Source organism: Leptodactylus fuscus, chromosome 1 (genome assembly GCF_031893055.1).
Source record: "Leptodactylus fuscus isolate aLepFus1 chromosome 1, aLepFus1.hap2, whole genome shotgun sequence".
Lineage (NCBI taxonomy): Eukaryota > Metazoa > Chordata > Amphibia > Anura > Leptodactylidae > Leptodactylus > Leptodactylus fuscus.
The window spans coordinates 236,513,860-236,585,948 of record NC_134265.1 but is presented as its reverse complement, the minus strand read 5'-3'; positions in this window follow the sequence as shown (position 1 = coordinate 236,585,948).

Here is a 72,089-nt window from a genome sequence, read left to right as displayed (position 1 = left end):
CTAAACTGCACATGAAAGCCAATTGCTGCCAACCAATCTGTTCAACTTCCAACCATTTGCACTTTATGAATAAAGGTCAATCTAGCATTAGTACCCAAATGTTAATGTTCCAATGACAGCCTAAGCTGCTTTAAAAGCTGAACAAGTGAAAGTGAGACCCTATAGAGGGGGTAATGGCTGTTTGGACACACCTAACCATCCATTCCCAAATAGGAAACAATTATGTGCTGAGATAAAAGGTGTATTAACAAGATAAACTAAAGCATGCACATAGAAATTCCATTTAGCTCATGTCCCCTGTGAGTTACATACAATAGCATTCATTAACTAAGTCCCTTCTGATAATTCTTTTTTTTTGCAGATACTAAGATAATGGGGGAGATTTATCAAGACCGGCATTTCATAATACAGTCTTGATCTCTTGTGCACTGGCGTAAGATCATGCTTCTTAATAAATTAGGCTCATCCCAGCGCCAGACACTCAAAGTTTCTGTCTTAAATTATTGGAAATTTGCTGGGGTGCGAGGCTACATCCATGGCCCAGCAACGTTTTTGTAGAAGTGGTGACGTCTACACATAACAGTAAATAGTTGTGATTTTTTCACAAGAACAGGTTTGCACAAAAATTTGCAACTTGTGTACCTATGTATCTCCATAACGGACTACAAATGCACTGGTATCTTTTTGTTGACAGACTGCAAATGATTAGATTAACTACAGAAAGAACATTTGTAGCCTGTCTGCTAAATATTCGGGATGCTGAAACAGATTGACATTGGCAACAGACATTTGTTTCATTCTTAAAACCAATTAAATTAGCTATCTAATTGGTCAAAGCAGTGAACAAGACACATGATAAAACAGGCTATATACTTAGATATTCCACATACTGTAGATTCCACAATTGTAATGGAATCTGCTAACAATCTAAAGAATATGTGGAGATGCTAAAGGTGTATCCTTAAAGGTACAGGGCTATACTGGGACTTTGGCCTCGATCTCCATTGCATGACCAAAAATTGCTGTGTCACCCGGAGACTCCTTCACCAATATAAGTAAATGGAGTCACACTGCAATCCCAAGAGTGTTGCAATAGTGACTAGTTGCAAGAAGGTTGAGCACAGCTGGATTTTTTTTTGCAACTCCAGCTTCCAATTGCAGCATAGAGTCTCAGGGTGATATGGTGATCTTAAAGAGGACCTTTCACCATTTTGCCCACAGGCAGTTCTATATACTGCCGGAAAGCTGACAGTGCGCTGAGTTCAGCGCACTGTCGGCTTTCCCGATGTGGGCCCGGTGTGAAGAGCTTACGGTCCGGTACCGTAGCTCTTCTATGGTCAGAAGGGCATTTCTGACAGTTAGCCAGAGACGTCCTTCTTCACAGCACAGCCAATCACGCTGTGCTGTGAGAGCCGGGAGGAACTCCCCCCTCCCTCCCTGATAATGCTCATCTATGGACGAGTACTGCGAGCAGAGGGAGGGGGCGTTCCTCCCGACTCTCACAGCACAGCGCGATTGGCTGTGCTGTGAAGAAGGACGTCTCTGGCTAACTGTCAGAAACGCCCTTCTGACCATAGAAGAGCTACGGTACCGGACCGTAAGCTCTTCACACCGGGCCCACATCGGGAAAGCCGACAGTGTGCTGAACTCAGCGCACTATCAGCTTTCCGGCAGTATATAGAACTGCCTGTGGGCAAAATGGTGAAAGGTCCTCTTTAAGTGATGTGACAGGAGTCACAGTCAAGGTAGCTGTAATCCTATCCTATCATATCCCTATAGCCAGCATTACATAACACAACAATATTAAAGCAGAATTTACAAAATCAAAATGGTAGCTAAGTTATTTAAAATAAATAAAAGAAAACTATTGGAAATATTCTGAATATCCTTGCTTAAATATCCATATATTATAAACTGCATAAATACCGGAACACAGAAATGGAGGCTAAGGTTTTAGGCTAAGTTCCCATGTAGCGAGCCTCAGACCATGGCAGAAATTTTTCCCTCAACATTTTTCACAGAAAGTCAGCAGAGTTTTCCTCTGTGGACTTTCTGTCTCATAATACCTATATAGAAACCACCAGTATTTCAGTAGGTATATTACCGTGTATATTCGAGTATAAGCCAACCTGAATATAAGCCGAAGCCCCTAATTTTACCACAAAAAACTGGGAAAACTTATAGACTTGAGTATAAGCCGAGGGGGGGGGGGAATGCAGCAGCTACTGGAAAATTTCAAAAATTAAAATGGTTGGAGTTTTTGGGTGCTGGGAAAGGGGAGGGGGTGTTTTGGTTGTCTGTCTTCCCCTTCCCTGAGCTTGAGGACTGAGTTTTTTCCCCCACTTGGAATTTAGCCTGGCTGAATATAGGGTATCTGCAGTGCTCCTATTAACCCCTTCCCGACGGAACAGGAGCACTGCAGATCCCCTATATTCAGTAGACCGGGCACGTTCAGACGCAGGGATACCTGATGTGTATGTGTTTTGAAGTAATTTTCTACTTTTGTATGTATTCTAGGGAAAGGAGGGATTTAAAACTTTTATTTTATTTTTTTAAATCTTTTTTTTTTTTCTTTGCACTATTTTATGGGAGATTCTATACATTGATATTGTGGCTGGTCATAGACCCTCCCCCTCCTTGCTGACTCGAGTATAAGCCGAGGGGAGCTTTTTCAGCACAAAAACTGGGCTGAAAAATTTGGCTTATATTCGAGTATATACGGCATGTTGTGATTTACAAAAGCACAACAGTTTTGGAAATTGCAGCATTTCGGCTACAGGTTTTTTTCTGCAATGTGTGGATGGGATTAGCCAGAATCCCATCCACTTTGCAGGTACAGTGATACGCATTGTTTTTTTGCCGGAGCGTTTCCACTACGTCTAAAATGTCACATATTCTCCACGTGGGGACCCAGCCTTACTTGTTAAAGCCCATAAGGTCTCCTCTACTGACCCAACAAATGGCACCAAAATACCACAAACCAATATGTTATACATGTAGACTTTCTCATAATTTACTATAGACTTTAACTAACAGCTGGAAAAATGTCAAGAAGCCGTGAAAAAGGGAAAATGCTGTCAAATGCTGTGAGTGAAATCGGTGCGAAATAGAAGGTAAAGGTAAAAAGATAAATAAAATGTAATGGGTAATGGTAAATCCTGCCATGGTTCTTATAATATTTTCTGTGCTATTTTTGAAAGTGAATATTCATTTTGGAGGACACGACTATCTTCACAAATTCTTATATAAATTCTAGAAATTCAGCAGCATGGTAAAATATGACAAAATGATAATTCTCTTATGTATATCTAAGAGTCATATGTAGAAAAACATCCAAAATACAAATTTCTTTGTTCTTTTCCATTTTGTTTATTTCTATAATCTAGGTCCATTTTCCTTTTTTTCATTTGCTATCTATATTTAGGTTCAGAGAAAACATCTTAGCTGAACTTTTAACCCCTTTTTGCTTGAATCTTTATCTTGTGCTGTTTTAATAGTACAATATTTAGATTTGCCCAGTGATTAATAATATAGAGGTATATGACTGGCCATGTGCAGGGTCACATGCAATGTACACAAAGGTTGTCCTCGTATCCCCATAGAAGTCATCGTGCTAAGAAAGGAAATCTACTTTTCAGACTTCTTTTCATCAGAAACAAAAGCAAATCTGACAATTTTGTGTATGTAGAGAAGGTGACACGTTTGCTGCAGAATCTTCCAAATCCCCCCCCCCCCCACTTACCAAATGAAACTAATTGAAAGCACTAGTAAAAGCCACATCTGCAGGCTGACGTTTGTCCCTGCCTTTCACTTCGGCTCTAGAAGCTGTTTTCATTTCATTGATCCCTGAATAGTCATGCCTGTCAGGAAGCCATATCAACCATTATCATTCTAATTTTACTGGCTTTCTTGGTCCCTAATCTAATTTGCAATGATGCTTAAGCATTTCGCAAGGCCGCAGCACTTTCTTCAGAATTTCAACAAGAGCATTAAACCCCCAATTTACATTAATGAAGTGCACATTTAGTTAGGGAAGAGGGTAAATGGAGGGTCCTTCAAGATACAGTTTTGTTACATGATAGCCACTCGGAAAGCTGCGTTCTTATTTACCTACTGTATGTCATGACACTGAAATATATGTCTACCCTGAAATAAAAAATAGAATAGTTTCAATCCCATTCTGTGTATGTGAGTGTCATATACATGGCATTGCATTATGCATTTTATGTTTGGATGTATCTGGTCACAAAGGATGTTATGCCAATAAGAATCTGCAGAGAATAAGATAGGTAGCCAGCAGATTTTGGTCAAATAGATGAGAAGATTGATAATAGTCCGACATGAGACATAAGAGGGTCTTTTATCTATAAACGAATCAATTGCAAATGTAGTAATGTAGTCGATATACAGTATAAGAATAAGACGTCTATCTGTGTCATGTTTTAGAAACTTGTGAAAATAACAAAGAATACATATGTTGTCCTTTTACAGGTGTTTTTTTTCTTTTTTTCTATGGAAAAATCTATAGAAAAATGTCGTGTTTAAAAGATACACCATGGACCCTAAGGGTGCATTCACACGGAGTAACGTGCCGCGTGACCTGGCACGTATACGCCGTGTGAGATTTTGAGCGCTGTATATGCTCCCATTGATTTCAATGGGAGCCTGGATCGTATACACCGCGTTATTTTGCGGTCACTGCTGCAAACACGCGGTGTATACAAGACTAACTCCCATTGAAATCAATGGGAGCGTATACGGCGCTCAAAATCTCACACGGCGTATACGTGCCAGGTCACGCGGCACGTTACACCGTGTGAATGCACCCTAGCAATGCACAAGCCACCACATATATAGGTTTATTAACTATATATATATATATATATATATATATATTTCGATACACACTGTAGATCAGATGGGTATATAGATCCATCGGTATCCCTATTGAAACTTCACCATTCCCCGAAAATGAAGGAGGATCCAATCTCACATTATTCCCATTCATAACAGCAGCAATAACAAAACGTAAAAATTTCGTAAAAGTGTAAAAAAAAATTATGGAAAAGCCCATAGTAAAATTATATAACAAAGCACTTGCCGATGAGCGCATTCATTCAAGTATTTATGTGGTATTCATTTATTTTACTATTTTTGTACATTTCTTCACAATTGATTGGGCTACTTATACATAATATGATGTGACTTTGGAAGAGGTTTTCAGTTAATTGAATATGGATCAACAATAATAACACTACAGATCCTAAGTGAATTGAATTTATAGCGTATGTTCCCATAGTCACGGTTTACATGAAAATTTGCTGCGGCTTTTAAAGATAATCCATTCCCCAAATGTTCAATTGAAACTCAATTTTTGCTTTGTCTTAGCATGTGGATTGAGCTTTTGAGCTATACTACACCGCTATTCTACTCTTTACAACGAGGGATCCGCACCAATATTGGAGAAACTGCGGATCTAAAAATCCAACATGACTACAATTTTTTCTTTTTGCAGTACATGAATGTAAAACAAAATACTCCATCTGTCAAGATATCACCAGGGAATGACCTATAGTTTAAATCATATTTTTATATTAAACTTATTTTTAAAGGATTTTTGGTGATGTTTTAAATTTTTCATGTATTTATCTATATTTTAAAAAAATCCAGAGAATTTTGCAATTCCAACTCTTGCCACTAAGCCTAATGACTAGTTAATGACTTCCTGTCTCCTGAAGATTAACCATAGGCCACAGACCCAATAGTCTGGAGCAGACCCTTTTGACTTCTCTGGGAGAGTTTTCTAGGCATGCTCTGTAACCTCTGCCGAGGTCATTGCACGAAAAGTGGACTAGATAAGCTGTGAAATCATCTATTGTGACTGCTAGATTCTATGTTTTATCTATATAGCAATGATAGCTGTGACCCTCAGCATGCTGATAAGTGAAGAGGCTGCTGTAAAGATTTCTATTACTGCAAAAACGAATTCTCTGCATATTATTTAGCTTAGTGGCAAGAATCAGAACTCCTGAAATTTTAGGATTTTTTAATAAATAGACAATAACATGGAATATTTTTTTAAAAAAACCTCATCAAAAATCTTTAAAAATATGTTTAGCATAAAACTTGATGAAAAAATAGACCATACTCCCTTTAAGTATTGAATCATGTAACTGATAGAATCTACAATGTGTGAACATGGCCTTACAGTTTGATGCAGTTTACCTTCAATAGTATTAAAACATCATTCTCTATATTTGTTTTCTTACATATGTAAAAAAGGATGATTGTGACTTATCCATGGGGACCAGATTACTACCCACAGTAATGTTTACATCAAACAGGCGGCACTATGCTGGCTTAGCGTCACCGTCTCGGCAGCCCGGCACGGTGAGCGAGCGGTGGATTGGGGAGGCCCTGTGGATGCCAAAATGTCATTGAAGTCAATGGGAGTCTTATTTTTACATGTGTATTTTTTACACGTATATTTTGCCAAAATACACTCGTGTTTACTCCGTGTGAACGACCCTTAAAATTGTATATTATTCTATACAAAAATGTGCACTGCTAAAAAGAGAAAAGAAACATTATGTCTTAATTTCCTTAGATAGATCAAATATATGCTGTGTGACTATAAGCACTATTGAAGTCTATGAATAGTACCAGACATATGCTATTAAATGCAGGTAAAAAGATAGTGTGAACAAAAACTTAAAAGATAAAAAAAAAAAAAAATTATGTTCAATAAAAGGTTTTAACTCCAGATGGAATGCTTTTATTTGTTGCAAATTCATGTCCAAGATCAATTTCCTTATGTACTCCATTCAGCAAAGCAACAGTTTACTGTTTTACAGATTTTACAGTTTACTGAAAGGAACAAACTTTACTACTAGAAACTATAAGGCTGAGGCCACATGTTCATAGGAATAACTGCATTTTTGGTTAGGCCGAGGCCCCAAGTGGCGAAAACGCTGCAACAAAAACTGCAGCATTTTGCAGTCACTCCTGCAAAATCCCATTCACGCATTGCAGAAAAATACATGCAGAGGAAACGTTGCAATTTCCAACACTTTTGCAAGCACTTGTTGTAAATTGCAACATGTCAATTATACCTACAGAAACGCTGGCAGTTTCCCTATAGGTATAATGGAAGCAGAAAGTCCACATAGGGGAACCTCTGCAGACTTTCTGGGACTAGCGATGTGGAAAAAAACACAATGTGTTTTAGTCGTTTTTTGAGCTGAACCAGTAGTATGTTTAGCACTTGACATAAGTTTCTTTATATGTTTTACTTTCTATGTAGCTCAACTGACTTTGACTCAAATAAGTAGCAAAATTTGCAAATAAATAAATGCGAGACACAGAATTTCCGCTGAGTTTTCCTCTATGGACTTTCTGTCTCTATTATACCTATATGGTTTTTGAAATCACAGCTTTTCCATTGCAGATTTTTTTTCTGCAATGTGTGGATGAGATTATCCAGAATCCTATCCACTTTTCAAGTAATTTAATATGGAGCGTTTTTGCAACAGGAAGCCCTGGCCTTAGAAGAGAAATTTATCAGAGATTCCTTTATATTTTTCATTCCTTTTGAAGCCACTCTTGACTTTGGCTCAAAAAACGCAGCTAAGGGAGCCTTCACACGGAGTTTACGCTCCACTCATTCTGAACGTAAACTCGTTCAGAATGAGCGGCGTTAAAACAGATATTATTAATTTCTATGGGTGCCGGCATATGTGCGCTCCCCATTGACATCAATAGGAGGCTTTTTTACCTATTGCTTTCAATGTGATATGCACGTATCACATTGAAAGCAATAGGTAAAAATGCCTCCCATTGATTTCAATGGGTAGCGCACATATGCTGGCACCCATAGAAATCAATGGGATCTGTTTTAACGCCGCTCATTCTGAATGAGTTAATGTTCAGAATGAGCGGAGCTTAAACTTCGTGTGCAGGCTCCCTAAATCTGCAACTAAAAAAGCTGCCCTTCGCAACATGTAGCCTCAGCCTAAAGCATACAAGTGGAAGCCTGTGGATGGCTGACAATTATTTCTTCCAAACCCAAACATATAAACTTGCTTGGTGAAGTTATATGTGTTTTCAATAGGGAGGGATATAAAGACTAGAGATGAGCGAACACTGTTTGGATCAGCCGTTCCGAACAGCACGCTCCCATAGAAATGAATGGAAGCAGCTGGCGCGTACACTTTGCCGGTGGCCGGTCGCTTAACCCCCCGCATGCCGGCTATGTCCATTCATTTCTATGGGAGCGCGCTGTTCGGAACGGCTGTTCCGAACAGTGTTTGCTCATCTCTAATAAAGACACTTCCAAAGCAACATCCAACATGCCCAATCCTTCTTTCACTCAATATTTGCTATTAAATATACATTAGGGCGGGTTCACACTGCCGACAGAAGTCAGAAACCTGGCAGAGTCCAGCCGTGAGCGCCTGTGAGCGTTTTGCACTCTCAACAGCGAAACCATTTTTTTTTTTTAACTGGACAAAAAGTCCTGCATGTCCGACTTTGTGTCCGGTTAAAAAAACAGTTTTTGCTTCGGAGAGTGCGAAACGCTCACAGGCGCTCACAGGCCGGACACTTTCCAAACCCATTCAAATGAATAGGTTTGAAAAATGACTGCAGGTTTCCGTCTCCTGTCCAGTTTCGGGCAGGACATCGAAACCTGCAAAACGGAGACCGAGGTGCAGATGTGAACCTGCCCTCAGAAGGTTATCTGGTTTTGTTGAAATTCTTGCCTTGGCTAATATATTCATCTGGCCTTCTTAAGGTTCAAAAATAAGACAGTAAATTGAAAAGCAAAAGCCACAGAATAAGATATGTTTCAATTATATCTTGTTTTATCCATACAGTCTGGAAACGCGTTACCGAATAAAACATTGCCATTCTTCCCATTGTATTTCGTTTTCTGTAGCCCGGAGAAATTAGGTAGTCACAAGTGCTGTGTGCTCTTAATACAACTAAACCGAATAGCATTTACATACAAATGTAAATGATATGTATATTGAAAGGTCTCTCATGCGTTCCCTCTTAAAAAGTATTTACATGCTCACGTGCGTAGGACAATCAATATGGAACATTATGGCAGAGCATATGCAAAAGTCACTGAATTGGATCTCATTTGCTAAAAGAGCCAAATATGTTCATATTAGACAGATGATTACAAATTGGATATTGCTTGTGCTTTCTTAGAGAATATTTAATGGCAATTTAATTCAGAAATGCTTACCGATCTTGGGGTCCTATTCTTAAAGCTGTGTCCCAATGTGGATGGATTTAATCAATGATCAGCCTCTTTTTTTTTTTTTTTTAATTTCCTAAGTGCAAAAGCTGCCACCCAGACCATTTATTAGCATTTGCATAATAGCTTATACTACATTGCAGTGGCACCATTTTACATTAACTGCATTATCACGATCCATAATCTTGATTATTCATAAATGAAGTTGTGCAGAATACATCCAAGGAAACAATGTAATATTTTAGTGGCTTTTTATGTATTTTATGAAGCTCAAATAATATAGATTATATAATTAAATGATGCCGTATTTCTCAATTCAAGTTCAATACACTTCAGAAAGTAAAGATTCACCTTCAGTTTACCTATAGTGATCTATCAGAGCATTGCGTATAGTCATTTACTAAAGTATTTGCTATATAAGACTTCTTACCATGGAAGTTAACATGGTGCAGATTTGTCGGGAAAATGTCTGTGACAGAAATATCTATTCCTTACATCTAAATAGGCTCACTTGTGCATTGAGATGGGACGGATATTTCTGCAACTAATCTGCTATGTGTGAATATAGCCATACAGGTGGGTGTTTCTTCTTGCCGATGTGAAACCAGTGTCAATGTGAACTTTGCATCCAACAGGATATGTTCATTACTGATTTTCTAACAGAATTCCCTGAATATTTGTAGGGGGTATCTTTCAACTAGAAAACATTCACTTATATGTGTGGATGAGATTAGTTGGAGGCTGAGATGATACATTGCGGAAATGCTGCATGTTATGTTTCCAACTAAGTGAAGGAGATTTTGTCTAATCTCATCCACGTATTGCAGAAAAAATTCTACAGGCTGCGTTTTCTAAATCGTGTTTTCCCCATGTATGAATTAGAAAAACAGTGAAGAACTTTAGCGTTTTTTCCGCAATGTTTTATAGCTGCGTCTTGTTACAAGTGGCAACTGCACTTTAGGGATTTTCCCTTGAACATAACCATATTGAAGATTTTTAACAATTAAATGTTATACATTTTTAAAATATGAATTTTACAGCATTTTAAAGATTGTCTCTAAGACCTCTTGCACATGACAGTGACATTGTTGATAGATCTAACATCCATTAAAAAAAGACATTAATGACCAGTTTTGACGCCCATTTTGTATTCGTTTTGCACCCATTCTGTATTTCTGTTGTCGATGGCCGAGTGTGATCAGTTTTACATTAGTTTTTAGCCGTTAGTGAAAAAATGGATGAATTTTATTGGTCCATTTTTTTTTACTCAATTCGCTGATCCATTTTTAACCCCTTCCCACCAGTGACAATTTTTGATTTTCTCCTTTTTGACTCCCCCACCTTCTAAACCCCGTAACTTTTTATTTTTCTGTTCTTAATGTTTGGAAGACAAATCGTTCTTCATAATTCCATTTATTTTTCTGTACAATGTATTTGGAAACTGGAAAAAAATTTGGGTGGATTTGAAGAAAAAGTGGATTTATGCAACTTTCCTGCAGGCTTCGTTTTTATGGCGTTCACTCTACAGCCGAAATGACATGTCCCTTATGTTCTATGTTTCGGTACGATTTTGGCAATACCAAATTTACATGGTTTTATTTACATTTTAACCCCTTAACAAAAGTCTAAAACTTGTTAAAAAAATTTTTTCTAAAAGTTGCCATATTCTGACACACTGAAAATCAAAAATTGACACCCGTAACCTTTTTATATTTCTGTGTATGAGGATGCATAGCACATCTTTTTTTGCAGGACCAGGTGTACTCCATTTTGGAGAATGTTTATTGCTTTGATCACTTTTTATTCAAATTTTTATCAGAGATGAAACTGTGAAAAAATGTTAGTTTGACACCATTGATTTATTATCCCGCTATGACGTTCACTATAAAAATATTTTTATACATTTGTAGACCGGGCACTTTCAGACAAGGAGATACCTAATTTGTATGTGTTTTACAGTAATATTTTACTTTTATGTGTATTCTAGGACTCCCGTAATCTCACCATGTGGGAGCCAGTCTATAACATTAAAAAGAGGCTTTTTTTTTAACTTTCTGGGAGGGGTTTTGGCCTGCAATGCCCATGATCAGAGTGAACTATGATCATGGGCTTTAATGCCAGGTCTCTGCTGTAGAATACAGCAGAGGGGCTGCTATTTTTAAAGACTCAGCATCCACCATACTATTATGGCGGATGTCAGGAAAGGGTTAACAGATGTGATATGAATAACAATCTGTTTCATGTCTATTAAAAATGGGTCATATAGACTTGAATTGAGATGCATGTCAGTTATTTTTGGTGAAAGTGAAAATCAGGCTATCAAAAAACAGACATGTGAATAGATACATTGGGTTATTTTTCATCTGCCTTTTTTGGCCATTCTTTTCACAAGTGTGCTTTTTTAAAAAAATTACTTTTATTGTGGTGCTTATTTATGATGTAGGTGCACCTCCTTGTTAAATGTTGTGCACGTTAGTTTAGATGCGCCTTTTGTGTACTTTGCCCCTTTTTGTTTTTTTGCTCCTTTTTAATGCTTTCTAACCTGATGGGCTCTTTAATGCTGCCCATGGACTGGAATTCACAAGAAGTCCATGGAACCTGGTCCATGGTTGTATCCACTAGCAACCTATCAAGATTAAACACTGTCACCATTGTAATGATTAAAGAAAATCTTTAAAACTCTGTTAGGCTAAGGCCCCTTGGTCCGGAAACACCCGTGCTAAAGCGCTGTGGCAACAACCACGGCGGGAATGCGTCATAGTTCTTCCTGCAGCGCTTTGAACAGAAAGTTCACAGAGTTTTCCTCTGCAGATTTTCTGTTACCATGATATCTACGGACCGTTTCCAGCTCATGTGGCCCCGGCCTTAGGCTTAAGCCCCACTTTGTGAAAATGGGGACCTTTTTCCCACAGTGGAAATGCCATGACAAAAGCACTGCATTTTATAGTACCTGCAAAGTGGATGGGATTCTGGCTAATCCCATTCATACATTGCAGAAAAAAATCTGCAGCAGAAGAACTGCACTTTCAAAAACCGCAGCATGTCGATTATGCCTGTGGAAATGCTGTTGTTTTCCATATAGGTATAACAGGGGCAGAAAATCGCAGAAATGCTGGTGTTTTATGTTTAGGTATAATAAGTGCAGAAAGTCTGCAGGGGAAAACTCTGAGAAAACGCAATGAAAAATGCTGCAGAAAAAAATATGTGTTTTTTTTGTGTTGCATCTTGCTGAATTCACTGTATAGCCCATGAGCCACAAGAAAAAAACCTGGCAGAAACGCGTTGCTTTTTTTCTGCAGCGTGTTTCACACTAAGTTCACATCTGCAGGATGTATTATATTATTATAAATTGGAGACGAAAAAAGTCCTGTATGGAGTATTTTTTTGTTGGGCAGAATGACAGAAAGTGTAATGGAAGACCTACGGACCCCATTCTAGAGACTGGGATCTTTTCAGCTCATTGCTGACTGTCAGTTTAAACATTCGGTGCATCTGTTCCGCTCCTTTGATAGAGCATAATAACAGAAGTCAGTGCTGATGTGAACATAGCCTTATTCGGATTAGCATGTTTTTACTTCATTGACACATGGTCTGGATGTTAATGATTAATTTTCTGGATATGATCATATCTGTCACATTGACAGCATGTCACTTTTTAACTTACTAAACACCACCCACCCCAATGAAAATAAAAGTTATGTGTAAAAGTGGGGATTACATAAAATGTGTTGTTTTAATGACATAAACGACTTTAATTATTTTAATTATTGATCCGGCTTCAATTTGTAGAGCGGCAGCAGGAGGTTAATTAATCACTGCTGTACATCTAAAGAGTGTACGATTTAATGAAATGAAGATGAGAATGGATAATGACCATAGTAAATAGATTGCAAGCGCTGCTCTACACATGGGATACTGATAAGAATCTAGAGAGAATAAGATAGATTGCTGGCAGATGATGGTCGCGTGGATGAGCAGACTGAACATGGTCCCACATGAGACTTGGTTTACTATCTACTTAGGTATATGTTACAAAATAGAAATGATAATAAAGAATTTAATGTAGTTATTAGAGATGACGAGTACTGTTCGGATCAGCCGATCCGAACAGCACGCTCCATAGAAATGAATGGATGCACCTGGTACTTCCGCTTTGACGGCGGCCGGCCGCTTAACCCTCTGCGTGCCGGCTATGTCCATTCATTTCTATGCGAGCGTGCTGTTCGGATCGGCTGATCCGAACAGTACTCGCTCATCTCTAGTAGTTATTATTGGTATTCAAAAAACTAAAGCTATGTATGAAATAGCAGAGAGAGACTGATACATTTTCTAAAATGTTGTATGTAACAAGTGCCAGTGATTTCTTTGCATGCATTTTTGTATTTTTTTAGGCCGGGACCCCACGGGTCAGAGACGCCGCGATTTGCCTGTGGCGGAAACACGACAGGATAAATCACGGCGTTTTACAGTAATTGCAAAGTGGATGGGATTCATGTGAATCCCATGCCCACCTTGGGGTAAAACCTCAGCGCGGACACGCTGCGATTTCCAAAACTGGCGAAGTTTTGGAAATCGCAGCATGTCAATTATATGTAAAGAAATGCCGGCGGGTTCCCTGTAGATATAATGGTAAAAGAAAGTGTGCGGAGGAAAATGCCATGAATTTTCAGTTTAAAGTGCTGCGGGAAGAATTGCGATGCGTTACTGACGCGTTTTTTTCCAGTGGGGCCTTAGCCTTACTTTGCTTTTATCAATTTAGAAAATTATAAAAAGAAAATATTAAATATTATCATAATCATTATAATATTAGCCTCCGGGTCTCTATCAGTCAACTCACTGATTGCAAGCATTAATCTTCGAAACAACTGTGACTGAGACATCTGATTATGAGTTGTTCATGGGCGCCACCATGTTGAAGACAATCACTGTACCACGGATCGAGATCAAGAGCCATGATCTGTCTCCATGACATCTGAAAGTCTAATGGAGGATCCTAGGCCTGTCTTTACTATACATCTATAATAAGCTGCCATAGGCAATATACAGCTGTTTTGCAGTTTATTGTACTGGTGATCAGGTGATCAGGGGTCTAAAAGTTAAAAAAAAAATGTTTTAAAATATGAAAAAAAACATAAAATTTTAAATCACCCTCTGTCTAGATTTTTTTTTTAAAAAAAAAAAAAGAAAGAAAAAAAAGCAACATAGTCAAACAGAAAGATATTGGAGGATTTATCTATGCCAGTTTTCTGCGTTGACATAATCTACACGTTCTCTATTGTGCAGCTTTCTCCACTTTTTGCCTCATCTGCAGTAGCATAATGATTGTGGTCCGGAGTCCGGAGGGGTATAGGGCCCACAGCCATCTGGAAATGACCAGGGCCCCAGACCACCAAAATAGTAGTCGGGGAACCAGGCTTTCCCCAACAACTATCCATCAGGCCCCAGCGGCCAACCCAGGGGAAGTGGCTAAAAATAAAAAAATTATTTATACTCACCTGTCCTGGGCTCACCATTCTCTCCGGGGTTCTTCTGGCCAGTTTCTGAGGTCATGCGCCCTAGATCTCTCTGTTGGGACATGTTTGATTGGACCCAGCAATCACATGGGGCGTATTGGCGTAATGACGTCATCACACCCCATGTGACCACTGAGGCCCAATCACAGGCACTAGCAGTGACGTCTGGAGTGCAGGACCTCAGTCGCAAGACAGAAGAGGAGAGAGGATACACAGGAAAGGTAAGGTGAGAATAAGTGTTTACTATTTTTAATCAATTTCCCTGGGCCTTTTCTAATGATACTCTGGGGTCTGAGGAGACCCTAAAATATATTAATAGCACCAGCTCTAGGAGCGCAGGGGGCTCTTGGGAGCTCAAAATACTCTGTGGGGGCCACTGTGGGCATATAATACTGGTGTGGAGGCCACTGTAGAGCGCATAATGCTGTGTGCGAGCTCGCTATGGAGCATATAATGCTATGTGGGCCCGCTGTTGAGCACATAATACTGTCCCATTATTGTTCACATGCTGGCACTGCACTGCTCACTCATCGTATTCTTGATAACTGCCGTTGTGGGTACTATGTATTGTAGTAAATTGCACTGGGATCTGATAGCAAATGAAAGTAGAACTTGTCAAACAAAAATTAAGCTATATCAATTGAAAATAAAAAAAATTATGATTTTTGGAAGGTGGGGAAATATGAAAAAAGTCCCCGACCATTAATTTACAAACCACCCTACTTCCTTAAAGGGTTAAATAGCCTTTAACAGACTGTGCTACCAATTTTTTCTTTTCTTTCTTTATTTGTTTATTTACCCAGATAATGAGGGGGAACCAGCAAAAAGAAGATACACACCAGAAACAGGCGTAAGGCACATCACCGGGAAGCTGGGAAAAATTCAGAATAGGGTTGCATAGGCAACTTTGCCGTTTTATTACAGAGTTCACTTTTTCAGCATTCACTGTTTGACACTTTATCTATATTCTGATGGTTAGCAGGCAGCAATACCAAATTTAATGTTTTTTCATGTTTTAATACCTTTAACCTTGAGTGCTGTGTATGGGGAAGACAGGGAGGAAAAATAAACTGTCTCTGACTTCTCTCGGGGTAAACCAGTTGTCACTAATATGGTCTCTAATATGGTCTCTGTTAACTATGCAAGAACATACAGGTACATCTTTGCAGAGGTAATTGACAACTGCCTGGACTTATATTAACTCTATAATTCTGGCTGCTGACACTACCACTAGGTGGAGCTAAGGAGCTAACTGCTTACTGCAAGCAATTATAGAGTTCCATATGCCAGTCTTATGTACACTGCACTGGGGTAAGATGCCCCTAATTTATGAAAAGGCACACAAACCCTTATAAATTAGGAACACGTCTGAGCTTCCGAAAGTCATATGATGCACATTGGAGTAAATTTTTTTCTAGTTTCTGGTACAAAAAAAATAAGTAAAAAAAAATAAAAGTTATTTTATGCTCAACAGAATAGTACACACAAAATTGTATGAGCAAGTCACCAGACAATATCTGTATATGTTCAGATATAAAGTACATTTGACTGCTGGGAATAAGGAGGTGAATAAAGGGATAAGATTCTGAGGAATAAGATAAAAGGACATGAACGGAGAAGTGTTATATTTGGAGATATGATAGAACTTTAAAAAAAAAACAAAAAAAAAACACTGCGGTTTTGTAAATCACAGCATTTCAATTCTCCATACAGAATCACTGGTGGTTTCCCCATAGGTATAATTGAAGCAGAAAGTCCGCAGAGGTTTCATCTGTGAAAAACTGTGGAAAAAAACGCAATGTGTTTTCTGCCGCGGTTTTTAAGACATAATTTTTTGCTATACTGCGCTACATGGGGTCTCAGCCTCAAACACAGAAAAACAGATCTGATAGCTATAGCTGTTAATATAAAATCACTACAAAAATTGTGAAAATTCTACTCAGTTCCTACTATTTTAAACATATAGGTATCATATTGACAAAGAAAATGTTTCATGAATATTAACTTTGTTATATAAAAACCGCCAAAGGCCTTGTGTTTGATTTTGGGTGGTATAACAGATAAAAAAAAAATTAAAATAAAAAGATTTGAGCCTTAGGAGAAGATGGTGGTCTGAAAATTCACTGCTATAGTTAAGAGGCTTGGGAGTCTTGACTTGAACAATACAAAAGGAACAAATAAAAAAAATGTTATAAATTCATCTATTTGCTCTTCTCTGACCCTTGCTTCTGCTCCTCTTCACAGTAACTACCCTGGGAAAGACACAATGCTTTCTCCTGTCACAATATTGAGAAAAATTGAATTGGGGAAGAAAGACCACCAGATGCTTTATTGTCTTAGACGTTTCCACATAATTAGCTGGGAATAAAGATCCTCTGCATGGTTCCTTTGCATTGAATGAACTTGGATATTGCAACACAGCAGTGCGTTTTATGATTCATGCTCTGTTATCCAGTGGCTTTTTGCAAACTGCCAGCTACTTTATCACTGCCGGCCAAGACCGGGCCCACAACTTAAAATGCAACAATGCAAAGTTAACTGTGCGTGACAGATGTCCGTGAAATTGTTTAACACACACTCACTCACATATACATATAGAACACAAAGCTGTCTTTTATTGCCTTTTATTGGCCTCCCGCTAGGAGCTGTATTTCTAGTACATGTAAATAAAACTTAAACACCCTGATAAATCAGTTCATTGTACTCAATTTATGAATGCAACTTTGTATTAGTTAAAAAAAAAATACTGTATGTCTTCGGATTTAGAGAGAAGATGTGTAGTCCCTTTTTATTCCTTAGGATATTTAACACAGGAGTATAACTAGCTTAAAGGGGTTGACCCTTTACTTGGCCCAAAGCAAGAGTTCCTACTGATGACTTATCTATCTGTGGAGGGATGATACCAGGACCTGCACTGATCAGCTGTTACTGCAGCCTCCGGGTACTGGACAGTAAACAGTGGTCCTATTCAAGTAACATCTATGCAGTGGACGAGGCTGCTGCTCCTATTAGGACTAATAGGACTACATCTGCAGTCCATCCAGTAGCAGCTTCAAGGAGACTACTGCAACAGCTGATCTGTACAGGGTCCAGCTGTCCAGCAAAGATTGGCTGGGAAAGATTTAATGACATGCACCCTGACAATTAACAGCACATAGAATATCAACCCAGTTCCGCAATACATCTCCCAAGTAGTAACAGATTCACTGACACAAGAGTCGCTTGAATTTTAGTGCTTTGGTATTGTATTCTATGTGTCAACCTTTTGCCATATCTCTCAATTTTTCTATTTCTGACTATACTTAAGAACCTTTTACACAGTCAGATAAAATGGAGCAAAGGATTGTAAGAATTTTCATGCAGACCAGATTCAGAATGGTTTTCTTTGGGCCCACCAGAAAAAATGATTGTAAGCGCCTAGCCCCATCTATACTGGTAATACCATGTCCTTTTACACTGATGACACATCCATAAGGTCTAGTAGTGTATTTGCCATACACCCATAAAATATAGACCAAAATGCTAATATGATTGGTTGAATATGATTGGCTCCAAAACGTAGACCAAATAGGATTGCCATCTGCTGGATTATGGGGCCCATTTTTATGCCCCCTGGTACTCTAATAGATTTTCGGCCCATTCAAACAAGACCAATGAACAAATGCTCATTCATATATATAAATATAAAAGAGGCACGATGCTTCACTGTCTATGAAAAGGGTTTGTGTTGTCAAATAATGTAAATTGATATACAGTTGATCATTAGCGTGGCATGGTTTATTTTTTACATTTTGCTTATTTATATAGTGCCAACATAGATATTGTTATCACTTACTGTCACCAAGGTTCACAATCTAAAGTCCCTATCAGTATGTCTTTGGAGTGTGGATTGAAACGCATGCAAACACAGGGAGAACATACAAACTCCATGTTGATGTCATTCTTGGATGGATGTGAACCTAGGACTCCAGCACTGCAAGGTTACCGTCCTAACCCTAAAGCAGGGACGCTCACCTGGCAAACCTGGTCCACCGGTCAGCTGTAGAATAAAGATGAAGATAACTACTGTATCTAATCATATTCTTCAAGCCAACAATTCTTCATCTGTGTGTTTCCACATCTTGGCCTTGAGAACTATATCTTCTGTTGGATGGTGGATGGTGGCCATCTGACTCTCCCCAGTTGACAGATGACAAGAGGAAGAAGGATCAAGCATTTTGGTTTTCATTCTGTCGGAGGTAAGCCACTGTCAGAGGAGTCCTGCAGCATCTTGTTCCCTTCTACTCATTGAAATAAACATGCCAAGACTGAATATTTATGGCTGTACCAGGAGAACTAGCTGTCAGATTTAGTTAATTTTTATGTGCATGAGCTTCTTTATTAACACTTTCCAAAATGAAGATCGGCACAAAAAGTGCAACAGCCAAATGAGAAATATGGTTTTATTTTGCGTTGTGCAGCTCTCCGTGTATCCCCTACAATAAATGTATTGCCATCATAACATGTCTGATTACTATATGAAAATTTAGGAGCAGTACAGTATCAGATTCATAGTGAAATAATGCTGTCCTATTGAGGACGCTGGATAGTTTGTATGTTAATGCTCGGTGCCTCCCCCTTTCCAAAATTCATAACTTTTTTTAAATTTTTCAGTCGATATAGCTATGTGAGGGTTTATTGTTTGCATGACAAGTTGTACTTTTATTTTGCACCATTCGGGGTATCCATAATGTTTTGATTAGCTTTTCTTAATACTTGTCTGTATGAAAAAAAAAATCAGCAAATTCTATCATAATTTTTTTTGCATTTGTTTTTATGGCATTCGCTCAGCATTAAAAATGACAAGGCAACTTTGTCCATCGGGTCATTACGATTAAGGTGACCATATTTATATTGGTTTTACACTTTTACAAATAAAAAGAGACTGTATATGGTAGGATACCCAGGAAGACCCCACTTCTTACCCAGAAACATAAGCCAAAGAGAGAAAGCCAAAAACCTACAGTCAAACATGGCGGAGGTTCCCTTATGTTTTAGGGTTGCTTTGCTGCCTCTGGCACTGGACTGCTTGACCGTGTGCATGGCATTATGAAGTCTGAAGACTACCAACAAATTTTGCAGCATAATGTGGGGCCCAGTGTGAGAAAGCTGGGTCTCCCTCAGAGGTCATGGGTCTTCCAGCAGGACAATGACCCAAAACACACTTCTAAAAGCACTAGAAAATGGTTTGTGAGAAAGCACTGAGACTTCTAAAGTGGCCAGCAATGAGTCCAGACCTTAATCCTATAGAACACCTGTGGAGGGATCTCAAAATGGCAGTTTGGAGAAGGCCCCCTTCACATCTCAGGGACCTGGAGCAGTTTGCCAAAGAAGAATGGTCTAAAATTCCAGCAGAGCATTGTTAGAAACTCATTGATGGTTACCAGAAGCGGTTGTTCGCAGTACTACCAAGTATTAGGCTGAGGGTGCCAATACTTTTGACCTGCCCATTTTTGGAGTTTTGTGTAAAATGATCAATGATTTGACTTTTTTTTCATTCTCTTTTGTGTTTTTTCATTGCAAGCAAAATAAATGAAGATATTAATACCAAAGAGTTTGTGCTTGCAATCATTTTCTGGAAGAACACGAGTATTATCTGACAGAATTGCAGGGGTGCCAATACTTTTGGCCAACACTGTATGACTTTTTTAATCACTTTTTACTGCTATTCTTTTTGGGAAAAGCAAAGTGACGAAAAACACATTAATTGCTGTATATATTTTTTTGCAGCGTTTACCATGGAGGACAACTAGAATTTTTTTTTAGATAGTGGGGAATTATACATACAGGGATACCTAACATGTTTGTTTGTTTTTTTGTTTACATTATGTGTGTTTTTTTAATTAAAAAATGGGTTTTCAAACTTTTTTTTTAACTTGTTCCTCAAGGGGACTTGAACCGAGGATCTTTGACTCCTAGTGCAATGCAATACAGCTAAGAGACAGAAGTAACACTGTAGGCACAGATGATAGAACCATACTATTAGGGTCCATTAACACGGAGTAACGTGCTGCGTGATGTGGCATGTATACGGCGTGTGAGACTTTGAGCGCCGTATAGGCTCCCATTGATTTCAATGGGAGCCTGGATCGTATACGCGATGTATATGATCCAGGCTTCCATTGGACCCTCAGGGTGTTGAACATTAACTACATGCTTAAGATAACGTAATAGTATGTCACAGAGTGAGAAGGGGTCGCTTTTGATGGATCCAGTGGTTACGGTGACATCACAACCCCGGGGTCATATGATCGGATGCAAAATTCAGCTCATGGGTTGCTCCGCCCCCTTCTCCAATCTCACAGCTGATTAGATTGGGGGAGGAGTAGGTGGAGCGACTGGGTAGTGGAGCGACTCAGGAAGCTGAATTCTGCCTCCAATCACATGATGACATAGGGTTGGGATGTCACTGGAACCCCCGGGTCCATCAAAGGCATTCTGCTGGACCAGGTACAGTAAGTGAATAAATACTTCTGTACAACCCTTTTAATATCATGTTTTCACGGGACTAGCTGACCATTTACTGTGTTCAGGGCCTTCTGACTCTGCTTTGATGCGACGTATAAGGAATGGTGAGTTGGATTTCAATGTGCTGGAACCTTTTGTTCAGCAGTTTGCTCTCTCTCACTTCTAGGACAGTGGACAATAAGGACAGTTCACAATTAAAGAATTCTGATTAATTGTTCACATTGTTCTAATACTATACTTTATACAGAACGACGGCTTGCTAAGATTATAGATACGTCTATGGTCACCAGTAAAAATAAACTACATTAAAATATAATAAAATATGACATTGTTTTAAAACAAATGAAATAATTGCACTTTCCTTTCTAGGAAATAGACTTTACTACAGTTAACAGATTATTGGGCCTTATTAACCAAAAGCAACAGCGAAGTTTATACAAATGAGTACAAGTAACACCAGTGCTTGTTGCTTTCACATGTAACCCCAATGCTATAAAGAGAAATGAATGAATACACAGTTAATTTTTTTTCTATATACAAATCAAAATATACAAAATATTACGTAGAGAAAGATACTTGTGACAGCCCTAATACATATCCTTGACGGTTAGTATAGAAGAAGCAGTGAGGGATATCTATTTCCTATTATGATGGGAATTGCCAGTATATTTGCTATTAATCTAGTTGAACTGTCCATATTTTAGTAAACATAAGTTTGGGTAAATGACAGACAAATTGTCTTCTTTCTTTATCTAATGACTTCTTGTAAAAGTGTTGACTCCTCAATAGCTGAATGTAAAGGCCCTCGGCAGGGTGCCAATTACATACCATGGCGAGAGTTGTCTGACTCCCTGTCTGTGCATGCCTGTGGTAGGGCGTATCTATGTTTGGATGTGTCCTGCGAGCATGTACTGTGGGTGGCCTGCCCAACATTTTGGTGGTTGTTTTATTCCCACCCCTTTTACTACGACCCTGGTCAGGCTACTTTTATTCATCTGACAGCTTCATGAAGCACAAAACATGGAGCAATACATGCCATGAAATTGGCAACAAAGCCAAGCAAAAGAAGGAACAATCCCCTGTCAGGATGTGATCACAATATGGCTGATTGGATCTGGAAGCAGATGCCAGCAGCGGATATTGTTTGAGTGACTGAAAAGACATGACCCCCAAAAGGACAGAAGAAAACGAGGCCCTCCTCATGAACCAAAGGAGGAGGGAAGGAGAGGTGAAACCAATGAATAAATCAGGCCGTAAGAACCAGGGAATAAAAGGAAATGCTAAAGAGAACTTTTATGAGGCAGAAGAGGGCCGTCCAGTCTGTAATGGCTCTACCTCCCCAGCTTGAGGAACATTTTCACAGACAATAACTTCTTAACAGATGGGAGCCTCAGTTAAAACGAAAAATACTCTGTTCTCTCCACTTTTGTGTCCCTGTTTGTTTAGTCTGCTCACTGTGAGGACAGGTGTCTAAAGAAAACGGATCTACCACAAAGTTACTGTGGTAAAAATGATGCCTGAAGTAAATTCATAGATAGTAGACTCTACTAACAGGAGTTTATCACAAGTCTGACTACTTGTCTTCAATGACTATTAATAGACCATGCTGTACCGTGGAGAGGTCATTAATACTGAAAATATCTGGATACTGAAAGATGACGGCTAAAATTCAGGCAAATTAACATGGGGAGGCATCTACATTGTATTATATATGAATGCTATAGATGATGCTTCTGAGAAACATGATAATAGATTTTAGTTTAACCCTTAAAATCAGATTCTCAAATTATTCATTTGAATGTGTAATGTAAGTAATGTACACAATATTGTATAATTTTGCGCAAAATTTGAAATTACATTTTACATTTTTTTATCATATCTATTTTTTATTGAGATTTACACAACACAAGTAACAACATAAAAACACTAGATAATAATAATATAATAATACATTTTATTTATATAGCGCCAACATATTCCACAATACAGTACAATTTGTAGGGTTCAAATACAGACAGATACATAACAAAGAAAGTCATTTCACACAATGGGACTGAGGGCCCTGCTCGCAAGAGCTTACAATCTATGAGGTAGAGGGGGTGATACACTAGATAACACTTTGGCAAACATTATCAAGTTTACAATGACATACACAAGAGTAAGTCTGACAAGTGGTATAATGAAGAAGGCACAGCGAAGAGGGATACATGGAAGAAGGGGAGGGTACGGAGACACACTTGAGTATGGGGACACATAGCTATATTAAATGGTAGCTTAGATATTTAGACTTTATACTTTGTTCAAGTCTCTGCATAATTAATGTCATAAAGTTAGCTACAACAGCAATAATTTGTTACGCATAGTTTTCACACAAGGAACTCAAAGCAAAGACAGAATTGTGGAGCAGATAAAGCGGTCTTTACATCTGTTTTAACACATTGGTGGGCCCTCTGCAATGACTTCATAAGTGGGCCACCCCATCACCACAACCTAGAAGTACCTGACCTGCATAAATTATAATGCTCCCTCAATAGCCCCAGATAGTATAATGTCCCTTAGTGGCTTTGACACAGTGTCATGACTCCCTAGTGGCCCCACACAGTATGCCCCTTATAATAACCCCCCTCCATTTTGCTCACCACAGATTCATGTCCTCCTCTTGGTTGCTCCCACAGATTCATGTCTCCACCGTGTCAACCCACCCCAAGTTGTCCCCACCACGTCATGCCCCCCTTAGGTTGCCCTTACAATATCATGTCCACCCACACTGACATGTCCCACTCAGTTTGCATCCACAGTATCCTGTCCTCATCCCAGGTTGCCTCCACAGTATCATGTCCCCCCACACTGACATGCCCTCCTCAGGTATCCCCCACAGTATCATGTACCCCCACTCCCAGGTTGCCCCCATAGTGTCATGACCAGACCCTCCCTCATATCATGTCCTCACCCCAGGTTACCCCCATAGTATCATGTCCCCCATACCTCAAGTTGTCCCCACAGAATCATGTCCCCATACCCCTCAGATTGCTCCCACAGTATCATGTCCCCCCACACTGACATGCCCCCCTCAAGTTACCCCACAGTATCCTGTCCTCACCCCAAGTTGTCCCCACAGTATCATGTCCTCATCCCAGGCTTCCCCCACAGTATTATGTTCCCCCACCCCCCAGGTTGCCCCATAGTGTCATGCCCCCCCCCCCAGTTGCCCCCACAGTTTCATGCACTCCACTGTATATAACAAAGAAAAAAAACCCAAAACTTATTACTCACCTTTCCCACCGCTCATTCCCCTCTGGTCTTTAAGGAGTAATAAGACACTCCTGCTCCAAGAACAGCAACCAGGTGGTGAAGCAGGGAGCGGACAGCACCCTACTTCATCACTGGCTTTAACTCATTGGTATCCCACTGCCCTGGACAATGGGACAGCGAATGTAGGACTTTCCCTTTGTTCAAAAGTGTACCGTTGGCCTTATGGTTAAAATGGCCCTCATTGTGATTAGTCAGAGCTCCTATACTGCTTTTAATCAGATGCAGGACATATTAATCGCAGTCCCTCCTCAGAACTGCAGCTGCATTGGATACAGCAGTGATCTTGTGATTATGAGCCTCCTTGCTCCTACAAGCTTCATTACTGCCTCATGTCCTACCTTTGGTGTGAAGATCCGAGCTGGCACCTGTCCAGGAAGCCACAGACCCCAGTACACGGGTAAGGCCCCAACACTTTACTTTCAGCACTGGTAACCAGGAAGGCACCTGCCACCTGAATTCCCAATACGCCGACCCTGCTGGCTGGTAGGTAACTCAACGAACACACATCTCACTGAGCTGAGGCCTCCCCACTCCTGGCTGTCTTCATCAGGCCCTACCCGCTCTATTGAACTGCCTTGCCTCCAGGGAGGCCATCTTGTTCTTCCCTCTATACAGCAGATGTTTGGTTAACACTAAATTGCTCTGCCAATACCTCTTTGCACCCCAGCTTAGACCTTCTTTTTTGAGTGTTTGAGTCCTCAGATACTCCTCCAGGCAGCATTAGCATGCAAGACACAAGTCTCGAAGGGTGAGTGCAGAAACCCTTCTCAATCATCAGTGGCACTCCATTACAGTTTATTGCAACTTTATCTCCGGCCTGTTCATTTACTAAGGAAAAAAAAGCAAAAGAAGATCCAGCAGTCCAGGAGTATCCCAATGAAATTAAAATATAACTTTTATTTTTCTCATAGGGACAAATAAAAAATGTCGGTATGGGAACAATAAAAGTTAAGTTTTAATTTCATCAACTACAATGATGCAATGATGTCAATGTTGCAATCGCAGCAATATTTTTGCTACACTGTAGTTAGCACATTTTCCCTGTATGGCTCATGTCCTTGATCTGGTAGTTAGGTGCCTTATTAACCTGCACAGTGGCTTAAAAGAGGTGCTCCTTACGGCCAGAAAAATTCCTGCGTATTTTAGCTGGCCTTAAATAGTAAAAAAACACCCTAATCGATTTGCAGCAACAAAATAGTCTGTCTTTACTTCCTCTTCCCCTCTATCTCTGATGTTCAAACTCAGTGGAACGCCACCTTAAACATGCTGGAGTGTCTGTGTGAGCAGCAGAAGGCGGTGATTTTTGCATGTGGCAAACTACAGGGACAATATCACTTCCAGATTTGTCATTAGAGGTTCATGAGGGAAGCGTGTCAGCTGCTCAAGCTCTTTGAAGAAGCCACCAAATTTGTCAGCAGGCATCACTTGAGCATCAGTTATGTGATCCCTCTATTGTATATCTTACAGGAAACCCTGACACAAGGGATCGAAGAGGAGAAACAGTTTGTACCTATTAGTCAACGTCATCTCCCTGTGTTGATGGAGGCAGATGAGGACTAGAGTCATGGTCATTATGATAGAGGAATTAGGACTCCTAGATTGGAAGAAGAGGAAGAGGAGGAAGAGGAAAACTCTTTTGCAGAGGAGCCCATTGATATGTCACAGGCTCAGTCAGGGAAGGAGACTGACCCTTTTCTGTTTCAAGATGATGATGATGATGACGTTGGCTGTGCTGTCCAGAACACCAACCATAGAAGGCCCCTGGATCCACTCATCTGATGTCAAGCATGGCAGGCTATATCCTCTGCTGCTTACAGCAACAAGTGTAATGTTAGCATCAAGCAGAGGGATAAGTACTGGATGGCAGTGCTCTTGGACCCTCGCTATTAAGTCATAATAAAGGAATTATTCCTTGCTTGCCAAAGGAAGAAACATTAGAATATTATTAAGATAAGCTGTATAACCAGCTTGTCCCAGCATTTAGGTACACCACTACATCTTCCAGCAGGCCTCTGCCTGCTTCTAGACCATCTGGCTCAGTCAGCAACCCACCTCCTCTGCCAGTGCCAAAAGTGTCAGGGGGAGCAAAAGTAGCAACAGCAGCAGCAGCAACGAGATCCAGAACAGTATCTGAAAGATGATAAACCAGAAATTTTCAGCTCACAGCGCCATCCAACACTACAACAGACCTCTTAGGGTGCATTCACACGATGTCTTTTGGCTCATAATGTGGCACGTAGACGCCGCGGGAGCTTTTGCGGGCCGTATACGCTCCCATTGATTTCAATGGGAGCGTGGATCGTATACGCGGTGCTATTTTGCAGCCGTGATTAGCGCCGCGTATACAATCCATGCTACCATTGAAATCAATGGGAGCGTATACGGCCCGCAAAAGCTCCCACCGCGTCTACGTGCCAAATTATGAGCCAAAAGACATCGTGTGAACCCAGCCTTATACCCACTGGCGGCACCAGCAGGTGCTGTCATACCTAGAGTGCACCTGTAGTCCAGCAGATAATGCTGACCTCTTGGAATTCTGAGCAGATAAATTAGTACAGTGGAATTTACCATGACAGTTTTATCTTGTCCAGCCTCAAGAGCAGGGGTCCTCAAACTTTTTAAACAGTGGGCCAGTTCACTGTCCCTCAGACCACTGGACGGCCGAAATATAGTTTAAAGGCATTCTACCATTAAAATCATATTTTTTCTCCTAACTTTAGATGTCTTTCTTAAGGCTATTCCTATGTTTTATTGAGAAAAAATGAAGATGAATGCAACCGTGGGGTGGAGGGGGACACTCAATTTTCAATCTCAGGGGGCGTTCACACTTGTGCACAGTGTCTGGTGTATGCATTTCGTCGGGTTTCCTTCTTCAGTCCCAGCAAAACTGGACAGGGGACGGAAACCCGCCAGTTACCTTTAAAACCGATTCAATTGAATGGGTTTGTAAAGATGACCACCAGTATCCGCCTGTGGCCTGTCCACAGGGAAACCGTTTTTTTTAGCCGGACACAAAGTCAGACATGCAGGACTTTGTGTCCAGCTAAAATTAAAAACGGTTTCCCTGCAGACAGGCTACAGGCGGATACTGGTTGTCACCTTTACAAACCCATTCAATTGAATGGGTTTTAAAGGTGACTGTCGGGTTTCCGTCCCCTGTCCAGTTTTGCTGGGACTGAAGAAGGAAACCCGACGAAATGCATACACCAGACACCGAGCACAAGTGTGAACGCCCTCTGAGGTGTTATTTATCCTACAGTAAGATATTATACTGCTTACTTAAGGGGGCACAGGTAGGGTCCATCTAGGAAGGCAGCAGGCACTAAACCTGACCAGTGAGACCACTGCTGAGTGGCACAGCAAACTGTAGTACGGTAGTGGCTTTGCTTACTGTAATTTGGGCTGTGTCAGGTCAGGTCACGTTGCTAGGGAGACCAGACTGACGAAGTGACGGAGGGGCATAGTTGACTATATTGGGCCAGGCCATGGAGACAGCGTGCTTCACTTTACCTATTGGAGGGCACTAGAGATGAGCGAACACTAAAATGTTCGAGGTTCGAAATTCGATTCGAACAGCCGCTCAATGTTCGTGTGTTCGAATGGGTTTCGAACCCCATTATAGTCTATGGGGAACAGATACTCGTTAAGGGGGAAACCCAAATCCGTGTCTGGAGGGTCACCAAGTCCACTATGACACCCCAGGAAATGATGCCAACACCTCTGGAATGACACTGGGACAGCAGGGGAAGCATGTCTGGGGGCATCTAACACACCAAAGACCCTCTATTACCCCAACATCACAGCCTAACAACTACACACTTTACACACTCAATACCACCTCTCTGACAGTAGGAAAACACCTTGAAACATGTGTATTTGGCACTTGCAGTGAGGAGAGCTTGTCACCAGCAGTGAATTTGGCCCTTGTAGTAAGTTGAGGTTGGCACCAACATTTGTTTTGAAAATCAGGGTGGATTGAGCCTCTAACCAGCAGAGTTTGGGCAAATTCATGGTGGAGGGAGCCTCTAAACACCCCAGTTTGGGCAAATTCATGGTGGAGGGAGCCTCTAAAAACCCCAGTTTGGACCAATTCATGGTGGAGGGAGCCTCTAACCAGCCCAGTGTGGGCAAATTCATGGTGGAGGGAGCCTCTAAAAAACCCAGTTTGGACCAATTCATGGTGGAGGGAGCCTCTAACCAGCCCAGTTTGGGCAAATTCATGGTGGAGGGAGCCTCTAAAAAACCCAGTTTGGACCAATTCATGGTGGAGGGAGCCTCTAACCAGCCCAGTTTGGGCAAATTCATGGTGGAGGGAGCCTCTAAAAAACCCAGTTTGGACCAATTCATGGTGGAGGGAGCCTCTAACCAGCCCAGTTTGGGCAAATTCATGGTGGAGGGAGCCTCTAAACAGCCCAGTTTGGGCAAATTCATGGTGGAGGGAGCCTCTAACCAGCCCAGTTTGGGCAAATTCATGGTGGAGGGAGCCTCTAACCAGCCCAGTTTGGACCAATTAATGGTGGAGGGAGCCTCTAACCAGCCCAGTTTGGGCAAATTCATGGTGGAGGGAGCCTCTAAACAGCCCAGTTTGGACCAATTCATGGTGGAGGGAGCCTCTAAAAAACCCAGTTTGGACCAATTCATGGTGGAGGGAGCCTCTAAACAGCCCAGTTTGGGCAAATTCATGGTGGAGGGAGCCTCTAACCAGCCCAGTTTGGGCAAATTCATGGTGGAGGGAGCCTCTAACCAGCCCAGTTTGGGCAAATTCATGGTGGAGGGAGCCTCTAAACAGCCCAGTTTGGACCAATTCATGGTGGAGGGAGCCTCTAAAAAACCCAGTTTGGACCAATTCATGGTGGAGGGAGCCTCTAACCAGCCCAGTTTGGGCAAATTCATGGTGGAGGGAGCCTCTAAAAAACCCAGTTTGGACCAATTCATGGTGGAGGGAGCCTCTAACTAGCCCAGTTTGGGCAAATTCATGGTGGAGGGAGCCTCTAAAAAGCCCAGTTTGGACCAATTCATGGTGGAGGGAGCCTCTAACCAGCCCAGTTTGGGCAAATTCATGGTGGAGGGAGCCTCTAAACAGCCCAGTTTGGGCAAATTCATGGTGGAGGGAGCCTCTAAACAGCCCAGTTTGGGCAAATTCATGGTGGAGGGAGCCTCTAACCAGCCCAGTTTGGACCAATTAATGGTGGAGGGAGCCTCTAACCAGCCCAGTTTGGGCAAATTCATGGTGGAGGGAGCCTCTAACCAGCCCAGTTTGGACCAATTCATGGTGGAGGGAGCCTCTAAAAAACCCAGTTTGGACCAATTCATGGTGGAGGGAGCCTCTAAACAGCCCAGTTTGGGCAAATTCATGGTGGAGGGAGCCTCTAACCAGCCCAGTTTGGACCAATTCATGGTGGAGGGAGCCTCTAACCAGCCCAGTTTGGGCAAATTCATGGTGGAGGGAGCCTCTAAACAGCCCAGTTTGGACCAATTCATGGTGGAGGGAGCCTCTAAAAAACCCAGTTTGGACCAATTCATGGTGGAGGGAGCCTCTAAACAGCCCAGTTTGGGCAAATTCATGGTGGAGGGAGCCTCTAACCAGCCCAGTTTGGACCAATTAATGGTGGAGGGAGCCTCTAAACAGCCAAGTTTTGGGAAATTCATGGTGGAGGGAGCCTCTAACCAGCCCAGTTTGGACCAATTCATGGTGGAGGGAGCCTCTAAACAGCCCAGTTTGGGCAAATTCATGGTGGAGGGAGCCTCTAAAAAACCCAGTTTGGACCAATTCATGGTGGAGGGAGCCTCTAACCAGCCCAGTTTGGACCAATTAATGGTGGAGGGAGCCTCTAAACAGCCAAGTTTGGACCAATTCATGGTGGAGGGAGCCTCTAAAAACCCCAGTTTGGACCAATTCATGGTGGAGGGAGCCTCTAACCAGCCCAGTTTGGGCAAATTCATGGTGGAGGGAGCCTCTAACCAGCCCAGTTTGGACCAATTAATGGTGGAGGGAGCCTCTAAACAGCCAAGTTTGGACCAATTCATGGTGGAAGGAGCCTCTAAAAACCCCAGTTTGGACCAATTCATGGTGGAGGGAGCCTCTAACCAGCCCAGTTTGGGCAAATTCATGGTGGAGGGAGCCTCTAAACAGCCCAGTTTGGGCACATTCATGGTGGAGGGAGCCTCTAACCAGCCCAGTTTGGACCAATTAATGGTGGAGGGAGCCGCTAAACAGCCCAGTTTGGACCAATTCATGGTGGAGGGAGCCTCTAAAAACCCCAGTTTGGACCAATTCATGGTGGAGGGAGCCTCTAAAAAACCCAGTTTGGACCAATTCATGGTGGAGGGAGCCTCTAACCAGCCCAGTTTGGACCAATTAATGGTGGAGGGAGCCTCTAAACAGCCAAGTTTGGACCAATTCATGGTGGAGGGAGCCTCTAAAAACCCCAGTTTGGACCAATTCATGGTGGAGGGAGCCTCTAACCAGCCCAGTTTGGGCAAATTCATGGTGGAGGGAGCCTCTAACCAGCCCAGTTTGGACCAATTAATGGTGGAGGGAGCCTCTAAACAGCCAAGTTTGGACCAATTCATGGTGGAGGGAGCCTCTAAAAACCCCAGTTTGGACCAATTCATGGTGGAGGGAGCCTCTAACCAGCCCAGTTTGGGCAAATTCATGGTGGAGGGAGCCTCTAACCAGCCCAGTTTGGACCAATTAATGGTGGAGGGAGCCTCTAAACAGCCAAGTTTGGACCAATTCATGGTGGAGGGAGCCTCTAAAAACCCCAGTTTGGACCAATTCATGGTGGAGGGAGCCTCTAACCAGCCCAGTTTGGGCAAATTCATGGTGGAGGGAGCCTCTAAACAGCCCAGTTTGGGCACATTCATGGTGGAGGGAGCCTCTAACCAGCCCAGTTTGGACCAATTAATGGTGGAGGGAGCCGCTAAACAGCCCAGTTTGGACCAATTCATGGTGGAGGGAGCCTCTAAAAACCCCAGTTTGGACCAATTCATGGTGGAGGGAGCCTCTAAAAAACCCAGTTTGGACCAATTCATGGTGGAGGGAGCCTCTAACCAGCCCAGTTTGGACCAATTAATGGTGGAGGGAGCCTCTAAACAGCCCAGTTTGGACCAATTAATGGTGGAGGGAGCCGCTAAACAGCCCAGTTTGGACCAATTAATGGTGGAGGGAGCCGCTAAACAGCCCAGTTTGGACCAATTCATGGTGGAGGGAGCCTCTAAAAACCCCAGTTTGGACCAATTCATGGTGGAGGGAGCCTCTAAACAGCCCAGTTTGGGCAAATTCATGGTGGAGGGAGCCTCTAACCAGCAGAGTTGGTGGAAATCAGGGTGGAGGGAGCCTCTAACCAGCAGAGTTGGGGGAAATCAGGGTGGAGGGAGCCTAGTATTAGCAGAATTGTGCAACGCTTATGGTGGATGAGTATGAGGATGCGGAGGAATTGGAGAGGTTGAGTACAGACATGGAGTTTCATGTTGGGGTGCTTTACACAGGTGGGCACAAAAATGACGGCTCTACCCAGTGGTGGTTCATTTTTATCAAAGTGAGCCGGTCGGCACTCTCAGCTGACAGACGGGTGCGCTTGTCAGTGATGATGCCACCGGCTGCACTGAACACCCTCTCAGATAGGACGCTGGCGGCAGGACAGGACAGCACCTCCAAGGCATATAGGGCAAGTTCAAGCCACAGGTCCAACTTCGACACCCAATACGTGTAGGGCGCAGAGGGGTCGGAGAGGACAGGGCTGTGGTCGGAAAGGTATTCCCGCAACATGCGCCTATACTTCTCACGCCTGGTGACACTAGGACCCTCCGTAGCGGCACTTTGGCGAGGGGGTGCCATCAAGGTGTCCCAGACCTTAGACAGTGTGCCCCTCGTTTGTGTGGACCGGTGAGAACTTGGTTGCCTACTGGAGGAACTGCCCTCCCTGCCGCCAACGTCACATGCTGGAAACATCTCCATCATATTCTGCACCAATTGCCTGTGGCAAGCATTGATGCGATTGGCCCTCCCCTCTACCGGAATAAAAGACGAGATGTTGTTTTTATACCGGGGGTCAAGGATAGCAAAGATCCAGTACTGGTTGTCCTCCATGATTTTGACAATACGCTTGTCGGTTGTAAAGCACCCCAACATGAACTCAGCCATGTCTGCCACAGTGTTAGTTGGCATGACTCCTCTGGCCCCACCGGAAAGTTCAATCTCCATTTCCTCCTCATCCTCCATGTCTACCCATCCGCGCTGCAACAATGGGACGATTCGAAGTTGCCCGGAAGCCTCCTGTATCACCATCACATCATCAGACAACTCTTCTTCCTCCTCCTCCTCCTCCTCCTCCTCCTCCTCCATTAAACGCAGTGAAGCGGACAGATGTGTGGACCTACTCTCCAGCTGTGACGGATCGGATGCTATCCCTAACTCCTCTGTGTGATCTGAGTTATCCCTGATGTCAATCAGGGATTCTCTCAGAACACACAAGAGCGGGATTGTAAGGCTCACCATCGCATCCTCAGAGCTCACCCTCCTTGTGGACTCCTCAAAGACCCGTAGGATGTCACAAAGGTCTCTCATCCATGGCCACACATGGATGTGAAACTGAGGCAGCTGACTTTGTGGCACCCTAGGGTTTTGTAGCTGGTATTCCATCAAAGGTCTCTGCTGCTCAACCACTCTATTCAACATCTGAAACGTTGAGTTCCAGCGTGTGGGGACGTCGCACAAAAGCCGGTGTTGTGGCACATGCAGGCGTTGCTGGAGAGATTTTAAGCTATCAGCGGCTACTGTCGACTTGCGAAAGTGGGCGCACATGCGCCGCACTTTCACCAGTAGCTCTGGAACATTGGGGTAGCTCTTTAGGAAACGTTGCACCACTAGGTTGAAGACGTGGGCCAGGCATGGAACATGTTGGAGTCCGGCAAGCTCCAGAGCTGCTACCAGGTTCCGGCCGTTATCACAAACGACCATGCCTGGGCCCAGGTGCAGCGGCTCAAACCATATTGCCGTCTCATCGAGGAGGGCATCCCTCACCTCGGAGGCAGTGTGCTGTCTGTCCCCCAAGCTGATCAGCTTCAGCACAGCCTGCTGACGTCTACCAACGCCAGTGCTGCAACGTTTCCAACTCGTAGCTGGGGTCAATCTAACAGCGGAGGAGGAGGCGGTGGCGGAGGAGGAGGCGGTGGCGGAGGAGGAGGCGGTAGAGGAGGAGGAGGAGGGGGGTGTTCTTCTCGTGTCCCTGCCAGGAATGTTAGGCGGGGAGACGAGGTACACCGGGCCAGTTTGGGAAGCAGTCCCAGCCTCAACTACATTCACCCAGTGTGCCGTCAGTGAAATGTAGCGTCCCTGTCCGCATGCACTTGTCCACGCGTCGGTGGTCAAGTGGACCTTTGTGCAAAGCGCGGAACTAAGGGCCCGCCTGATGTTGAGTGACACGTGCTGGTGCAAGGCGGGGACGGCACACCGGGAGAAGTAGTGACGGCTAGGGACGGCATAGCGAGGTGCCGCAGTTGCCATCAGGTCCAGGAAGGCGGGAGTTTCAACAAGCCGGAACGCCAACATCTCCTGGGCCAGCAGTTTAGCGATGTTGGCGTTCAAGGCTTGCGCGTGTGGGTGGTTAGCAGTGTATTTCTGCCGCCGCTCCAATGTCTGAGAGATGGTGGGTTGTTGTAAAGAAACGCCTGATGGTGCCTTTGATGGTGCAGGAGAAGGAGATAAGACAGGACCAGGGGAGGATGAGGTAGAAGTCAACAAAGTGGCGGAGGCAGATGAAGTGGTGTCCTGGCTCGTCCTCTGGAGTGCATCGCCAGCACAGTCAGCAGTGGCAGTGGCAGAGGCAGAGGCAGAGGCAGTGGCAGAGGCAGTGGCAGTGGCGTGAACGGCAGGCGGCCTTTGTCCTGCCGTTGCTGCCTGCCACTGATTCCAGTGCTTGGATTCCAAATGACGGCGCATTGAAGTGGTGGACAGGTTGCTCTTCTCAGAGCCCCTAATCAATTTCGAGAGGCAAATTGTGCAGACAACACTATATCTGTCCTCGGCGCATTCCTTGAAAAAACTCCACACCTTCGAGAAACGTGCCCTCGAGGTGGGAGTTTTTCGGGGCTGGGTACGAACTGGAACATCTTGGGAGATTCCGGGTGTGGCCTGGCTTCGCCTAAGCTGCTGACCTCTGCCTCTGCCTCTAGCTACCCTTTTTGGTGCTGCACCTGCCTCAACATCCACACTACTTTCCCCGCTTGACATCCCCCCTGTCCAGGTCGGGTCAGTGTCCTCATCATCCACCACTTCCTCTTCCAACTCCTGTCTCATCTCCTCCTCCCGCACAATGCGCCGGTCAACTGGATGCCCTGACGGCAACTGCGTCACATCATCGTTGATGAGGGTGGGTTGCTGGTCATCCACCACCAAATCGAACGGAGATGGAGGAGACTCTAGTGTTTGAGCATCTGGACACAGATGCTCCTCTGTTAGGTTCGTGGAATCGTGACGTGGAGAGGCAGGTTGAGGGACAATGAAAGGAGCGGAGAACAGCTCTGGGGAGCAGGGACAGTTTGGGTTATTGTTCTGTAAAGCTTCGGAATTTTGGGAGGAAGGAAGACAAGACTGTTGGGTAATAGGAGGAGAGGAGGCAGAGTCTGACTGGCTGCTGGACAATGTGCTGTAAGCGTTCTCTGACAGCCATTGCAAGACCTGTTCCTGGTTCTCGGGCCTACTAAGGTTTGTACCCTGCAGTTTAGTTAATGTGGCAAGCAACCCTGGCACTGTGGAGTGGCGCAATGCTTGCTGCCCCACAGGAGTAGGCACGGGACGCCCTGTGGCTTCACTGCTACCTTGCTCCCCAGAACCATTCCCCCGACCTCGCCCACGGCCTCGTCCACGTCCCTTTCCGGGAGCCTTGCGCATTTTGAATTCCTAGTTAGAAATTGGCACTGTATACCAGTAGTAAAAATTGTGGGTGCACGTAACCCCAATATATTCTTTGAATTACCAGTCAGAAACTGGCACTATATGGCAGTAGCAAGAAATGAGGGTATTTGTATTCCCAATATATTCTTTGAATTCCCAGTCAGACAATGGCACTGTATACCAGTAGTAAAAATTGTGGGTGCACGTAATCCCAATATATTCTTTGAATTCCCAGTCAGACACTGGCACTATATGGCAGTAGCAAGAAATGAGGGTATTTGTATTCCCAATATATTCTTTGAATTCCCAGTCAGACAATGGCACTGTATACCAGTAGTAAAAATTGTGGGTGCACGTAACCACATTATATTCTTTGAATTACCAGTCAGAAACTGGCACTATATGGCAGTAGCAAGAAATGAGGGTATTTATAACCCCAATATATTCTTTGAATTCCCAGTCAGACAATGGCACTGTATACCAGTAGTAAAAATTGTGGGTGCACGTAACCCCAATATATTCTTTGAATTACCAGTCAGAAACTGGCACTATATGGCAGTAGCAAGAAATGAGGGTATTTGTATTCCCAATATATTCTTTGAATTCCCAGTCAGACAATGGCACTGTATACCAGTAGTAAAAATTGTGGGTGCACGTAACCCCAATATATTCTTTGAATTACCAGTCAGAAACTGGCACTATATGGCAGTAGCAAGAAATGAGGGTATTTGTATTCCCAATATATTCTTTGAATTCCCAGTCAGACAATGGCACTGTATACCAGTAGTAAAAATTGTGGGTGCACGTAACCCCAATATATTCTTTGAATTCCCAGTCAGACACTGGCACTATATGGCAGTAGCAAGAAATGAGGGTATTTGTATTCCCAATATATTCTTTGAATTCCCAGTCAGACAATGGCACTGTATACCAGTAGTAAAAATTGTGGGTGCACGTAACCCCAATATATTCTTTGAATTACCAGTCAGAAACTGGCACTATATGGCAGTAGCAAGAAATGAGGGTATTTATAACCCCAATATATTCTTTGAATTCCCAGTCAGACAATGGCACTGTATACCAGTAGTAAAAATTGTGGGTGCACGTAACCCCAATATATTCTTTGAATTCCCAGTCAGAAACTGGCACTATATGGCAGTAGCAAGAAATGAGGGTATTTGTATTCCCAATATATTCTTTGAATTCCCAGTCAGACAATGGTACTGTATACCAGTAGTAAAAATTGTGGGTGCACGTAACCCCAATATATTCTTTGAATTACCAGTCAGAAACTGGCACTATATGGCAGTAGCAAGAAATGAGGGTATTTATAACCCCAATATATTCTTTGAATTCCCAGTCAGACAATGGCACTGTATACCAGTAGTAAAAATTGTGGGTGTATATAGCCCCAATTCTATTGCTAGGGGACTTGCAGGGTATTTCTGGGGTGAAGGTGGGGGGGCACACCGTTGGAACGGGTATCGGGGTATATATCGGGTATACGGGAATACACTGACAGTGTATTCCATTCAGGATCCTGGGAAAGCTGGGTTGCGGCGATTGAGCCCGTCAGTGCCACGTTACACTGACAAGCTTCTCCCTGGAATTTAGCTCTTATAAGAGCTGTTGGTTGTCTTCTCCTTCCTATCCTAGCCTGTCCCTGCCTACCCAGAATCTAAGCCCTAGCTAGCTGGACGGAAACCTCCGTCCTCGGTGAATTGCAAGCTCAGAATGACGCGAACCTGGGCGGCGCTGTTCTTTTAAATTAGAGGTCACATGTTTTCGGCAGCCAATGGGTTTTGCCTACTTTTCTCAACGTCACCGGTGTCGTAGTTCCTGTCCCACCTACCCTGCGCTGTTATTGGAGCAAAAAAGGCGCCAGGGAAGGTGGGAGGGGAATCGAGTAATGGCGCACTTTACCACGCGGTGTTCGATTCGATTCGAACATGCCGAACAGCCTAATATCCGATCGAACATGAGTTCGATAGAACACTGTTCGCTCATCTCTAGAGGGCACCGCTCCTGATGTCTGTGCGACCTGCTCTGCCTCCAGTGTCCATCTGTGTCCTCTGGCCACATCGCTTGTATGTAATGTAAGGAGGATACAGGAGGCACCGCTCCCGATGTCTGTGCGACCTGCTCTGCCTCCGATGTCCGCCTGTCACATCGCATTTATGCGATGTAAGCAGGATACCGGAGACAGATCAGAGCATGCAGACATAAGGAGTGGTGCCTTCTGTATCCTCCTTACATCGCATACAAGCGAGGTGGCAGGAGGACACAGGCAGACACCGGAAGCAGTGCAGGTCGCACAGACGTCAGGAGCTGTGCCCTCCAATAGGTAAAGTGAAGTGCGTTCCACGGCCTGGCCCGATCTCCCCAGGAACTTCATTATAAATGCACTCCTGCTGGTGTTGTCGGCGGGCCGGACAGAAGTGCTTGGTGGGCCGTATGTGGCCCGCGGGCCGCAGTTTGAGGACCCCTGCTCATGAGTAATGGCTGAGAGGGTCTTCTGTGCTGCCAGTGGCATTGTAGGTCCTAAGTGGACAAAACTGTCAGCAGGTAGCATGGAAAAAAGACTATTGTCTCCGTTCTTCATCATCTTTTATTTACCACCATTACCACCAGTTTGACAGAAATGTCCTACCAGCTGGTCCATCATATTATGCCCTTCCACACTGCAACACATGTTGGCACAGCTACCACCACTGCCATAATTCAGCAAAACTTGTCCTGCAGCCTGGTCCATCATCACATTCCACTATAACACACTGTTGGTGCCATAGTGTTTTCATAAACAAAAAAAAAATAAAAAAAATAATAATAATTCTGATTTCATATCTTCAACAAAAATGGGAGATAGGTAGGTAACTATCAGGGACGTATTTAAAATTTCACTTTTATTGATATGTATTAAAAGCTATACATGGCTAAACATCAATGCCATGGGGGAAACGGGAGTTATATCATAAGACGCTAATGTGATTTAGACAGTGGTCAGTTAATCTCCTGTGCACAACAAAAGCCTCTGATGATTCATGCTGACAGGGAGAGTGTTAGTATGTTGAAACGCCGTGTCAGGCAAAGATTAAGATAATCTAGGCTATTGTTTTAGCCCTAAAGCAGGCAAGGGGAATTGAGCTGTCTGAGCTGCATGTGATTTATCAGCAGCAGAGCAGCTTTACCAGCAGCAGAGCAGCTCTACCCGGATAACTACCTTAGCCTTAGATAGGTGTTACTATCCGGTTACTCTGTATACCAGCCTGCTAACAAGTCCTCTTTTGTAGGCATTCTATTGCACAGCAGAGAGCTTCAGTGTTTTAACAAAATGAATTATTAACTGTAGCTCCAGCTTATGGGAAGGAAAAATCTATAGCAGTGGAGTTATTTGCCCGCCAGTACTCTATAGATAACAAAGGCGGCTATAGCACACGTTTTTCCAGCCCTGCTCTTTAACCCATTATCCACAACAAAGATAAGAAGTGTAACACTAGTGGGGTAAATAAACGATTGTGGAGGAGGTGTGTCCCACTCCCCCACAGGCTAGGTGGTTGCACATTATCATTACCTTTGTTAATTTTGGGGTATTTTATACCACATTTTTGTTATGTTGTCTTGTACTAAGTATAGCTTTTAATACATATCAATAAAAGTGAAATTTTAAATACGTCCCTGATAGTTACCTACCTATCTCCCATTTTTGTTTATTAACTGGGCACGTAGCATTGGTTATCTCTACTTTAATTTTTGATTTCATATCTTATTTCATGGGATAATTTTTACAACAGTCTATTTGCGCAACGTCCCTGACGTCCCACGATCGGGACCTGCATCCATGTGTGTCGCGACGCAGGCCCCCTGAGCACATGATGTTCCGGATGTCAATGAAGATGGCCGACAACAGCAGAGAGTGCAGCGGAGCCGGGGATAGGTAAGTAACAGTGGGTTTTTTATGTTTTTATCCCCCCTGAGTCTTCGATTATTATACTGTGGGGTCTGAAAAGACCCCACAGTATAATAATTGTTCATGGTTGTTCACAATGGAGCATAATACTGTGTGCAGGGGCTACTATGGGGCATAATAGTGTGTGCAGGGGCTACTATGGGGCATAATACTGTGTGTAGGGGCCACTATAGGGCAGAATACTGTATGCAGGGGCTACTATGGGGCATAATACTGTGTGCAGGGGCCACTATGGGGCATAATACTGTGTGCAGGGGCCACTATGGGGCATAATACTGTGTGCAGGGGCTACTATGGCGCATAATACTGTGTGCAAAGGCTACTATGGGGCATAATATTGTGTGCAGGGGCTACTATGGGGCATAATATTGTGTGCAGGGGTCACTATGGGGCATAATACTGTGTGCAGGGGCCACTATGGGGCATAATAGTGTGTGAAGAAATGAACGGTGGTGGTGGGGGGGTCGGTTGGTCGAGGTCTTTGGCGTTGGTTGGTGGGGGCCATGTCAAAAGTTCGCCACAGGGTCCATTCCTTGTTACGCCACTGAATACAGCCAAGAATCATACTTGCCTACCCAGCCTCCTGGCCATAGTAATGGTTCATCTTAAAGCTACCTTATGTTTTGTGTTTTGTACATTTATGTTTTCTGTTACATTTTAAATAAATTATCAATTTTATGTCAAAAGGTTCAAGTCTACCTTACAAAAAGTGCATCCACTTTGGAGCGAGTCTTCTTTCTGTATTAAAAACACAATACAAATAAATGAATTGAGAAAGAGGAACAAAGGATAACATATGCTGTATCACTTTAAGTTGTGGACACATTTATTTGTGTGTATTTATTGTGCACCTCCTCCTCGATCCCTGAATCAAAAGTTTGGAAGAATTATTGCTTATTTAATTCAGAGCCCATTTTTTACAGTTACAAATTACATAATCTAAAGATCTTATCACCACAGCTTCATTTATCTGACTTTATTGCCTTTCATTTCTGAAAATAATTTACAGCTTGCATTCTGACATTTAAATTAAGAGGGTGCACTAATTCTTGTGCATAACAATAATGAATTAATAAGTTTTCCCCTGCAAAGCCAGCCAGGATTAATTATTATGCACACTACAGTAAAATCACTATTTGGTGGGTAAATGTAGCTTTATCAGCTTTTGTTCGAAATGACAACACAGCCCCAATGAATACAACGATATCTATTAAAAGTAATACATAAAAATGTTGTAAAAAATTAGGTTTGGCACAATGGGCTACATTGTTGGAAATAAACTATTATGTCAAAACCCTAGACAGCTGTAAAATAATATCTATTGAGTAAGATGAATGAATGCAGCATGGTTTTATATTTTATATTTCACGTCATGTTCTTAAAAGAATACTTAGAATTTATGAACGTGACTGTTCGCATGTATCGGTCAGGGGAAAAAATGGCAGGAACTGCGCACAAATAGCATTAGTGTGCCTTCAATGCCTTCCATTGACCCATTCATCTTAATGAGCCTGGACAGCAAAATGTAGTAGAACATGTCATGAGTTAGGCAGCCCTATAAGTAAATTGAGCAGAAGGTAGAATGTATGATCCAGTGAGATGATACACAGATCCTACAATATCTCCACCATTAATGCAGCAATACACATCATCACAGGCAGCTGCATTAATAGTGGGGATAGTGTAGGATCTGTGTGTCATCTCACTGGCCCATACAGAGCACTCACTTCTGAGAAGCTTACAATTGCAGGGCATAGTTAGGAATAGAAGGAGAATATAGTCAAATATAAGCAATTACAGGCAGATTAGGATTGAAAGAGCACATCTGTATTTCTGTATACAGAGTGTTTAAACAAACGTTTTACTGTCAGACAGTCCTGCAGCTCTTATTAATCCTTTGCTAATTTTTTGGGGGCAATTTTTTTGTTAATTTCAGAAAACTGCTTTTCTAACAGCAAAGTGTTGATTCTCTATACATTATTTAGGCTTTAATTGTTCACCCAATATACATTTTACAGCCTGTGGAAATATGAAAAAAAATAAATAAATTTTAATTGTTTCTGCTCTGCTCACCAATAGACAGAGTAACGGCGGAGTATTAATCTGGAAAAATATTTTCTTGTTGAGTGCCTTTTTTTTGGTTGCTGGTCAAATTCAGATTCACAGTATTGCAGCCTGCATAATTTTTTCTTTTTTTATTTATTTAAATGTTTTTTTGTTTTTTTTTGTCATTGGCTTTTTAATGTTATTAGCCTGCGCTACTACAAAAAAACTCTTGTTAGGCTAAGGCCCCACGGGCCGTATCCGCAGCACTAAAGCGCTGCGTGAAGAACCGCTGCCTGAACGCATTGCAGTTCTTTCCGCAGTGCTTTTACATTATATCTACGGGAAAGCTGACGCAGCATCTCCGCTGCCGGCAAATCACGGCGTTTACATCCCGTGGGGCCCCGGCCTTAATGTTTTTTTCTGCTATGCTCACCAGTACACAGTGATGGTGGAGTGTTTTTCTGTTCAAACTCAGTATTGCATCCTACACAAATTAAAAAAAAAAGTTATTTCTTTTTTTTATGTTGTTGTTCTCCAAAGTCTAGCAGCTTCCATTAATCTGGAAAAAAAAATGTTACTTAATTTTTTTTTTCTGCCATGTTCATCTAAGGCCCCACGGGACGATCCACAGCGCTAAAGCGCTGCAGGAAAAAACGCAGTTGGAACACATCGAGGCTCTTCCCGCAACGCTTTGAACAGAAAGTTCACTGAGTTTTCCTCCACGGACTTTCTGTTACCATTATAGCTACGGGAAAGCCGCTGGCGTTTCCGTAGATATAATTGACATGCCGCGATTTCCAAAACTGTGCTGGTTTTGGAAATCACAGCATGTTCAGCATAGTTTTAAACGCAAAATGGGCATGAGATTAGCATAAATCCCATCCACTTTACAAGTACTGTAAAATGCCACGATTTTTCCTCATTATTTAAGTGTTTTTATTTACCATGTTTATTCAAAACATTTTTTCGTTTGTGCTCATTTTATAATGCTATTAGCTATTAGTTATTTATGCTCATTTGCAACCCATGCAAATCTAAAAAAAAAAAATATATATTTATTTATTTTTTTGTTGTTTACCAAATATACAGTCTACAGCGGCGTTCACACTGCCACTCCTATCCGCCCCGGGGTGTCTGTGGTAATCCCCGGGGAAACCAGACAGCAGACAGCTTGCGAGCAGTTGGCTTTAAAACTTATTCATTTGAATGGGTTTTCAAAGGTGACCGCCTGTGAATGTTTTCAGCCTCTCCACCTGGTGTCTGTTTTTTTTCAGCGGACACAAAGTCCTCCATGTAGGATGTATGCGCTAATCTGAAAAAGGTGTTGTTTATTAATTTTAATTAATGTTTAATTAGGTTTTTTTGTAGTGTGCGCACCAATACACAGTGTGATGGAATAGTAATCTGAAATTTTTTTTATTTCTTAAAGGAGTTTTCCAGGTAAAAATAAGTTGTTGTATTTTAAAAAATTGTCTGTTGGGGCAACTAATAGGTTAATAAATGCACCTATATACCTTTTAGCATGTTTTGAGGGTGTTTAGAGTGTTTCTGAGTGTCTCTGGGAACTTCTAGTATCTCCAGCAGCCTGCTGTAACTTTTAATGGCAAAAAAATCCTAATCTGACTGATGCAGTTTTAGTCTAATAATTCTAACTGACCAGGTGGCCATTTTAGTGCTTTGCTATTTTTTAATGAAAATTTTTATCTATTTTTTAAAAATTATACACAGTACCAGCATTGTTATTAATAACTATTATAATTAGGTAGTGTGCAGTAAAATCACTGGGAAAAAATAATTGCAATGGACAGGCTAAAAGATAGGGAGAAGGAAACAATTGTTCAGGTACTAACATTAAGAATGTGGATGACAACAGCAACACTGCTTCAATTCCTGATAGCTTCACCAGTAGCTGCTGTGTGAGAAAAGAGTAAGTGAGAGAGCAGCGCATGCAACCAGAGGGAGTGACGCTTAGGAGAGGAGCTTGATAAATTGAAAAATAGACATTTTTCTGTAATATTGAAATATCACAAAGTATGTGGACAATGGACAAAGGACTTACACAAGAGTGAGGTGGACAATGACTCCATGGTCTCTGTATCTCATGGGCCCACATTAACCTAGAAGCATCCCTGAACAGTTTGGAGAGGAAATCATAACATTGGTATTGTGTCTAACTGGCTTTTTACACCTAAAGGCTGAAGGTCCACGTTGTCAAAATGTTGCAATTTACAGTACCTGCAAAGTGGATGGGATTCTGGCTAAACCAATCCTTATATATTGCAGGAAAAATTCTGCAGCGGAAAAGCTGCACTTTCAAAAACAGTGTGTTTCTTAAAATCGCAGCATATTAATTATACTTGTGGAAATGCAGTTGTTTTCCATTTAGGTATAACGGGCAGAAAATCCACTGCAAATCACAATGAAAAATGGTATGGAACTATGTTTCTGGTACATTTTTTTCTGCAGCATTTTTTTTTCTGTGCTTCACTCCTTGGTGCCTTAGCTCAAAAATCATAGAAATACATAGTGGTCCACATTTAATAATGATGTGTTTTGCACTAATGCAATTGAAACTGTACAAAATTGTGCCAAATTTCTCAAAATAAATTAATAATTAGAGATGAGCGAGTAGTACTCGATCGAGTAGGTATTCGATCAAATACTACGGTATTCGAAATACTTGTACTCGATCGAGTACCACTCGCTATTCGAATATAAAAGTTCGATGCAGAACCAGCGTTGATTGGCCGAATGCTATACAGTTGGCCAATCAACGCTGGTTCTTCTCCTACCTTTAGAAGTCTTCTCTGTGCAGCTTCCCCGCGGCGTCTTCCGGCTCTTCATTCACTCTGCCAGGCATCGGGCCTGGGCAGAGCCGACTGCGCATGTCCGCTTGTATTGCGGGCATGCGCAGTCGGCTCTGCCCAGGCTCGATGCCTGGCAGAGTGAATTCAGAGCCAGAAGATGCCGCGGGGACACTGCAAGGAGAAGACTTCTCGGAGGATCCAGCCCGACCCTCATTCGTGGACTTGGTAAGTATAATTTGATCGAATGTTGCCTACCCCTGAAATGAGCTTTTCCCCCCATAGACTATAATAGGGTTCCATATTCGATTCGATTAGTCGAATATTGAGGGGCTACTCGAAACGAATATCGAACCTCGAACATTTTACTGTTCGCTCATCTCTATTAACCCCTTCCCGCCGATGGCAGTTTTTGACTTCCTGACCAAGCTTGATTTTTCAAAACTGACATGTGTCACTTTATGTGGCAATAACTTTGGAACGCTTTAACTTACCAAAGTGATTTTAAGATAGTTTTTTCGTAACACATTGTACTTCATGTTAGAGGTAAATTTTGGTTGATATATTTTGTGTTTAATTATGAAAAAATTGGAAATTTGGTGAAAATTTTTAAAAATATGCATTTTATAAAGTTTGAAATGATGTACATTACATACAGATAGTCAGACCGCCAAAATTATATCATAAATCTTATGTCCCAGATCTCTGCTTTATGTCGGCATCAAACTTTAGGCGCCCTTTTAATTTTTATGGACATTATAAGATTTACAAGTGAAACAACAATATTCAAAATTTTCAAGAAATTTCCAAAACCCATTTTTTAAAGGGCCTAATCCAGTTATGAAAGCGTTTTGAAAGACCCTTGTATTAAAGCCCCCCATAAATCACCCCATTTTCAAAACTGCACCCCTTAAATAAGCCAAAACAACATATACCTAGTAGTTTAACCCTATAAGTGCTTAACGGAGTCTAAGGTCGGACCTGAATGGAGACTGGTGTGGAGCGATCTTAGACTCCGCCTCCTCCAGCAGAGCCAGCGCTGATTGGCCGAATTCCGTACTCTGGCCAATCAGCACTGGCTAATGCATTGTATTGGCGTGATGAAGCAGTGCTGAATGTGTGTGCTTAGCACACACATTCAGCTCTACTTCATCAGGCTAATAGAATACATTGGCCAATCAGCGCTGGCCAATGCATTCTATTAGCTTGATGAAGCAGAGTGTGCACAAGGGTTCAAGCGCACCCTCGGCTCTGATGTAGCAGAGCTGAGGGTGCACAAGGGTTCAAGTGCACCCTCGGCTCTCCTACATCAGAGCCGAGGGTGCGCTTGAACCCTTGTGCAGCCTCGGCTCTGCTACATCAGAGCCGAGGGTGCGCTTGAACCCTTGTGCACACTCTGCTTCATCAAGCTAATAGAATGCATTGGCCAGCACTGATTGGCCAGAGTACGGAATTCGGCCAATCAGCGCTGGCCAATGCATCCCTATGGGAAAAAGTTTATCTCACAAAAATCACAATTACACACCCGATAGAGCCCCAAAAAGTTATTTTTAATAACATTCCCCCTAAATAAAGGTTATCCCTAGCTATCCCTGCCTGTACAGCTATCCCTGTCTCATAGTCACAAAGTTCACATTCTCATATGACCCGGATTTGAAATCCACTATTCGTCTAAAATGGAGGTCACCTGATTTCGGCAGCCAATGACTTTTTCCAATTTTTTTCAATGCCCCCGGTGTCGTAGTTCCTGTCCCACCTCCCCTGCGCTGTTATTGGTGCAAAAAAGGCGCCAGGGAAGGTGGGAGGGGAATCGAATTTTGGCGCACTTTACCACGCGGTGTTCGATTCGATTCGAACATGGCGAACACCCTGATATCCGATCGAACATGTGTTCGATAGAACACTGTTCGCTCATCTCTACTTATGTCCTAATGATTTGGCGACTTTTAGGGTTTTTGTCTTCATATTGTACAAGCTAGATTTTTATTTTTATTTTCTGGCAATGTGGCCATATGAGGGCTTGGTGTTTGCGGTATTAGATGTGCTTCTCAATGCCACCATTTTGGGGCCTGTAACTTATTGACTACATTTTATTAACTCTTTCTGGGTGGGATGTAAAAGGAAACATCAATTCTGGCATTGCTTTTTAGCATTTATTTTTTTCCCGTGCAGCGTACAGCATAAGTAACATGTTACCTTTATTCTGCTGGTCGGTGCGGTTACGACGATACCTCATTTATATTATTTTTTAATGCGTTGCTATTTGTGCAGAATAAAATTCAATATAGGGAAAAAAATCAATTATTTTTGCATCGCCATCTTCTGAAAGGCATAACGTTTTTATTTTTCAGTAGACAGCTGGTTGAGGGCTTATTTTTTGAGGGAAGACCTCTTCTTTTTATTGGTACCATTTTGGTTTTCATCTGACCATTTGATTACTTTTTATTGAACATTTTGTAAGGGAAAGGTGGTGAATAATCATTATTTTGTGCGGTTTTCTACGTTTTTTTTTTACGCCGTTCATGTTTAATAATGTTTTAATTTTATTGTTCAGGTTATTACGGACACAGCGATACCAAATATGTAATGTTTTTTTCTATTTTTCTTTATTTTACATAATAAAACATTTTATATGGGGAAAATGGGATTTTTGGGGCTTTATTTATTTCTATTTTATTTTAAACTTATTTAAACTTTTTTATTTTTACTTTTTTCCAACTTTTTTTTCCTGTCCCCATGGGGGATTGAAGCAGTGATCGGCTGATCACCGCTTCACTACATATACACTGCAATACACGTGTTACACGTGTATTGCAGAGTATAGGAAGCTGTCAGCCTGTGTGGACGCACAGGCTGACAGCTTCCTTTACAGCAGGATCAACCAGGTACGTGAAGGGGGTAAGTGATGGGGCAGATCTGGGGTCACTGATCAGACCCCGGGCTGCCCCCTACGAACACCGGCACCCCCCGAAACCGGCGCGGGGGGTGCCGATCGGCACCATTTTAGAACGAAACCCCGGAGGTGCCGGCGGTCATGTTGACCGCCGGCATATCAGGGGTTAACACCCGCAATCGGACCCGGTTCCGACCGCGGGTGTTACGGAGCATTGTCAGCCGTGTATTATGGCTGACACCCGCAGTGCATGGTGCACACACAGTTTCTGTGTGCGCACCATGCATCCGCAGTAATAGTACGGCGGTTTGCGGGAAGCCCTTCCCGGCAGCGCCGTACTATTACGGCGAATGTCGGGAAGGGGTTAATAATAATTTGGTGCAATTTTTCTGATGGATTGTAATTTTAATATTTCCTGTTTCTATCACTAATTTTTACTTTTTAAAAAAAACACTTTAAAAATTTTCCTTGGTAAATGTTAAAAGTACACACTGAGCCTTAGAAGGAGTGAGGAACAAACTAAAACATCTTTTCCAGTTGGTCCTAAGAGATGTCATTTATGTATGCATTACTGGTACTCACGATAATCATAAAATTAAAAAGAAAATCTAGACGAAATGGAGGAATTCAATTTTACAGCTCGATTGCACATGCAGTAAGAACTTTTCTTTCCCAAATAGGTTTATAATAGAGATCTAATATTAAAATTAGATTTTTCAAACCCGCATGACAGATCTTTCATAATTAAAGTGGAATAGAACCTCTGCTGCTCTTAATTTACCAAACAAAGTGACTGAACATAGACAAGGAGTTTATCATTTTCATTATTGCTCACTTCAAAATGTATTCATATGTATGTTTTTCAAAAAAAAAAAAACCTCTAAAGATTTTTTCTTATACATCACTGTAGCAATTTGTATATAATATCTGCAAAATACCATTCTAAATATGTGGGAAATGTAGTATCCCGAAGCAGCATCACTCCTAGCAATCCTTCCTTTGGCTGAATCTCCACGTTGCGAAAACGCTGCATTTACAGTACCTGCAAAGTGGTTCTGTCTAAACTCATCCACACTTTGTAGAAAAAAATCCACAGCAGAAAAGCTGCATTTTCGCAGCATGTATCTTATACCTAAGGAAATACTGGCATTTTCCATATAGGTACAATAGGGACAGAAATTCAGTAGAGGAAAATTCTGTGGAATTGCAATGAAAAACGTGCAGAAAAAAACATGATGTGCTTCCACTGCGATTTCTGCTACATAGGGCCTTAGCCATTGTCTTCTATTTTACTTATAATAGAACTAAAACTGAGAAATATGTCTGTATATATCCCAGGGCATCTGCCATTTACCTCATTCAACTAAGAATTTTGTCTGGCTATAAGGTTGATAAGGTTGCATTCAGTTCTGCGGCTAATTACAAGCAAGTGAAATATTAATTCATTAATTAATTCCAGGTAATTTCTTATTATTGTCAGGCTGTAGCAAGGCCTGGCACAGCAGAAACACAAGCATTGTACAGTATTGTCGCATTTTTGTAAATAACAGCATGTTGGTGTTTTTCCTATAGGTATAATTGAAGCAGAATGTTCACAGTGAAAACTCTGCAGATTTTCTGGAAAGGAAAGGCAAAAGGAGAGGGAGGAGGAAACACTTGAGCACTACTACTAACAATAAGAATGTGGATGGCAACAGCAAAACTACTTCTAATCTTGATAGAACAAGTGGTACTACTTCTTGAGAATAAAGACTTTTTAGAAAACAGTGAACCACAATTACTCTGTGTCTTCCTTCTCAACATCTAATTTACCATGCTGTATTTCTGTACTGTCAACCAGGGCTGAAACCCATGTCTTTAGTGGACCCAACTGGTCCCCATTGCTTTTTTTTAAATAAGAAGTGGAGGTCTGGTAACAGGTGTCCTAATGATCGCTGTCACAAGGGGTACAACCACGGCTGGAGTGGTACAGGACCCGCTAGAGATGGCTGGGCCCTTCCAGCATCATGATGGTGATTGTGGTAAGCCTGGTTCCCTGACTGCTATACATTTTGTTAATGGAAAGGGGCCCGGCATTATGCCTTTCCAATAGTGCTATTACTATACATTGGAAGGCCCAGGGGAGGTGGTTTAAATATCACAAATACTTTTACTCACCTCTCCTAGGACTCCAACAGCTTCCAACATCTTCTATGGGTAATAGAGGAAGATGGTGGTGGGAGCCGCATTAGTTCAACCCAACATGCTGCCCTAACATCCAAAAGACCTGTCTGGGAGTGAGATAAGGCAAGCTCAGGTGGTGGAGGTACTGGCAGACACGTTTGTGATGTTGTCAACCGCAGCTATATGTGATCATCTCCTTTTGTACATTACAAAATAACAAATCGAGGGCAGGGTGCAAGATCTGCAAACAGATAATTGGCAAAATCGTATTAGCAGTGGCACTGAATGAGCATAACATAATTCTTTCTCCTCATGATTGTCTTTGTAGGCAGGCCACACCCATTCCACACCTGGTGGTCATTGTCACAGTTTTGTCCTCAGAGTCATAGAGTCATAGAGTCCTTTCCATTTAAAAGATATTCAAACTTTTTCAGCTGCCAGTCAGGCACGTCTCCTTTTATCATTATCTTCCATTTACTGTACTGTATGATGATGCTGGCTGCTACTCCTAAACAGCTAACACCACTGCATCTGCAGCGTACAACCCTGAAGAGGTGACCAGAGAGTGAGAGTAAAGATGACACTGGCTGTGCCACCTACTAGGCCAGGGACGCTCCACTCTCACTCCAATCCCTCTCCAGGGCTGTGCACAGGCAAGGGGGTCCTGCAGCACTACCTGATGGAGATGATAGTGGTCTTGTTTCCCCCGGGGCACTACTAGTTGGGAGAGGGGACCTCTCCTAAGCTGAGCCAGTGTGATGGTGTTCAGAAGGGCCCTCGATCTTGAATGCAGGCATGACTCAGGAGTCCAGTATTGCAGGGTAAACCAAAGAACTGTTTTGTTGAGCAGCTTAGACAGATTCACCTGCAGCTTGAAGATGGGTACAGTTGCAGTTTATGTTCCCCAAAGCCTCTAACTTAGGAGGTTTTGCCAGGGATCACACAGACTCTGCAGAAATATAATTTGCCTACTCCTCCTGTTGTACCACTCCCAACATCAGTAGATAGGGACAAAGTGGGGCAATGAGTCCTAATAGAGCCCCAAGTACCTGAAAAACTAGGCTCGGCTGAACTGCTCCTGTCAGGCACCTCTGTTGCTCCTACTGGCACGGACAGCAGATGTCTCTTGAAGATGCACCAAATATTCTCCCTCTCTCAGGGGCTGTCTTCGGATGAAACTGGGATACTTGGAGATACATCAAACTTTCTCTCTATCTCAGGGGCTGTCTGTGGAACGAACCTGGAATAAGTAGACTTCCTCCTAGAGGCTGGACTGATAAATCCCTAGATGAGTTCTCCCTCTGCTCCACACAGCAGGGCACATGTATGGATAGTCTGCAACACTACTCCCAACAGGGAACTATAAACCCTCTCTTCAACCCCGCCCAGTAGTCTGTGATTGGCCATGAGTTAGTATGCATTATTCAAACAGCATACAGTGCAAATATTCAAGAAATAAGTGCAAATATTCAAGAAATGGCACATTCTTCACATTTCACATAAAACACAGAAGACAGGACAGACAAGACAACCTCGAGGTACAAGTGACAAACATAAAACATATTGCAGCTCACTCCGGGATGCTGCACCTCCACTCAGGCAGACATGTCCTGCAGCCTGGTGCATCATATTAGGCCCTGATGCACTATCACACATGTTGCTGCAGCTACCATCACTGCCGGACATGTCCTGCTTCAGCTTATTCATAACCCTGGACTCTGAACTATCCTTCAAGCCACATATTCAAGCCCTCAATACCTCCTGCCACCTCCAGCTCAAGAACATCCACCGAATTCGCCCCTTCCTCACCCAGGAAACTACCAAGATGCTCGTCCAGGCCCTCATAATCTCCCGCCTAGACTACTGCAACACCCTTCTCCATGGACTCCCAGCTAACACCCTCGCCCCCCTCCAGTCCACCCTAAACTGCGCTGCTCGCTTAATCCACCTCACCCCCTGATCTTCATCAGCTGTTCCCCTCTGCCAGTCCCTCCACTGGCTACCTATAGCCCAGCGAATTGAGTTCAAGCTACTAACGCTAATGTTAGAGTTGTCATTTACCTTACCCCAGGACCGACCAGGTAGACCATATAATCAGATATTAAAGACAGACACACATGAGTTAGATTTCTGTGCGTCCGGACAGAGCTCTGAAAAGTTCCGCCCAGAATCAGTTTATTTTATAGTAAGTATTGTCATTGAGAATTAACCAATCAAAGAGTATATCAGAAATTAACCAATCAGATTAGATCAAAATTCCACCAATACAGTTATTGTCAACAATCCTAAATTGTCCAATCATGTACTGACAGCCTAAAATAGTAGTACATGTGACTGGTCAGGCGTCATGCATAACCTGGCCAAAAATACATTCTTTTAATATGACACTAAAGAAATCTGGGGACTTTTCCCCTGGATCTGGCATCCATCATTGCTCTGCTAATTGGACTGAAAATGATAAACGTTGACAGATATCTTCCTTATTTCTGAGAAAAACCGCAGAACAATAACAGTTGCACATCTCTGGTATCTGGTTGACCACAGTCTGGATGACTAACTTGCTGTCCCATACTTTTGGCAATCTCAACAGCACAAAAGGTTGAGTGCGGGTTAGACATGGATACTAAAAGACAAAATGGCTGCTGTGTGTACCAATAAGAATACACATCAATTGAACTATTCTAACAACTCCCCTCTTTTTATCATTTACATACAAGGCCCATATTTCCTAACTACCTCCCTTTCTCTCATGGATAGCAAAACAGAACCATCCTACATACTCAAAGTGTGTGAATACTAATTCCACAGATTGAGGGATGCTAGCATCCATCCGGATGGTCCCACCACCTCTATCCTTCTAACTTGAATCAAATCTGATCCACAGGACCTTGTGTAAGAAAAAGACAAAAAGATACAACCTAGAGGGAGCATTCTCCTTTACTGCTGCCCTAACTGTAATAAGTATGCTACAAGATGAAAACATATATATCAATATGGCGGAAAGGCTTCTTCTTAGCAGGCTGTGGCTGTTTCGAACTTTGTCCCACAATATATTCAGTCGGACAGGTCTTCTAGAGCCTCTTTTCCGCAATGAGTACATGTACTTTTTCGGATAGTCAATATCATCATGGAATGGACGTTGGAGCCTTGTACAGAAGTTGGTCCAATCTTAACTTTATCTGAAAAACAATTAGACTTTAGTGCTCTATTTTAAATAATCAAGTCAAGTTTAAACACAATCTACAGTATAAATATCAGAAGACATGTCTTAAGGATGTAGTGGAAAATTCCAAAAATCTATCCTCCTGGTCCCCTGAACCAATTCACTGGATCTAACCAGAATAGCCATCCTGGCCAGGGGCATCTTTTTCTGAGTGACTGTCTCTGAACTCTTCCTTCAATCTCCTTGTTTCTAGTAAATTATGGGCAACCCTAAGCCTACCTTGGGAATCAATGTAACGACAACAAGCTGGGAATCAATGTAACGACAACAAGCTGGGCCCACAATCTAACATAAGTCTTCTTGAGCTGTAGTCAAGTAATCTAATATCATAACATTCTGACTAGTGTCTAGAACTAACTGCTTTATATACCAAATACTAGTATTAATAGTTTACTTTATCTGTCTGCCATCATAAGCATCGTATGTTCTGACCTAAAACATAAACAAAATATTGAATAAGAAATCAGATAATCTCCGAGACTCCGAGAACTATTCTAACACTAACATACAAAGCCATCCACAACCTGTCCCCTCCGTATATCTCTGAACTAATCTCACGCTACCTGCCCACACGTAACCTTAGATCCTCCAATAACCTCCTACTCCGCTCCTCTCTCATCTGCTCCTCACACAACCGTCTCCAAGATTTCTCTCGTGCATCCCCATACTCTGGAACTCCTTACCACGACACATAAGACTGACCCCCACAATCACAGGATTCAAGAAGGCACTGAAGACTCATCTATTCAGGAAGGTCTACAACCTCCAATTACACTATCACCGCACCACCATCTGTACAGTCTCCCCCTCTCCTTCTGTCTCTACCCCCTTCCCCCATAGATTGTAAGCCCTCGCGGGCAGGGCCCTCTACCCCACTGTGCCAGTCAGTCATTGTTAGTATTATATCTACCTGTATATTCTGTGCATTGTATGTAACCCCCAAATGTAAAGCACCATGGAATTAATGGTGCTATATAAATAAATAATAATAATAATAATAATAATAATAATTCACTTGTAGGTCACTGTGGCCAAATGGAGATCTACACCAGTGAGCAATTGACATGAGTTATAATAAAAATGTCAGCATTAGGCATTCCTGCTCCACAATGTAGCAATGTAGGCACAGAACAAGGGTTGTGGCGCAGATTTGGCACAAGAAAAGGCCTAGAAGGATTGATAAATTGCTCTCAATGTGTTTTAAAAATGGCCATGTGATGGCCATTACAAAAATGGCCATCACACTTTAAGCATTGTATAAATGGATAAACCCACTGGACAGCTGGAATGGAGTCATATCCCTAGTGTTTGAAAATCTACAAGCACAACATTTTTAACGGTACTAACAAACTAGTTTTTATTTTTTAACTTTGAGGTTATTATACATTTCTTACAATGCATATAGTACCATACATTGCCCAAACACATGCTATTAATATTTAAAGTTTGTGAGTTTGGATGTTTGTGTGTTTGGATGTTTAGATGTTTGGATGTTTGGATGTTTGTTCCTCAATCACGCAAAACCCGCTCGACTGATTTGGCTGAAAGTTTCCACAAACATAGTTAATACACCCAATTGCGCAATAGGCTACTTTTCGTCACAATAGCGCACATACGTTTGTGCCAGGACCCCCACAAAACCCAAACTCACATCACCATCTCTGCAATCTCACACACTTTGGACCATAGCAAGCCACAAAATTCATATTGCCCTCTACAGCTTAGCCCCTAACCCCACACAATCACATATACATATACTTTACCACTTTGCCCCTCACCTTAACGATACTCCAGGAGGCTCTCTTTGACGCTCCGGAGCAGCCATGTTTGCCGACCCCCACCGCTCTGACAATCCGCGACACCGCCCACCCATGTCAATAGCCCTAGGCGGTCTAATAAATGCAAAAACAAAAAAAAATGAAAAAAAAATAAAAAATAAAAAATAAAAAGTATTACAAATTCAAATCACCCCCCTTTCCCTAGAACACATATAAAAGTAGTTAAATACTGTGAAACACATACATGTTAAGTATCCCTGTGTCCGAAATCACCTGCTCTACAAAGCTATACAAATATTTTGCCTGGACGCTTAACGCCGTAGCAGCAAACATACTGAAAAGTCCAAAACCGCTGTTTTTTCACTATTTTCATTATCATATAAATATCAATCAAAAGTGATCAAACCAATAGCATTTCCCAAAAATGCAACAACTAAAAACTACTAAGATAATAAAGAAAAAGTTTTTTAGCTCACCCAGTTGTAGTTCACTTGTCGGCTTTGTTGTAATTTGCTTCGGGGTGCACGGCACACTCTATTCCTCAAGTGTGAAAGAGGTCCCGCAAAAAAAGACATCCCCCGACACAGACAAATAAAAAAGTGACTGCTGTCAGAATATACCTCTGTCCCAAAGACACTATGTACAGTTTCTCACAACACCGTATAGCAGCTCAAATACAAATTAACTTCAACACAAAAGTCTCACGTATTCTCTGAATTACAGCAAAAACAAGATACACAGTTACATTTCATATCCCATACCTTATACACAGTACGCAAACCTTACCCGCGCCTGTATATACCCACTTCTACAATCACCGCAGACGAAGTCGCGGGTACCAGCTAGTATTACATATTACATACTACATTGTCCAGAGTGCAATACTTTGCCAGCAAATTTGAAGCTATATGGTGTCATATTGATTCTACGTAGTGCTTGTGCTCAGAGAGTACCATTTGTTACCAACAAGGATTCATTCATAAAATGTGTACTGTAGTTTTTACAATTCCTGTATAGTGTACAGATAGATTCCAAATATGTATTTGAATTTCTTGTACATGTATAACTTATTATAACCATTAATATCTAAGTATGAGGTAGCATATTAAATTGTAGAAGAAAAAAATGAAGATCTGTTTATTTACCCATAGGCAAAGCAAAGGTCAGTAGGGCTTGAGAAAGGCCCAGTTCGGCTGAGATGAAACATAGCATATGGCCGATGAGATGATTTTCACTTTTGTCAATGTAGAATTTGGAATGCTGCCTTATATTTGGAGAGTGATATTACTAAGGGATGCTGGGTCAAGAATTCTGGGACAACTTGCATCCATTTTTCTTCAGTGGTGTTGCTTTCTCTCTTTATTTTTTTTATTATACAGACGGACAATGGTTTCATATTAATGGACTTCAACTTACATGAGAAATAGAATTTTGAATAGACAGATAAATGATAGCATAGTGTCCAGTAAATTAATGTTGTTTTTTTTTACTATTTATTTAATTATTTTTTAACCTATTTCTTTCTTAATTGTTTATATAGCGCCGACAAATTCTGCAGCGCTTTACAAACATTGCCACCTAAATGCCCTATCTGTAGGTGTGAAAGGAAACCAGAACCCAGAGAAAACCCACTAAGACGTGGGGAGAATATACAAACTCCATGCAGATGTTGTCTTTGCTTATTTGTAGCATAAAATATCTGCAGCAAACTATAGACATGCTGTTGGTTTTCAGATCTGCAGTATAACCTACAAGTTGTGAAAGGGAAGAGGATTTTCACCATGATACAATACAGTGGGGGAGATTTTCAGTTTCATCCAAAACATGGAATTTTTAGTGCCTTATGGGCAGATTTTTAAGCTGGTTTAACAGTGTAATATTTATGCAATATGTATAAAGCAGTGAGACCTGCTGTAAATCTAGTTCCAAAGAAAATTCACAAGTCATGCTACAAAATATTGTAGTGCTTAGATTTTATTATACTTTTATTCAAATTATTTTATGAAAAAATAAAACAAAAACAAAGAAAATCTCTGCAATGCAAGAAATATTACATGCACAGGAATGTTAAAGTACCCCATTCATGTTGTGTGTATATATATATGTACGAGTGCTATACACAGTTATTTAACATTGCTGCATCCATTGTAGTAAGCACCGGAGAGCTGCATGTCAAGCGCGAGGATAGCAGTGATTAACGGTATTCATCTTCCATGATGGTTCAACGCTCCTCCCCTCTGGTAACCTTTAATATATTCATGGCCTTATTTTCATACATGTTGATTGAAGCGAGCTCTGTCTTGTAAGTAGTGGGATTGTCACCCAAAGTAGATGTAAAATCTTTATTCTCACCAATGTCTAAATCATTGTTTTCCAGCGGTGCAGATCATGTGGCACAGATTATTAATAGCCCTGGTCTCTACACCACTTGACACAGCGCTCCAGCTGTCATTCTGCTCTCTGGCTCATATGATTCTTACACTGGTGGAGTGCCAGGCTCAGGCCTGTTCCATCAGTCAATGTCACCCACAAACCAGTGATGAATAGCTTGCCTGTCGCTGTGGCAAGGTCTGGGTGCTCATTCACACACGCCTGACTTTTACCAACTTCTACACACACCAGCTGAGACCTGTCCCAGCTGATACAGGCTGGCCTGACCTGAAAACAATCCGCCCCCCTTCTGGATTAGTTAAAAATGAAACAAATCCTAATGTGATCATGTCACTAATTATGCATTTAATTCAGTTATAAGGAGCTAATGGCTCCCTCAGTGACAGCTTTTACTGCTAAAAGGCAATTCATTCCTGAAACTGAGAAATCTAATTACACAAAATGCTTTGTCCTAATCTTTTCAGAGAATAATCTTATTTGTAGACATTAACATCCCAGATGCTGCTGCTGTTTGTCCATTATGACAGTGTTTGTCCTGAATAATGTATAAATAGCTCTTTCTGGACAGTTGCATGTCACTAAATCAATACAATTTGCTGCCTTCTGTTACATTAAGTCGGCATCGGCAAGCTGGAGAAAATTAACCTTTTTTTTTTGTTTTTCTGCTCACAAGCCTTGAGAATGAGAAATGAGGCACATGCCAAAAGATGACTGTCATTCACTCTGACACAAGTTGGTTAAAAGTTAATAAAAAGAATGCAATAAATTAGTATGGTATTCCCTTAAGGAGAATGAAACGCAGCGTGGAATAGGTTTACCAGTGTTTAACCCTTTCGTGCTTTTACAACACAATATGTCAAAGGATCAACCTGTATTATAAGGTCTGTGTGTAGAAAATAATTCAAACATATTTTTTATACACAACAAATAGTGACATATTGTATGTACTTTCCTCATGTCACCCAATGACCAAACTTTTAATAGTCTTTATAGAAGTGATGATGTAGAGCTTAGACCAGGGGTCTCAAACTCAGTTTACCCCGGGGCCGCTGGAGGTAGAGTCTGGGTGAGGCTGGGCCATATTCTGACAGCTGTACCTTTTTTATACGTCCGTGTATGGGGATGCATAGGGTGTCTTTTTTTGCGGGCCCGGGTGTACTTTTTATTTCTACCATTTTCGGGAAATGCTATTGCTTGATCACTTTTTATTCAAATTTTTATCAGAATTAAAACAGTGAAAAAACGGCGGTTTGGCACTTTTGACTATTTTCCCGCTACGGCATTTACCGTACAGGAAAAATATTTTTATTGATTTGTAGAGCAGGCGATTTCAGACATGGGGATACCTAACATGTATGTGTTTCATAGTATTTAACTGCTTTATATGTATTCTAGGGAAAGGGGGGTGATTTGAATTTTTAATACTTTTTATATATATATTTTTTTGCATTTATTAGACCCCCTAGGGGTGTTGAACCCCAGGGGGTCTGATCACTAATGCAATGTATTACAATGCTAATGCATTGCAATGCATTGCAAAAAAATCATCATTTCTTTTGCAGGCTGCATAGAGCAGCCTGCAAAAGAAAGAGATTTCAGACCTGTCATGGCAACGTGGCTTCAGCCCTGGAGCTTTTCCCATGCGCTGCCGGGAAAATGGCACCTCCCGTGCCTTTGACCGTGGTGCCGGAGGGGTTAATGCCCGGAGACATAAGCGCCGGTTGTCTACTGCTTAAAGCAGTAGACACCTGGCGGCTATGGCGGCCGCCAGGCTCCCGGGCGGTCGCCATAGTTACACACCTGGCATGTGCCGTACTATTACGGCGGATGTCGGGATGTCCGCCAGGGGCCGCAAACTATTGACCCGAGGGCCGCGAGTTTGAGACCCCTGGCTTAAACCAAGATGACTTTGATTCCCAGTTTCAACTTATTGAGAGTTATGTATAAGAGTTAGCTTTAGAGTCACATAAAAACTAGGTGTAACTTTGGTGTAAACTTAAAGGCAATCTTACACCAAAAGAGTCTCCATTGACCTATAACCAGTTTCCCTGAATAAAACACTTTTTTTGCTGATTCCTGAATGGAGCCTCTGTAACTAAGATATTAGCTTTATTTCTGATATGCTAACAAACTCTTTAGTGCAACAAGATCATCATCATTGCTCCCTCTGTGCTCTGATTGACAAGGCCAAGCAGTGTACATGTCAGTCATAGAAGTGAGGGATGGAGTTACAAACTGCTGGAATGCATGGCTCTTTGGTATGACGAGAGCAATGTGGACATCCTTATTACATCAAACAGTCCACTAATATATCAGGAAAAAAGCTAATATGTCAGCTAACGAGGTACAAAAAGCAGAAAAAAAAGCATTTTATTCATTATTGATCTCTGGCTACTTGACTGTGCTTATAGTTTAATAGGGATTGTTTTAGTGACAAACTTCCTTTAACGTTTACACCAAGATAACATAATGTATTCACATTAGCATAATAGCTTCTATTCATAACAGAGTCATGACAGCTATTGCAGAATAGATCAAATGAATACTTACAAATCCTGGATGAGGTCCGTGAAGTTTTTGTGAGGCTTTGGGTATTTTTTATGGGAAGAATAGTGGTAGAGACTGTCTTATTCTTGGCATCATATGTAACAGGAAAAGCATCTGCTAAGATTGGAGACACATGGACTATTACTACTATGTACTACTATTACTACTACTAATACTAATAATAATAATAACAACAACATTAAGTTTATTTACAGGCATAAGTGTTGGCACTGAAAATTTTCTAGAAAATTAAGTATTTTTCTCAGAAAATTATTACAATTACACAAGTTTTGTTATACACTTATTTATTCCCTTTTTTGTGTATTGGAACAACAACAACAACAACAAAAAACTTGAGAAAAAAAAAGCCAAAAATGATATAATTTTACACAAAACAACTGACATTCTCAACTCAATATTTGGTTGAACACCCTTTGTAAAAAAAAAAAAATAAAATAAATAATGAAATCATTCGCTTCCTATAACCATCAACAAGCTTCTTACACCTGTCACTTGGAATTTTGGACCACTCTTCATTTGCAAACTGCTCCAGGTCTCTCATATTTGAAGAGTTTTGTTACTCCTTGTTCACATCTGCGTTCAGTATTTCGTTCGGGAGTCCGCATGGGGATCCCCCAAATGGAATATCAAACGCAACTGCAAGCAGTGTGCAGTGAAAGAACACAGACCCCATAGACTATATTGGGGTTCATGTGCTTGCCACGTGCTACCCGTATGAATCGTGTGGACAAGAAAGTATATTGTGAACTACTTTCCTGTCCGCATGATCCCTGTGGAGATCTGGCTGCAAGCACATGACCCCATTATAGTCTATGGGGTCCATGTGCTTTCACTGGCACAACGCTTGCAGTTGTGTTTGGTATTCTGTTTGGGGGTCCTCATGCGCACTTCCCTGGATGGAATACCAATGCAGATGTCTCTGCACCACCCTCTGTTTGCATGCCACAGCGTAGAAGGCGTGTTCAGTTATAATTCCTTACTTTTGGTTCTTGTTGCTCTGTCTGAACACTGCCCAATTCTTTCATCTCTAAATTGATTTTCCACCTCACCCATTTCTTACATCTTTGTTTCCCTCTAATTCTCAAATACTAGTTAATCTTAGCCTTACCTGTGTGATTGAAAGCCTACCTGCCTATCAAGCCTGGGCATATTCCAGACTTCCTATAAACAGGTCATCAGCCTACACATGTTTGCCGGCTATTGTGACTCTGTCCTTGCTAAGCTGTTCTCTTTTCTATTGTATTGTATTTACTGATTTCTGACCTTTGGCTTTTTTTGTTACTACTCTTTTGGATTGCAATTTGGTACTGCTTTGTCTCTCTGACTTTGACCCTTGGCTTGCTGACATCTCTTCTGTGTTACATTGTCTTGTCCGCGTTCTGTGTTTAGAATTATTTAGAAAAGGGACTGTCGCTGAGTTGTCCCTGTCATTAGGACAGTTGAGGCAAGTAGGTAGGGACGGGGGCTGGGTCAAGTTTAGGACTCACTGTCTCTGTCTTTCCTTTCCTCCCATGTTTCAGCAGCAGCACCGGGGAATTGCTTATCTTGCAATTCCCTTACAGGTTTCTTTTTCCAACAGAAATTTTAAGATCTCTCGACAGTTGTTCATTGGGTTGGATTTAGATTTAGACTCATTGCTGGCCACTTCTGAACTCTCAAGTGCTTTGTTTCCATCAATTTCTGGGTGATTTTGAAGTATGTTTGGTGTCATTATTCTGCTGGACCTAGGACCCAACCCAGCTTTCCGACACTGACCCCTACATAGCAACCCAAAATCCTTTGGTAATCTTCAGATTTCATGATGCCTTGCACACAGTCAAGACACTTAGTGCTAGAGGCATCAAAACAACTGTAAAACATCTTTAAACCTCCACCAAAATTTGACTGTTGGTTGGTTGTTGTTTTTTTCTTTGTACTCCTCATTGCAGTAGAATGATGTGCTTTACCAAAAAGCTCTACCTTGGTTTCATCTGTCTACAAGATGTTTCACCAGAAGGATTTTGGCTTATTTACGTACATTTTGGCAAACTGCAGTCTAACTTTTTTATGTCTCTGTTTCAGCATTTTATTTCATTCAAATATTTGTGCTGACACTGATGCACCCTGAGCCTGGAGGACAGCTTGAATTTGGAGCTTGATTGGGGCTGCTTATCCATCATATGGACTATCCTGCCTTGCAACCTTTCAATTCTTTTCTTCCGTCCATGTACGTGGAGATTATCTACAGTGCCATGGGTTGTAAACTTCTTGATTATGTTGTGCACTCTGGATTAAGGAACATCAAGTTGGAACATCATCAAGGAACATAGATGGACTTGTAGCCTTGAGATTGCTTGAAACAATGTTATTTACCCCAAATTTTGCCTGGTCCATTTGTTTGATGTGCCTTTTTTTCTCTCTTTTTTGCATTGTTCCAATATACACAAAGGGAATAAACATGTATATAAGAAAACATGTGTAATTTAAATAATTTTCTGGGAGAAAATTTCAAGGTTGCCAACACTTATGGCCATGACTGTATACAGCAACATGTTCCGTAGCACTTTAAAGTGCAATATTTGGTTGACATTTGTATAAGGTTATTTAGTTTCCTACTGGTGTACTACTACTACTACTACTACGTCTACTACTACTACTACTGGAAGTTATTATGCTACTTAGTACAACCACTAAAATAGTGACATGTCATTTGCTATTATAAAAAAACAGGGGGACTGCCTGAGATTCTTTACTAGATCATTGGGGATCGGAGAGGTGAGTATATATTTTGGTTTAGTAATATATTTGCTGCTGTTATTCTTTGTGGAAATTTGTGGATCCAGATCCCCTCTCAGTTTTTTTGATACAAAAAAATTCATGCGAACAGATTAAAAATGCATGTAGAATATAAAAATTAACTATTATTATGAGAATATACTATAAAATGCTAGAAAATGAACTTTCAAAAGGTTGCTGATATTTTAAAGCGTTTTTAAAGCTAGTTTAATCTTAGCAACAACAACTTTCTAAGAAATTAGTAGGTGTTTTAATTCTGATCTTATATTTATGGTTAAGTTGTATTTTTTGACAGTTCTAGCTTTCTGGATCACTGAGCCTTTGCTAGACCTTGTAACCATTGCTCAACCTCGTCCTTTGGTTTCTGACGTAATAGATTGATGGCTTTAGACAAGGGTTGTTTTACCACTTTCATATGTACTGCTAATCTGCCACTGACTTTCAGATATCATTCTTTTTATTCTTTTGCCCCAAGAGCAATAAATATGGTTTGCATTTCCATCACAAATACAAAAATATTTAGAAATGGGTCAATAGTGTATCAAGTTAAATTTTTTATTTTATTAATTTCAGTTCCTCAGAAATCATATACATACTGATCCTTTTAGTTCAAGATTTTAGCTGCACATAACATCAACAGATTTGTCTGGATTATAACTTTTACTTTGGCTGTTTTTGTGACAATTCTTTAGGCTTTATAACATTGTTTTTTAGTGTGTTTTTTTACATTGAGAAGTCAATAGGAAAATGTCTATCAAAAATAAGACATCCCAAAATTTCTAACCCCCCCCCTCAAAAACTGACAGTGGTCATAGGTCAGTATATTTACATACAGTAAATATCTGATTGCAGTTTTTGCCACAAAACGGACACAGTTGGGCTTTCAATTTTTTTACAATAATATTTAAAACCTGCACTATTTTTAGTTGATATGGAACAGTTTCATAAATATCTCCCATAGTTACAGACTGTATTTTTATGGCAAACCAGTTTACTCTTAAACTAGAAATAAGCCCTTATTAATATTTTGTCTGTAAGGTTGGATATTTATGCAAACAGTATCTTTCTTTTCAGTAATTTTTTTTATTCTGCAGACATATACCATAATTGGCAACATTTGTTGCCAATGTTCAGACAGGGATAGGGCATCATGAGCGGCCATGCCCCCTTCTATTTAAACTACAACCATTTGCGGGGGGGGGGGGGTGCCACTCCCTTTTTGTGATGTGAGTATGGATATGTGCTGGCGCTGGCCACATTCCTTTTTGTGATATGACCTTCGTATAGCACATCAGAGATCAGAGTTGCAGCTCTTCCACGAGTCTGGGAAATCTTCCTTTATTTCAGAAGTATGGACAATTGGTAAGTATGATACATAATGAACTGAAATAAAATGCTTAAAGGGGCTGTGCAGTACTCAAATACATAGCTGCTTTCTTCTTTTTAGGAACTGACATCATGTCCATTGGTAACACAGCCATGCTGCAGCCCAATCCCATTAATTTTAATGGAAAGGAGATGTGGCATTGCCATGTGACCAATGGACGTGTTTGTTGTCACTTCCTGAGAAGAAGAAATAAGCCATGTTTTTGAGTCCTACACAATCCCTATGGGACCTCATCCTACATGTATATCATGGTGATTGAATGGGCACAGGAGCGGTGTCAGTGTGATCACCATGGGATCTGGATGTTACTGATAGTCAGAGTCCTGCTGTGACAACTTGGACAAAGATAACTGTCTTCCTGAATCTTTAACCTCTAAAATGCCATTGTCTAAGTCAGGGATACTCAAGCAGCAGACCACGACCCAAACCTGGACTGTGACTTCCAGCTGTCCAGACCCCTGCCACCAGGCTTTTCAATAGGACAGTGGTGAGGAGAAAAAATTATATTACGTGGTGTTCATACTTGCAACATAATTTCCACCAAGGGGTTTCCATCCTTATCCCCGGAGAAACTGCACATGGGTTGGCTTGCTGGCGGTCAGCTTTAAAACCCATTGATGCGGCCTCTCTATGGTGAAAACTTTTTTTTGCACAGACACAAAGTCCTGCATGTTCGACTTTGTGTCTATGCAAAAAAACAAACAAACAAACAAACAAACAAACAAACAAAAAAAAAACGGATTCACAGTTAGCATGGGGGAGGGGAACCAGCACTTCTTTATAATATATGGTGGCCACTAATGAGGCATTACTAATGTAGCTCCTTAGTGACTCCCACTGAATATAAAACTCCATATTGCCCCCCACATCATATAATGCTACATTAGTGCTTCTACACACAGTATAAAGCTTCTTATTATCCCAACAAACAGTATAATGCCACATTAGTGCCCCACACAGTTTAATGCTCTTTAGCACTCCCACCCACCAGTATTGCCCTCTCAAACACTATAATGTCCAGTTATTGCTTCCAAATATAATAAAACTAAAAACTTGCAAGTCTTCAGTAGTTGGTACCTTTTTTAATGGCTAACTCTTAATGATGACAGAATATAACGTTTCAAAGCTTCCTGGGTTCATCTTCAGATATATCTAAAAACACTTTCTGCAGGCTACATATTTATGTATAACTATAATCAATCCCCAGTTCGCAGAGTCTTTATCTTTATGGCTGTCTTAGTTCAGTGATTTGTATAGAAAGACATAAACCCAAGTGATGTGTTCATTCCACTATCCAGAGTCTTGAATAGGGTCATGCTCTTGTACTCATAAATCAGTCGCTGTTTTCTTGATTTAAAATTCCCTCTTAAAATCAAAATTTTCATGTCATTGGTGGTATTATGATCTTCCTGGCAGAAATGTTTTGGCACGGGAAGGTCTATTCTCTGTTGTTTAATTGTATGGCGATGTGAATTGATTCTCATTCTGAGTTTCTGGCCGGTCTCTCCAACATACAGATTTTCAGTGGAACATTTGGTGCAAATGATCAAATACACCACATTAGGTGTGTCACAGGTGAACACACCTGGGATTTTATATTCCCTGTTAGAGTTTGGGATCTCTATCCTGTCAGTGGTCAGTATGTGCGGGCAGGTCTTGCACCTCTTCTGTCCACATGGAAATGTTCCTGTGTTGGTTGGAGATGACATTGAGCTGCTGACAACCATATTCCTGAGGCTTGGTGGCTGTCTATAGCACAGGAGAGGGGGGTCTAGAAATATGGATTTTAGACGGTGGTCTTTTTGCAGTAGTGGATGTAATTTGCGTGTGATTCCTCTCAGCGTCTCCAGGTGTGGGTTATATGTGACAACCAGGGGCACCTGATTGTTTTCCTGTTTGGTATTGTATTTTAATAAATCTGATCTTGACAACCTGGTGGCCCTGGTGATTTAGTTATCAATTGTTCTTGGATGGTAACCCTGCCTCAAGAATGTGTTTGAGGCCTCCAAGGTGTTCGTCTCTATCTGCAGGGTTTGAACATATGCGGTGATATCTGATGGCCTGGCTGTATTCAATGGAGTTCTTTATGTGTTTCAGATAAAAGTTATCCCATCTTAGGTAGTTAGGGCGGTCAATTGGTTTCCGATACAGTGATGTCTCAATTTTGTTGACCTGTATCTTGATGACTGTGTCCAGGAAGTTTATTTCAGAGAAAGAGTGATTGAGCGTCAGGTTGATGGTGGGATGGAACTGGTTGAATTGTTCATGGAATGTTTTCAGCTGTTGTTCAGACCCAGTCCAAATGATTAGGATATCGTCAATGAATCGGTAGTAGGCCCGAGGCCTGGTGGTGCAGGTGGAGAGGAAGTCACTCTCCAGCTTGGCCATGAAGAGATTAGTGTACTGTGGCGCCATTTTGCTCCCCATTGCGGTGCCAGTCTGCTGTAGATACATACAGTCACCAAAAGAAAAGTAATTGTGGGTGAGGATGAATTTTGTCAGTTTCACCACCGATTCAGCGTTCATACCTCGCTTTACCATGAAAAACTGGCAGGCATTTACACCGTCCTGGTGTGGGATGTTGGAGTACAAAGATTCTACATCCATGGTGGCCAGGATGGTTCCATCTGGGAGGGAACCTATAGAGGATAGTTTATTTAATAGGTCTGTGGTGTCCTGAAGGTAGCTGGCTGTATCCTTCACTAAGGGTTTAAGATTGCCATCCACCCATCCAGAGATCTGTTCAGTGAGGGTGCCAACACATGAAATGATCGGTCTCCCTGGGTTCCCAGGTTTGTGCTGTTTTGGAAGCATATAAAAAGTCCTCGTCCAAATATAACGGCATATTAGTCCCCCCAGACAGTATAATTAAGCTCCTTAGTGCCACATCACTAGTTAGAGACATTGACAACCTCAACTCCATTTGACTACCAAAGAAAGTTAAGTTAAAAGGAAATATTTGTTCAGCTACTGTTCAGCTCAAATTTTCACCTGATGACAGACCCCAGTAAGTGGATCTTTTCTAAAAGTAGTTGAGTACCTCTGGTCTAAGTAGTTTATGGAGGAAAGAGGTCCCCTCCATCTGCTCCCTGAAATTGTGGGATCCCAATGGTTTCTATGGGTCTGCCATCTATTAGGCTCTTACTGAGGCAGATTTTAATAGGTGTCAGCAATAGAAAAGTATTACAGTGCATTGTATGAGTTATCAATATTACCTATTCCACCCCATTATCTAAAAAATATATTAAAAAACCTTCAAAAAATGGTTTTGCTATTCTTGTAATGGCCAAAACTATAAACTATAATATTATTTAAGACATTGTGGGACGTTTGCTTGGTAGCAACATTGAGGTGGACCCAAACAGTCATGACAGGGAGACGAAAGTGTGCAGCAAACTGGTTTATTTACAAAGAACAGAAAACAAATAAACCTTGGCTTCAAACATAAAAAATACAAAATAAAACACAGACTTAACTTCAGGCAAAAATAAATCAAATCTCTGCTCGTCCAAGCTCTGACTAAACGGTAATAAAAAATACCTCACTATATGTGTGGCTTACTGTTAGCCACACGAGCAAAAACAAGCCAATCCAACGTGGTCTCACCAGACACGAAATCTCAGGGCAGCTCCCACGTCCTCTCACTCCCAGGTTCTGCTCTGGACTACAGGAACTGCAGCACTTTTCTAGCCCAGTAATGAGCCTCGGGACCCACACCTGGACTGCAGCCTATTCAAAATCCTCCCTGGACCACACATAAGTCAGGAACCTGGGACTAATATAGCGTGATTCAAGTACTTTGCTAGTCACCTTCTCACAACATGTAGTGAATATAACATAATAACATAACAAACTAAACATTGAAAACAATAGCTCTGTTTGTCTCCTAAAGTAACAATAAAAAAAAGTTATATGTACCCCAAAATAGAACCAAAAAAGCTACATATGGCGGCAATGACACAAAAATATAAACGTTATGGCTCAGTAAAACAATCTATGTGAATTATATTTGCACTCCAAATAACTCTGTTGGTTTTTAAAGGGGCTCTATGATTGGGAAAAGTCATTTTTAGCTAAGTACATACTTACATAGCCTTTAGAAAGTCTATTTCACATGTACCTTTTGTATGTAAATTACCTCAGTAGTTTTTGAATGAACCTGTTTTTATTCACATGCTAATTAGCCTTCTCCATGCAATCCGGAAGAGTCTGTGAGCACTGTCTGATATTCTCTATGTGTGTGAGAGCAGAGAGGCTGCTGTGCTGATGACTTATCTCCTTTCTCTCATATACCTAGAGCAGACAGTGCACAGAGACACTTCCAGTGCATGGAGAAGGCTTATTAGCATAAGGATAAAAACGGACTTATTCAAAAACTACTGAGGCGATTTAAATACAAAAGGTATGTGTGAAATAGCTTTTCTAAAGGCTATGCAACTATGTGCTTAGCTAAAAATGACTTTTTCCAATGATAGAGTCCCTTTAAAGTTGTTGGGACTGATTTATTATAAATTTTGCACCTGAATTTTGGTGTGTTTTAGTGATTTAGTGATTTTTTTTCTTCTTGTGCCAAATTTATAATAGTCCTGCATCATTTTTTATAGCACTCTGCGTCTTATGTGCATTTTTTTCAAAACTGTCTTGCAGTGTGGGTATACAGTAGTTTATATGGTACATAGGTTTAAGTCTAGTGTATTATTTGCAACTTAAAAGAAAGTTGCTAAATTTTTGTGCACTTCTAACTTTGTTTAAAAAATTCACCAAAACTGAACTCTGGTACCTTCCTCTTTTTTTTTCCCCAAGATCAAACATTTATTGAAGTATATCAGCATACAGTGCAACCTTGTTTAGTAATCCCTGTCTGATAGAGCTGACATCCACCTATCTGTCCAAGGAATAGTACTTGCTCCTGACCATTCACTTCCTTCAGACTTGTAAAGCCAGCATACCTTATGCATAAGCAAGAGAGCCAGTTTTCCCGCTGCTTCCCTTTTAAATGAATGGGCCTCTAAAGCAGTAACAGCCATTGATTTTTTTTTTATTTTTTAAATCAGATACTTTTTATTAACCAATTTTTCTTTATATGGAAACATGCATAGGGGGACTGTCCATTAGGACCCCCCACTAAAACCCCCAAACATCCTTTGATTCATAGCAAAGAATAGCACTCTAGGGATCAAGAAGCAGGTAGAGTAGAAATGAGAGATCTATTCCTAATCAGAGACGGGGAGGAAAGACCAGGTGTATCCAACCAGGCCTCCAAAATGTTTTCAAATTTAATTTGGGCCTTTCTTTGTATATATACTCTCCTCTCCAGCCTAATAGTATTATTGACTCTGGATATCAATTTCACTGGAGAGGGAGGGCTCAGGTCGAACCAATGATATGCAATCAATTTTCTTGCCTGGTACAATACCCTAGACAACCCTATAAATTCCGGACTTTCTGGGTCCACGGTCAGCGCAGAAAGGCAAAAGAGTAAACCCGGCCAAGCAAGGACAGTACCTAATTCCAGTAATCGGTTGGTACCTTCCTCTTAGAGAATTGCAACACATTTATGAACTAGTGTGAAACATATCAATAAAACTGTCATAATGAAACACATTAGTACAAAATACGCCAAGTCAGAAAAGTTGCATTAGAAAAATGTCTACTCCCAAGAGGTTTGCCCCATTGTATATTATAGGTCGTACAGTCCCTCAACAAAATCTATGGAGACTATTGATATAATAACATATTAGTTTTTGTTACTCCTGCCACCTCGACTATAGTCTTCATTTTATGTGGGCAATAAATGGGTTAACATTGGTTTGTACATTGGTAAAGGCAATCATGGATACTTTAGAAATGGTATTAAATGAGTTGAGGTAAAAGGTTGCATCCACACAAAATCCCATTAGGACTATTTTGACAATACGCTTTACATAAAGTCTTTCTTTGCTTGAATGGGCCCGTGTGGTCAGAAAGAAAAGGCAGCCTAGCAGCAGGGGCCTTCTAACCACTCCTCCATCACTGTCAATAAGCAAAATGGAGAGACATATCATTTTCCTCACTGTTTCAAAGATTCTCTAGCTCATTGCCTTCCCTTTGTTTCAGTAATAGATTTAATTAACTTACAATTAATCATAGAGAGTGATATTTAAAGCTCATCCCAGCAGAATATAGAGTCACAGACCAAAGAATATATCTATGGAAGGCTTCAGTAATCAAGAGGTCACGTAAGATAGATGTTTATCACTGAGGAACACAGGAGAAAGATACATTTATGTGTCTACTCCGCTTCAAATAACTGTTTTAAGATAATTGCTCTACTTCAAAATACAGCTGTACAAAAGGCCTAGCCATGCAGAAAAGAAGATAAATAGAATATTCGAGGTAGACCGTAGAAGATAAATAATGGTGCTTTGGTGGAAGGACCTCACGTTACCAGTACTTCATGTGAAATCATTATTACATTTTCCTTGCAGCCTTTAAATGCCCTTTCTGGAAATAGGGGTTAAGTTGCTGCATAAGTCATGCAGAAAAGTGGTTTCTGTGCTATTTTAGAAACATGCCTCTGAAAATGCTATGTATATACAGCAATAGCATAACAGTTGTAACAGAACATAGAATCTAACTTCACAATTTTACCAACCTATTGTTCCTCTTTGCTATTGCCGTCTCATTTGTCTATGATTTTTAATGCATTCAAAACTGCCCTTGTTCACACTGTTAGACAATTTGCTTCTTCTAAACTACATAAAAAATTGGGTTATTAGAGGCTATGCTTCATATACAGACTATTTGTATTCTAATTCAGTTTGTATTAGCAAGATTTTTCACTAAGAAACTAGTGCAATATAAAACAAACACATAATTACTATAGATGAGCGAATCGCGTTCAATCGAATTGATATTCGATCGAATATCAGGCCATTTGAGGTATTCGATTACAATCGAATACCACGAGGAAAAACACACTAAGAATTTGTATCCACTCCCACCTTCCCTGGCGCTTTTTTTTTGCACCAATAACTGTGCAGGGGAGGTGGGATAGGAACTACACAATGGAGGCATCGAAAAAAAATCGGAAAAAGTAATTGGCTGGCTAAATCAGGTGACCTCCAATTTATACGAGTAGTGGATTTAAGATCCGGGTCATTTGAGACTGTGAACTATGTGACTTTGAGACAGGGATAGATGTACTGGCAGGGTTAGCTAGGGATTAGCTTTATTTAGGTGGGAATGTTACTCAAACAGCTCTTTGGGGCTCTATCTCGTCGGGATCCCTGTCAGCTTGCGATATGCGTGAGCTGACTTTTTCCCATAGAAATGCATTGATCAGCATTGATTGGCTGAATGCCATACAGAGTACAGCATTCGGCCAATCAACGCTGGTTCTGCCGGAGGAGGCGGAGTCTAAGATCGGTCCACAGCAGTCTCCACTGTGGTCCGATCTCAGATGTAGCAGTGTTGAGCACACAGCTCTGCTATACCTGAGATGTAGCAGAGCTGAGTGTGCGCTGAGCTCTGCTACACTCGAGATGTAGCAGAGCTGGCCATGCGCTGAGCTCTGCTACATCAGAGATGTAGCAGAGCTGAGTGTGCGCTGAGCTCTGCTACACCAGAGTTGTAGCAGTGCTGAGTGTGCGCTGAGCTCTGCTACACCAGAGATGCATCTCTGGTGTAGCAGAGCTCAGCGCACACAGCTCTGCTACATCTCTGGTAACTCAGGTAACTTGGAGTGTAGATCCTATAGACTTCAGAGCAGAAGGGCATTGTGACTCTTGCCAGGGGAGCAAATGGAGGGGAATGCTAGAAAAGGCCCTTTCCAGGGAGATCCACTGTTTGAAAGGAAAGTGGCAGCACCAGCCAACACCGTTTGGAGCATGGAGGCCTCATAGTATCTACAAAGGTCAGGAAGCTGTAGCCCACCTCACTGGTTCGGCAGTGTGACAGTCGATCAGGCCAACCTAGCTCATTTACCCTGTCAGATAACATTGAGAAGGTCACTTTACAGTCACTTAAATAAATAGGAGAATATGAATTGATAGAATTTGAAGAAGATACAGTAGGTGGGGCATGACATTCATTTTGTAGATGGCACATTGCCCAAACCACGTGTGAGTACCCTTAGAAAATCTTTTTAACTCATATCTGAAATATAATTCTTAGTGTAGAGTTCACCCAGATCCCTAGAGATCCAAACCCCCAGGTATTTAATGGATGAACTGGACCACGTAAAAGGGAAGGAGGATTCCAAAGATGATTGGAGCCCCTCTGGGAGTGAGACATTAAGCACCTCGGACTTCTGAAAATTATTTTTGAAATTAGTAAGGTTATGGAATTTGTGGAATTCAGACATTAAAGGGGGAAGGGAGGCATCAGGGTCTTACGAGAAAAACAGGAGGTCGTTTGCATATGCCGAAATTTTTGGTGTCTATCACCCACCCACAAACTACCTATGTCTGACTCAGATCTGATTTTCCAGTGTAGGGATACTAGGGTCAGAACAAAGATCAGGGGGGAAAGGGTCACCCTTGGCATGCGCCATTCCTGATTGGAAAGGTAGAGGATAAAATTCTCTTTTGGAAGCCGATGGGTTGGAATACAGAGATAAGATC